This window comes from Tenrec ecaudatus, chromosome 5, assembly GCF_050624435.1.
Source record: "Tenrec ecaudatus isolate mTenEca1 chromosome 5, mTenEca1.hap1, whole genome shotgun sequence".
NCBI classification, from domain to species: domain Eukaryota; kingdom Metazoa; phylum Chordata; class Mammalia; order Afrosoricida; family Tenrecidae; genus Tenrec; species Tenrec ecaudatus.
The window spans coordinates 63,687,939-63,760,027 of NC_134534.1; the positions used below are offsets into that span (position 1 = coordinate 63,687,939).

At 39.4% G+C, this 72,089-nt stretch overlaps 1 protein-coding gene across 1 annotated transcript; it reads right to left on the bottom strand.

Moving 5' to 3' along the window:
- Positions 1-9,382: 9,382 nt before the first annotated feature.
- CRISPLD1 (cysteine rich secretory protein LCCL domain containing 1) lies at positions 9,383-54,127 on the bottom strand. The gene is made up of 15 exons (XM_075549553.1): positions 53,712-54,127; positions 52,456-52,775; positions 33,903-34,021; positions 33,441-33,573; positions 32,364-32,479; positions 31,422-31,522; positions 29,551-29,691; positions 28,521-28,581; positions 28,345-28,411; positions 27,906-28,036; positions 23,782-23,825; positions 23,614-23,686; positions 19,256-19,331; positions 13,669-13,799; positions 9,383-10,481 (listed from the first exon to the last, which is right to left on the bottom strand). The coding sequence occupies exons 2-15, from the start codon at positions 52,711-52,713 to the stop codon at positions 10,430-10,432; spliced, it is 1,503 nt and encodes a 500-aa protein (XP_075405668.1). The 5' UTR covers positions 52,714-52,775; positions 53,712-54,127; the 3' UTR covers positions 9,383-10,429.
- Positions 54,128-72,089: the final 17,962 nt, after the last annotated feature.

The window sequence follows — 72,089 nt, forward strand, 5'->3', positions numbered from 1 at the left end:
CACTCAGCCCCTGGCTAGTTGTAGACAAGCTTCCATCATGTCTTCTCACAGATGTATTCAACTTGATTTCTGTGTATTCCATCTGGGCAAGTCCATGTATGCAGTCCCATTTTTGTTGTTGAAAAAAGGTATTAATTTGCTATGAATAAGTAGTTGGTTGTACAAAAATTCTCTCATATGATCTTCAGCTTCATTTCTATCATGAAGACCATATTTTTCAACTACTGCTCCATCTTCTTTGTTTCCAACTTCTGCATTCAATTTGCTAATAATTATGACTGCATCCAGATTGCATGTTTGATCAATTTCTGACTAAAGGTGATGGTGGAATTCTTCAATTTCTTCGTCACTACCTATTGTGGTTGGTACATAAATTTGAACAACAGCTGTATTGATTGGGTTTCCTTAAGGTAGATCGATATGATGCTCTCGCAGACAGCACTGGACTTCATGATGGATTTTGTAATGTTCTTTTTGACAATGATTGCTACACCATTCCTTTTGATGATGTTATACCTGGCATAATAAATCATGTGTTTTTCCTGATTCAAGGTGGCCAATCCAGTCATTCCAGTTCACTAACACCTGGGATATTGATCTGTATGTGTTTCATTTCATTTTTGATGGCCTCCAGCTTTCCTAGATTCATACTTCACACCTTCCATGTGCTGATCATTAGCAGATTTTTACACCTATTTATCCTTTACCTTGAATTTCGTCCCATCAACAAAGGCAGATCCCAAAGGCTTCATTCTCACAGGCTTTACTAACCTCACATCAACATGATCGACTCCATTCTGAGAAATTAGCTCCTCCTAGGTCACAAATTCAAGTGGTGGGTTCTTTCCCAGGTCTTCTATGTATTGAAACAGAAATGCTATTATATGTTTTAATAAAATTTGAACATTCTTGACCTCGGTAAGTTCGTTCATCTTCCATACACCTTTCTATTTAGCCAGAAGCATAAGTTCCAAGCTGAATCCTGAGGGTCAAATTGGAGTTCACAAAGGGAAAAAGAAGAACATAGTATCAAGGGCAGAAGAAATATTACAAGTACACTATCTGGAAGGAAAAAAATGAACGTGTTGAGTGGGCATGAAGCTCTGAGAACAGAAGTAGCACAGAACTGATAAATGATGAGAGTGAGCAGATACATTTTTTAACTAAGTCACATATTTTGACATTTCACTCTTTTTTTGAAATGAGAAAACCACTCCTACACTTGAGTTTTTCCCAAAATACTGTCCCTGTAAGCTGTGTTCCATATCACAACAGTTTATGTGGCACTATCCCCCCAGCAGAAAACAAAATTTCACAGCTGCATGCTATTCTCTTAAATGGGCATCAAAAAAAACAAGGTTCAAGCAAAACTGCTTTTATGAAAAAATTTCTCTGTGACCAAAGAGAACCTTCTCAGGTGATGCCACTGGGTGTACTAACTCAGAGCTAGTTGCTGGATGCTCACCTGTGATAGTCTGGGAATTTTAGAGAAATAAATCCTCAGAAACTCATGTATAAGAGAGTTTTATATAACGGTTAAGCGCACATCAAGGAAACATGCCAACCCAGTGCTGCCCAAGTCCACAAATCCATCATTAACCCATATGTCTGACACCAATTCACAAAGTCTTCCTCCATCCCACAAAACGCACACTGTGGCGCTGACTGTAGGAGGAAAGCTGAATCAGTGAGCGTGTAAGCATCTCTGCGCTGGCAGGGGTCTCCACGGGGCTGCTTCAGCACTCAGGGCTGCACCAGGGTGGGTCCATGTGGCTTCGGCTCAGGGATGTCTTGCAGGAAGTGAGCCTTGCAAGCTAAAGCAGGGAGCTGGCTAAATCAGCTGCACCATGGCCCAACCATCACAAAGCAAGAGACTGGAGAACTAGAAAGGCGAGGCTCAAGGAGCCATTTATTGCCCCACCCTTCAATTAACCCCACATGTGTTTATTGGCCAGGTTGGGAAAATAAACTTTAACTATCTCATCACCTAAAGGGCGAAATGCATACTATGAAAACTCAGCCTCCTCGTGCGAGCTGTGCTGCCACGTGCATCGAGAATTGTGACTATTGGCAGCGGCATTACCATACTACAGATGACCCATCATTGCAGGAGAGGTTCCAGAACTCTGCTCTGATGCAGGGCTTTAAAGACATTCGGTATGCAAAATTTTCTATTTGTGTGGGAAGACATTCTTTGAAAATGAAGCTTTTCATGATAAGTCAAAATTCCATGGTTTATGGTTGTTTTCCTGCTCAAAGGAAAAACATTCCTGCTGGCATAAAAGACTCATTTGCAATATATTTTCAATATAGTATTGGACACTATATTAAATGTTTGCTTCTTCTAAAAATATTTGTAAGAAAACCCTAAACTAAACCAAAGAAATCTAAACTTGGGTAACTTTTTAAAATACAGCATATATTAAGGGGTCTCCAAAATTACTTGGAGAGGATATTAATATTATATTTGTAATATAAAAAACTCAAGAAAGTAAGTAAGGGACTAATAGCTTATTGAAGAATGTTTTAAAAAGAGAAAGAAGTGTACTACAGGAGCCAGAACAACTCCTAAATTCTTAAATTAGCATACATGTTAGCTTTTGTTTTGTTTTTCTGCAGTTTACACCTGCCACTTTTTCCATTTCAGAAATGTAATGTTTCTGAGCATTTGTCACTCTGAGTTTCTGTTTTCACCTTATTTCTAAACCTTTACTGGTTGTTTCAAGATAAATGATCATGCTGACCACACTTTCTGTGTTTCTCTAAGCTCACATACGCCTCTAGCCAGCATTCCTGGTTTTCTGATGAGCTACTTGGATCTCCTAAACTGATCATTTCTGTGAGAACCACCAATATTTGAATTAATTTAAACAACAAAAACATTTTCTTGCAAGTCATGCTACTTTAAAGATAAACTGACTACTGTCTTAAATCTTTTAAAAATTATTGTCGTGTAAACTAAGAGAATAATTCTTTCTAGTTTATCCTTTATATAACAATAATTGAAAATATTCATAGTCCTCGTAGGAATGTCCAGCAAAGAGGTCTAACAATGTCAGCATCGGTATTATATAGAGAGGAAAAGAAACTTAAAATTCCACTTCTAAAACTTAAGCTCTTAGGATATGTTACCTAATTTTTTAGAATCTATTTTCTAATCCATGACCGAGGAATTCATTTTAGTCTCATAAATCCATTGTGAGAATATTCATTTTCAAAACATTCTATTTCTACTTGAACCCTTATTATCAGCTCCTGTTTCCCTCCCTCCTGCCTCCCACTCTTGTGAACCCTTGATAAATTATAAATTATTATTATTTTTATATCTTACACTGACTGCTGTCTCTCTTCCATCACGGTTTCTGTTGTTTGTAAATATAGAGAGATTCTATCCAGCTTGCTCAGGTCTGCCACTTGCTTCTCTTGACATATAATGTAAGGCATCTTCATTCTTTGCCCTCAAAATACACAGGTCTTCAGCTTTCTAGAAAGTTCGGGCAATATGACATTGGGAGTTCTGTTCTTACTGCAAGAAATTCTTTCTACCCTTGCTTAATGTCTAAATTGTATTGCCACTTCCTCATGAAACCTACCTTTTCATGCCAGCTTTTGTGGTAGATAATTATATATTTGTGAGGTTATTGAATTAATCACTCCTTCACTCCATCAAACAAGAGCCCTGGAGCCATAGTGAGCTATGCACTGAGCTGCTGACACAGGTAATTGGTTCAAACCCACCAGCTACTTCAAAGGAGAACAACAAGGCTGCCTATTCCTGTAAAGGTTTAGTCTCCGATAGACAGGGGGCAGGTGTGCTCTGTCCTATAGGGTCGCTATGAGTTGGAATTTGTTCGATGGCAATGAGATTCACTCTGTCACTAGATTCTGTTACGGCCACCTTTCGGGTCGATCAAGTGAGACGTACAAAGATGGACAAAGGTCCAAAGTGGAAGAAGGTCGATTTGGTTAGTCAAGCAAAGGATCACATGGGGAGCTGGATTGCTAAAATGGTTGCCCACAACATAGGGCTTACGGGTTTACATGGATAAGGAAACGAGGAACGTTTCCAACCAGAAAAAGGATTCTGAAGCTGATTAAGATAAAACAGTTTTTTTTGTGTGTGTGTGGGCGGGGGAGGGGGTGCTCTTGGACTGTGCATGCTCTCAAATTATTTGTGGGCTTAATATAACTGCTGGGAGGACACATGGTGGAATTCCCCTCTCCTTTTAGTGATAATTCATCAGAGGTGGACCAGTTTGGGGCATGCACAAACTGATAGACATAGAACCAGTTTGCCACCCCTACCTCTTGTTTTAGTTTAACCTTCTGAAACCCTTAAAAGGAAAGTCGCACAAATAAGGTATTTAGCGTTGTTTCAAGCAAGAATGCCATTTAGAAGTGTTATGTAATTTTAAGCTGGGTTCTCAACTCTAACTTGTTAAGGATCACGCTGCACACATCAGCAGATCTGGCAGAAGAGCAGTCAGCACAAACTCTAGCTCTCGGCCCTCAGGTGAACGTCAATTCATAGCAACGCCACACAGCGTTTCCACGATGAAATCTTTTCAGGGGCAAACGGCCTCTTCTTTCTCCCATGGAGCTGCTGCTGGTTTAAAGGACCCATCTGTGGTTAGCAGCTCACAACACTGCCAGCAAAACAGATCAATCCCAAACGAAACTGTGTGAGTCATTTCTGACTCACAGAAACTCTATGTGGCAGAGTAGGAATACCCCATAAGGTTTCCTGTAGTTGTCTTGGCAACCACATCTTCTTCCTGCAAAGCTATTGGTAGGTTCAAACTGCCAACCTTTCCATTGGCTGCTGAGTGTTTAACCCTTGCAGTACTTAGACTTCTTTAGTAAAATGTAGCTACTCCATATTTCTGGAATGGATGAATGCAGAATGTGCCAGGCTGAATTTTCCTTTCTGTTTTCCTTTCACTGTTTCTAGCCAAGATCATCTCATATCGTTTTAAGAATATGTTTATGTGTGTCATCACAAGTCACGCAGTCAATCTTCCTGGATTTCAATACTTTTACATGAATTTGTACCCATTCAGATGTTGAATCTTGATTTCCACTTTATCTTCTACACATGTTGCTTTTAATCATCGACCTATAAGACGCAGTGTTATAGTTTCATTTCTTTATATTCCCATCAACAGTCTATAAAAATACCTCAGTTTTGTATGACTTTGAATAGAAAGAAACTACTTGTTAAACTCATTTAAAAATTATCATAATTTAGTGGTCTAGTCTGAGGATTCTATATAGCATTGTTCTTATACTCTGATTATTTTATAGAATATGACATGGAGGGGTGAGAAATAGTTAATTACTGAGAATAAAAGAATACTATAGTATTTACTTACATTTCAAAATCTCAAGTTGATCTAATTTAACCCATAATTCCAACAATTTAGTGAATGAGATCAGATTACTGGACTAGTTTTTCAGCTCTTGAATAGTATGATGACAGGATAGAATTATTGCTTCAAATAGTGTTTTAAATCAACCTGCACAATGAAGTTTTTCATGGAATAAATTAGCTTAAGCTCCATATCTGAAAGTTGGTCTATTGAAGAGAAAAAAACAAGATTGGCTGTTGGTCCTTTTCTTTCTTTGCTCACCAGACCCTTCAGAAGGATTGGCATTCCTTTTCTTGGACGATCATTTTAGAAATTCTAGAGAATAGTCAACATCTTTGAATACAATACTGAATGGAAAACAATACATTTTAATAGACAACTTATCTAACATTGCATGAGAAATATATTTTTTGCACTACTCTTATTTACTAGAAATATACACGTGCTTTTTATTAGAGGAAACATCAAGGTAATAGCTAGCAAGCAGTCTGGTAAACCTTTAGCTCTCCTGTATAGGAAAGAGAGGATTTATGAAGGCAGGGACTACAATCATAGTTACTTGAGGGCATGAAAGGTGAGGGTCGGTGAAATGGGCAGTTGACACCAATGGGTATGAGAAGAAAGTAAATGTTCCAAAATTGATAGTGTCAATGATAATACAATCCTTCTTAATATGATTGAGTTAATGGATTGTACATTCTTCAATTTATAGCATATCAAGATGCTAATTTTAACCTCCTCAAGGGACCTGAATCATGTTCTTTTCAAATGCTGAATTTCCAGAACAAAACATCTGAAGGGGAAAAATTAGGGCTGTAGGATTTTCTCAATGAAATTTTTATCAGATAGTTATTTCTACCCTTGAAGAATAAGCAAGTATTTTTTCTGATGGAATAATATTGTGATGGCTCAATATTCTTGGCCTCTTTTCACCGGTGCAGTTTTCAGTTTTCGTAAAAACTTCTTCATCATGCTTGCCCTTTGAATGTCAGGGCTGTATTCTTTCACCACACTTACACAGCCGTGTGAAGAAGAATGAGGCATTAGGCTTGGCGGAAGGCTTAGTAACAACCTGAGGTATGCAAATAAGACAGCCTCATTTGCTCAAAGTGAAGAGGACTTGAACCACTTCCTGATGAAAATCCGAGTGCAGCCTTCAGTATTAATTGAAAATCCCCAACACAAATCCTTACTGCTGACCAGTAGAGGACATCACGATAAATGAGGAAAACATTGAAGTAGTGAAGGATTTCATTATACTGAATTCACCATCAACACTCATGGAAGCAGCAGACAAGAAATTCAATGACATGTTGCACTGGGAAAATCTTCTCAGAAAGATTGACTTAAAGTGTTAAAGAACAAAGATATCACTTTGAGAACTAAGTGTTCCTGACCCAAGCTATGGGATTTTCAGTGGCCTCATATGCTCGTCAAAGTTGGATGATGAATAAAGAATACTGGAGTAGAATGGATGCATTTGAATTATGGTGCTCTGTTGGTCAACAAGACTGAAATTTCTGAGCCCAAAGAGTAAAAAGCTTAGAAAAGGTTCAGCCAGAGGGCTCCAAAGAAGCAAGGGTGGCCAGATTTTCTCACTTACTTTGGACACGTTATCAGGAGGGACCCTTGCCAGGGAAATGGCATCATTTCTGGTAAAGGGTCCGTGAAGAAGACATGAATTGACACCGTGGCTGCAACAATGGGCTCAAGCTTAACAATGGTGCAGATGGCGCAGGACCCAGGAGTTTCGTTCTGTGTTGCACAGAATGGACTCAGTGCCCCTTACAGCATCAATATTGAAAAACACAGACCATGTGCCCTTGCAAGAATGAGAATGTAACTAGACAACCATCTGCTAAAGAGATTAGAGTATGCGATCTTTGGATTCAATCAACCATCTCTTAAAAGAAAAGCAGCACGCTTGAACTGCAGGTCAGAAATGGGCAAAAATGAAGGATGGGCTTGTGGGATTTTATAGGTAGAAGGCTCACCAATAGAACCTGTCGGCTGCTAATAGGTGTAATCCTTCAAAAATAGAGAAGAATGGCTCTGAGGTTAAGGCTGATTCCCCACCCCCCACCCCCCCGGAGGTTCAAGCTACTACTTTAAGCCTAGAGGGCAAAGACATTTTTAGCCCATGGAGGCTCGGAGGTTAATGGCCTACATGATGAATCAAAACATAGATTATAATTCAGCCTGGAAATCGAATGGCATTTTGTCTGCTGGCATTTGGGCTTGTTTAGGACCTTTGACTTCTTTTTTCCCTCTCTGATGCTCTTTTTGGGCATGCTTGCAACACTGTATTTTGGGGAAAAAATAACTGTGTTTTATACTCACAGGTCTGTGGATGAACAAAACTTTTGCTTCAGGATAGACCACTCCCAGATTCTCATCCACACTTACGCTGAATGATTTAGAAGATGAAATTTGGTACTCTTTGTGCTGATTACATTTTTATGTGATTCAAGAATTATAGTTGATGTTGAATGGGGTTGAGATTTTTGGAGGTTCCTTTGAGGTGCAGTGGTTGAGCCTTGGACTGCAAATGACATGGTCAGTGGTGTGAACCCACAAGTCATTCTGAGGGAGAAACACAGGGCTTCCCACTCTCAAAAAGAGTTATGCTCTCAGAAGCTCACAGGGGCAGCTCTACTCTGTTCTATAGGGTTTCTATGAGTCAGGATCCACTCATTGTGTTTGTTTGTTTGGAGTAGGGGATGTATTTTGCGCATAAGAAAAACATGAAAGGGGGTGGTGGCCAAGGGGCAAACTAGTAAGACCTAGTGGTACAATGGTTGAGCACTCATCTACGATCCTAGAGTGACAATTTGAAGTCACTGGCAGCTTCTCTAGAGCTGAAGTAGCAGGCTGATGCCACAGGGATCACAGAGCCTTGCAAACCCTATGGAGCAGCCACACTCTGACCTAGAGAGTCACTATGATGCATGAGGAACTTGAGAACAGTAGGGTTTTCTTTTTGCTTTTCCGATGGGAGACTGTTGTGGATTCCATAGGGTCCCCCAAAGGTGTTTTAAGGCCAAGGCTTAAGGTCCCACACCTGCAAATGCAACCTTATTAGAAACTGATGTCTGTGTGGATGCAATTATTTAAGCTTTCATGAAATCAGACTAGCGCAGCATGAGCCCTGGTCTAACGTGACTGCTGTTACTTTACAAAGGGAATAGCCAGAGGGAATCTGACCACGCGAGGACAGAGCCAAAAACTGGACTTCTGCTGTCACAAACAAAGGACACTTGGGCTGCTAGAAGCTAGGAGTGATAAGAAAGGATTCTGATGACACTTCAGATTGACAGCTTCCAGTAATATGTTTTAACTAGTATTATGTTTTAACTATCCAATGTGCAGTTTAGGTAGTCACTGAATTATGATAAGGCTGTAGTCCAATGACCCTGTCATAAGTCTGTTGTAATATAATTAGAATATCTGTTTTTTCTTCTGGTTTTATTATTGTCACTGTCTTCTATATGGAAATGTTTGAAGAATTAATCGTAACATGAAACAAAGGCAAGAGAACATCTAAGAATAATAACCAGCAAATTACATGTTGCTACATTATATGTAGTACATATTACTAACAATAAAATATACACGTATTTGCTATTTGTTGTAACTTAAATCTGCCTTAAGTTAAGGGACACCTTATAGTTGGTTTTGGCAAACTTAGAAAATTAATACGCCAGGCTATTATTTACCTCCCTTTTCTCTTGTCTATTCATTCACAATCACTTTATATCTTTTATATTCATTCTTCTTGCCTTACGGATTCGTTTCTCATTTTATTCAAATTCCCCTATAGTACAATACTTCCCCCTTTTGCACACAAATACTTAAACAAGCAGATTGACTGTGAGATTTCTGCTATTAGCTATGCCATTCTATTAATGTGAAGATAGCAAAGTAGAAGACTCACAATAAATACTCCGGATCATTTATCATAAAATATTTTTTTCATTAAATTAAACTTACAAAAGGAAGTGAAACTAATACTCTGAAACATGATTAATTTTAATGTTTATAGGACTAGAAAAGAATAAAATCACCAGCACACACACACACAAATTACCAAAAGTAATGTTTTACAGATTTTAAGTCTCAAAGCACAATACATTTTTTCACAGAAATAAAATATCACCACTAAAGGTACCATAACATGGTAACATTAATACACAAGCCCATTTACCATTTTAAAAAATGAATGGCAATGGTGATGAAATACATTAATTCATTTTTGTCAACCTTACTGCCATTATACATCCTGGCCTGCAGGAGTATTTGCCAGGACACAAAAGAAAATGTGTGACTTTGATTTCCATACAGAGAAAGTTCTGGCTGCCAAGTTCTGCTCATCTTCATACTTCCTGTATACAGCAGGAATACTTTTAATGCCACTCTCCCAGTTCTTTCCAATTATTACTAATATGCAGTCTATTACCCAGAAACCAGGCATTGTAATAACTGCTCATCTGGAAGTACAAGATTACTTTTATACAAAGAGAAGTACAATAATTAGGACTGAATATTCTACAAGCCTAAACTTAACAAAAGAGAGGAACTGTACAAGAATTAACTTGAAAATAAAGGGAGACTACTTGGTTAACATATTGGGCTTGAAAAACTGTAATCATAATGTTTCTGTTTGGGGAGTTCATTATTTTTTAATGTACCAGATTATATTCTGAGGCCCATTCACATTCCATATTTAGATTCATTGTATTAGTGGCATATAAAAAGCACCATATAATATAACATAAAAAATGTAGAAAAACCATGATTATGTATTTAACTGTAGAAATAAGTGCTAAAAAAATATAGCAATCTTTAACACAGGATTTCTAAAACCATGACATATTCATTGCTTTTTCCGAACTGGATGTCCCATGTTTTATTTTATAGTCTGTCAAGATTTAAATGCGTTTGGTTGGTACTTTTTTTCTGAAATAGATGATACCTTCTGTACAGCGATGTTACAGTTTTATACAAACGTCGGCTATATGGCATTTGGAATAGTCTTTACTGCTCTCCTCCAGTGTTCTGCTTCACACAACAGCAAATATTCGGAATGCCTTTCCTCCTGGAGGGTTCTGTAAACTGCAAAAGGAGAAAAGAACAGCACATTGGTGTCATCTCCACATGCGAGGCTTCACATGAACCAGGTCTTCTTGCGAACATCGAAAGCAGCGTGTGACTCCAGATGGTGGCCTTTTGTGGAGTACTATAATTTACGTCATTGAGAAGCATGAGTGAGGATGCCCCACTCTTTTAAGTCTTGAGGGTATGTTATGCTGCATGTGGCTAGAAATGTGAAGACGCACACTAGTCAGGTGCGTACAACTTACAGGTCCCAGATCATGTTTTATGTATTGCCTCCTTTGCTTTTAATAAGGCAGAGTGAGGCAACTGTTATTCTACAGAGGGAAAAAGTGGGACTTACAAGTAATCCACCTGGTTCACTTTCTAACTGCAATTGAACACTGTGGCATGTCCTAAAGAAATACTCTAGAAGACTAGCCGATTATATCTCTCAAGTCTAACAAAATAAAACCACGCTGACATTCCTCATTAAAACTTGAACAATATGGCTTAAAAAGTGTTATCAAGAAAAATTAATGATCAAGTCTGAAAGATACTGAAAATTTCTTTGTTAAAATAGACACACTAACACACACAGACACACACACATGACTTACTCAAATTCTGGGGGCACTTGTTAAACAATATAAATGCTTTTAAATATTGATAGGTTATAAAATAAAACCATTTTGAAAGCAATACAGAATCAAAAATTTTACATTTTTATTATACAATTTATGTTTCATTAGGGGATACCACTCAAAATATTTTTAGTGTAAATTCATAAAAGTTAAAACAGATTGCTGATATTATTTATGACATATTTTAATCATAGATTCAAAAATATTTTGCATTTTTGTATAATGTTTTCAATTTTCTCAAGAATACAAAAGACTTTTAGAGCCGATTGGTGGGAAATTCAAATATAGATATACAGAGGGAAAGAAAATGTAACTCCTTTTTTATTATTTATGTTCAAGAAAAGCAGAGAGAATTTTAGCAAGAATAAAAAACAAGTTTATCAAAGTGAAAGAAGCACCCATGGTGCAATGATCAAGTGTTTGGCTGCTAACTGAAAACTCAGCGGTTCAAACACATTAGTGATCTAGGAGAGAAGACCTGGCCGTGTGCCATGGCCACGTGCAAAGACTAAAGCTTAAGAAGCCATCTGGGCCAGTTCTAATCTGTCTTACGGGTTGCTCTGAATTAGAATTGATTCAATGTCGCTAAAGACAACAAAATATCACGTGCACACACACCACACACACACACATACACACACACGCGCGTCTTACACCAGAACATGGCCAACCTGGTGTGTCCAAGAAAGAAATCTACTCAGTGCCCTAGCAAATGAATGTTTCTGGCGTGTCTGGTAGTTATATATATTTTTTGTCAACTTTAGACAAGAGTGAAGGGGTGGGATTTTGCCTGTCAATCAGGTTGATGACCTCATTTGGAGGCAGGAGGTCAGTTGGAGGCGGGACATGCTCACTCACTGTGAGCATGCTCACTCCCATCCCCATGGAAAAGACACATGGAGCTACGCTAGAGCCCTAGGATCTGGAGGAGCTATGTGGAAATCTCTGCCAGAACTGACATGCTTCCACCGCCACTGGATCCACAAGACTTTCCACCCCATGGCCTGTGATCTCCCTGCATTTGGCATTATTGCATGGCTGTGTGAGTCTAAAGAGATATTTATGGACTAGTGTTGGACATATGGGCTAATATTGGACTTAATGGACTCAATCTGAACTTGGCTGGGGTCTTTTCTTAATGTAAAATTACTCTTTGATATAAAACTCTCTCTTACACACATGAGTATCTCTAGATTTGTTTCTCTAGTCTACCCAAACAAACATAGTGCGTTTCTTTTTGTGTTCAGAATGATATACTAGAAAAATTCCCATCTCTGGGCCCACACTTATCATGCTGAGCCTGAGCTTAATTTTGCACCCATCATGTAGCTCTCATGAGACTCCATCGACACATCTGTACATTCAAGTTTGTATTATTGGCTTTATAGGGCTGTTGGTGGAGCTGAGTTCATATGTGTAAAGTGGCCAGCAACCTACATACGGTCCATTTATAGTCGATGGTCTAAATATAGCTCAAACTATGCTCAGTTTTTGTAGAACATAATACCTCTCACCTTAGGATTTTTGGTGAACATAGTACCAGAAGGTCATAGAGAGAAAGGACGCTGGGTAACTTTCGCAGCACAAGCTCCAGTGGCCTTAGAAAAACTACTACACATGTGAACCCTCTGTGGGCAATTCTGGAGCGCCAATGAATATCTAAATATCTATATAAAATACACAAGACATAAGTATCTATATAAAATACACAGTCCTCTGGTTGCACACTGGGTTAGTTACTCTTTAGGATGCTAACAAGGTCAGTGGTTCAAACCCACCAGCAACTCCACAGGAGGCAGATGAGGCTTTTCTCTTCCACAAGGATTTATAGCCTCAGAAACCCAGAATGGAAGTTCTATCCTGTCCTATAGTTCCTGTATGAGTCATGATTGACTCAAAGGCAGTGAGTGTGAGCTTTGAATTTATACAAATACACAGGTTTAACATGAACTCCACAAAACCCATGATTTAAATACACATACACACACACACACACACACACACACACGGAATACTTTTCTCCTGAGATGTATTAAATACATTACAAAGTGAATCACACAGATTCTCCTAATCAATATATTGCATTGATGTGTTAAATAATGCAAGACTTGAAAGAGTTTTCATTTATTTTAATGCCAGCTATCCACATTCCAATGAAAAACAGAGGTTATAAGGAGAATCAGATCAGTGTTCCAGTCAAATAATTTCTGGGTCGCTGGAGTATAGAGAAATCTTCTAGTGCCATGCTCAACTAGAAAGTTTACATAAACGAATCTGGAAAGGGAGTGAAAGAAATGTCTTTCTTCTAAGATCAAATCACAAAAGACTGGTTCTAACTTGTAATCCTATTTTCATGCTGACTTTTATAAGCTGCGGGAGACAGGCACCTCGGGTACCGCAGCTGCTCTCATGCCCAGAAAACCAACTGTTCCACAAGCACACAAAGGACTTGCGGGCTCAGCCACTGGACTGCCTGCTCCCGTTAAAGGGGGTCAGTCTTAAAAAATGAATAAAGGTACAAGAGATCTACGCAACTGTTTTACATATGCAATTATGAGTATTACCTTTCTGAGGAGACTCCATTCTGAAAAGATGCTATGTAAGTCCTCCTTTTGTCCACGGGCATAATGTCAACGTAACCACCGTGGTTTCGAACCACCCCAGCATGGACTGCTGCTCTGCAGATGCTGGACAGCTGAGGGAGAAGGAACACTTGCCATTATTCGGGAATTCCTGCTGACTGCATGCAACCCACTCTCCTACTGAATTAAAAACACGCAGCTGTCCATTTGGGGTAGCCAGTGAGCAGCTGCACAACATGTTGTCCCTAAGAGGGTGATGTTAAAGGTCACAACATCTGAACAAGTCAAAAGACAGGTCTTAAAGATGGCTGCCAGACCCTGCCACAATCTACTCAAGCAAATATTTATCCTGTTAAAAAACAACAGGCTTTTAAAGTTGTGGAAGCAAGAAACAAACAAATTGGCTCCTTTGATCTCTGCAAGGGTCCATTGAACCACCTTAAATTTCAGGCTTTATGTCCACTCCGGGGTGCCTCTAACCATCCGTCCATAAATTAGATCGTTTTACCTCATGGATGTCCAGTCTCAACTTGAGACCACTCAAGTGTACTTCTAGACTATAATTCTATAAACCCTTTCATCACACATAAGTATATATTACATGGGGAGTTTCTTCTTTTTTGTAAAATCATTTTATTAGGGGCTCGTACAATTCTTATCACAATCCATACAACATACATCCATTTTGTCAAGCATATTTGTATGTTTGTTGCCCTCATCATTCTCAAAGCATTTGCTTTCTACTTGAACCTTTAATTATCAGCTCCTCATTTTCCCCCTCCCTTCCCGCTCCCCCTCCCTCTTGAACCCTTGATCATTTATAAATTATCATTATTTTGTCATATCTTACACTGCCTGATGTCTCTCTTCACCCACCTTTCTGTTGTCCATCCCCCAGAGCGGAGATTATATGTAGATCCTTGTAAATGGTTCCCCCTTTCCAACCCACCCTCCCTCCACCCTCCAGGTATCGCCACGCTCACTGCTGGTCCTGAAGGAGTCATCTGTCCTGGATTCCCTGTTTCCAGTTCCTATCTCGACCAGTGTACATCCTCTGGTCTAGCCAGATTTGTAAGGTAGAATTGGGATTATGATAGTGGGGGGAGGAAGCATTTAAGAAGTAGAGGAAAGTTGTATGTTTCATCGTTGCTACTCTGCAACCTGACTAGCTCGTCTCCTCCCCACGACCCTTCAATAAGGGGGTGTCCAGTTGCCTACAGATAGGCTTTGGGTCTCCACTCTGCACTCCCCTGAGATTTTTTTTTTCTTAAAAGAGTAACTTCAAGTTAAAAAAATTAAAAGAAAAGAAAACATAACTTCAACCTAATTTCCCAATGTCTGTTAGTTTGAATGAACTGGCATGGAGAGCTAAAAAAGTTCTATGATTATATTGTCCTAGTACAACAGGGTGAATTATTTAATATGATCCTTCCAATCACTGCCTTTTTAACTCCCACCAAATGAGTTGGGGGGCCATGCAAATAAGCAGATGGAACCTTAAGGAGGTTATTGGTCAGTTTTCTCCTCCCTCTAGGTTTAAAATGAGTCATCCAAGAGCCTGAAAGGGGACTCTCAAAACAACCAAGAAAAAGAAGCCAGCAGTGGAATGTGTATTTAGACCCAGGATTCCTGCACAGAGAATTTCCTCAAGTTGGGAGACAGAAAGAGGTTTAATTTGCTATGATGGTGGGTGATGGGGAGAGATGGTCTGAGCAGCTAAAGAGAAACTGGCTTAGAATCAGTAGGAGATAAGCAAGATACTGACAGGTGAGGTGGAGAGGACTTCTGAGGCCACAAAGCTGAGAACGACTGGGCACAAGGCTTGCAGTTGAAGTAAAGGGGTCTCCAGACAGTTAGTGGAGCTGAGATTGCTTTCTGATGGGGCTAGTGTTGAGTGCCTTCAGGGCAAGGCTTAGTCGTTTCTGGCCAATTCTCATCAAAGCTAAAAGAGCTATAGAATACTTGCCCAAGCAGGAAGGAGGCAGAGGTGGAGAGGACGAGGTCCATAAAGAGGTAAGCCTGCGGCTCTTCTGAGAAGGGGCAGTCCAGTTATTTTATTTTTTGCCATATCTTACACCATCCAGTGTATCTGTTCACCTACAATTCTGTTATCTGGTCCCCTAGAGTGGGGTTACACAGTCATCATTGCTATCAGTCCACCCTCTCCATACCCCTCTTCCCATACCCTCAGGGAATCATTACTCCCATTACTGTTTCTGAAGGGTTATTAATCTTAGCTTTCATGCATCAAACTAGCTTTATTATACAAATGAATATACAGAGGTCAACAATATTAATGGGGTAAAACAATGACCAAAACAATAAGGGGAGGAAATATTAATGAATTAGAGGATAGTTATGTGTTTCATCAGTGCTATACTGCACTCTGGATATATCATCCCTTCCATGTGGCCCTTCTGTGAGGGACTATCCAATTATCTTACAGGTGGGTGTCGGGGCTCTACTTTGTCCACGTTCCTTCACATCAATTCGATTGCTTGTTTTAGAACCTCTGATACGTGTCCCTGTCATTACCACATGGTCACACAGGCAGATGTGCTTCTTCCATAAACTTTTTAAAGCCCCCTTATATATCTGGGTTGGAACTTAAAATTTTCAGCCCTGTTTCACCTGGAATGAACTGGCTTGAAGCCTTGTTTAATTTATTTAATACTATAGCTATATCACAAAATATCATATGCCCAAAACCTTGCATCTTTACTCTAAGAGGCATTTTATTAAGCATTTAAAATCCTTCATCTAATTAATATTTATATCCAGTAGGGTTTATAGTAGATTGATTAAACATCATTCTGCAGACATTTCAGAATATATCTGTTTTTAAAAGGGTGTATCTACATTGTATCAAGGCAAGAGCATGAATAGATATATTCAGTGTTTCTCGGGTTCCCTAATTTTATGCATTAAATGTGCTTTGAAATGATTATTTTGCATGTAACTATGCAGTCAACAGACATTCCATTTTAGTCCAAAGGTTGGGAGAAAATTAATTTTCTTATATTCATTTTATTAGCAGTAATATGTCATAAAAAATAGAAGGGATTTCTGTAAATGTTGAGACATATTTAATAGTGCAGAAATTAATCTCATCTGTAAAAAATTGAAATAGAAGTTCAACATGTTTTAAAAGTAATAGACTGTACAAGTTGTAACCCCATAAATTTTAAGGAAGAAACAAACTAGATGAAGGAACATTATAATGGACAAAATCACAAATTAATCCTGAAAGGAACTACAATAATGTTACATATTCCTTTCTCCTATTACCAATGGAGAAGCAAAATGATCTCAGGATAACAAAACCCTTATCGAGGAGAGAAATCATCAAAGGTATATACAGAAGTCTAAGATATTTTGGAATATTTCTACTAGATGTGACTAAGATGAAATTTTCTGGTGCTTAAAGGGGACAATCTGGGGGAAAATATTTCTCTGGAAATCTTGGATGGTACCACATATGCTCATTCATACCCATTGTCAATTTGATTTTTTTCTCCAAATATCAATGTGTAAAGTACTGATGTCACTGAGTGCTCGGAGCTCTGTTTGAAAGAAGGAAGCAAGCTTGCCTTGTTCACAGTTTGACGCACAGGCCACTGCAGATGAAAGAAAGATCCATCGTGACCCAACTATTCCCTTAGGAACGCAAAACTAGAAAAGAAGTAATAAAGCAATCTCTATTACCCAAAAGAATCTGCTGAATGCCTAAAGGAAGAAAGGTATATGGCTTCATAGGAGGGTGCCCTCTTGGAGATTTGGAAATATGTCTTACAAAGAAAATGGTAGCCCCCTCAGGACCAAGGGTGAGAGGGGCAATACTGAGCGGGAAGGGGGGTAGAAAGGGGGAACCAATCGCGGGGATCTACATATAACCTACTCTCTGGGAGATGGGCAACAGGAAAGTGGGTGAAGGGAGATGCCGGGCAGTATAAGATAAGATAAAATAATAATTTATAAATTATTAAGGGTTCATGAGGGAGGGGGAGCAAGGAGGGAGGGGAGGGAAAAAAGGAAAATGAACTGATTCCAGGAACCAAGCGGAAGGCGAATTTTGAGAATGATGAGGGCAACGAATATATTAAGTGTGCTTTACTCAATTGATGTATTTATGGATTGTGATAAGAGTTGTATGAGCCCCAATAAAATGATTTTTTTAAAAGAAAGAAAGTGGTAGTCATGTAGGATGGAAAGAATGACAATGAAAAAAAAGAATGACAATGATTTTTGACAGATAAAATTAGAGGAACACTTGGATGCCCTTTAAGCAGAGACAAGAGCGTAAGCACCAATGTGAGGGCTGACCATTGAAGTCACTAGCAGAACTCTACAGCTGTGGATAAGAACAATGCAAAGCTTGGGAGTGACAAGTTTGTAGGACAATTTCAAAGTTAAAGATTAACAGGAAAAAAAACTAGACCTAAATTAACGAACTAAGCAAAATAGTCATAAATAGTCGAGGTCTTCACATTCAATCAGTTTCCATAGTGTTGTGTTGAATATGTGCAGCAAAAAGAGATCTCCTGGGTTGGTTTTTGTAATACCACTGCATAGAAATCTAAATCCGCAATACTTCTAAATGCTGCTCCATGAAATCTTAATTTATCCCCACGCATTTTCAAACTAGCTATCCTATGTTTTGCTGTTGCTATGTACTGCTTACATGAGTCTCATAAATAAAGAACTCACCTGGCAGAGGAGAAGTACCCCAGAGTTTTTGTGGGTGTTATATTTATAGAGCAAATCACTAAGTTTTCTCTCACCATGAGGTTGAGTGGGCTTGAACTGCCAACATTCTGGTTAGCAGCCAAGTGCCTAGCCAATGCGCCATGCACACCAAGACTCGTTTGTATTTACAGAGAGCTAAGTCCCTGCATCTCTTGGACTAAATGACTTATATCCACTTCTTATTGTCTCAGAAACAAGAAAGTCCACGTGCTATTATGCACCTGCTTACTCTTGCACTTCCTCATACGTGCCATTCATCCAACTGAGTGCATTCCATAATATTCTTGATCGAACCAGCCTTCAAGGCTGCCTCAAAATGAACTACTGTCCCTGCAGCCCTCACAGTGGCCATGCCTTGCCGCAGTGCAGTCGTTGCATTCATGGTAGCGTCCTCTCCCTTGGCTTTCTTTTGCATATGTTTCAATGTATTATCTGTTTGTTTTCCAGAATTTTTAAAATACTTCTTGAGCAAGGAAGATCTTGTTCACGTGTTTGATAAATTATTATTTGTTCACTTTATGTTTCAAGTACTAAAATCCTGAAACAAAAGTTAAAAAAGCATCTCTCCTCCCGAGATGACTCCAGAACATTTCACAGAAATAGATAGGATATAAAGAGGAAAAGAAGCAAAAATAAATTATTATATAATTATATTTATATATGGACAACAGGTTATTTTTTCTGGTATTAATCACTGAGACTGCATGTGTCAACAAAGAATCTAGTTCTTTACTCTGCATATAAATGTACACACATTATATATACATTTGAATGTTCATGTACATATACATGAATGTTGAGTTGTATAAATTAGTATACTTACATCAGAATAAACACGTGTTCCAATTACACGAGCATAATGTGGATTTGCTTGCATGCAGTTACGAGGACAATAAACTCTGGGAGAAAAAAAAATGTCTGTATAAATTGGTTATATTATCCCTTATTAGCAAATACAAAAGTAAAGTTAGCATTCCAAACCCTTCTCTCTCTCTCTCTCTCTCTCTCTCTCTTCCTACACTGAAATAAGTAACTAGTATAAATCAGTCAATAGGCATAATTGCTTCTGTTTATTTTACCTACTTCCAGATTTGGACACAAATGTTACTTTGATTTATTTACTTTCATTTACTCAGGAAAGTTTTAAATTTGGAGAATAAAAAGAAACAAACACAAGGCAGTAACTACATATTTACAGGATTTCATAAACAGACAACTTGGAAAATCTGAATCCTCGTTTCACACATCCCCTACTTGCTCTTTTCTTACATGCTTTGTCACCCTATCCAACCTCATGGCTTTACTCACCATCCACAGAATTTGGGTTCCCAAATTTACACCTCTAGTTGAGATTTCCTCGATTATTTCTAAACTTGTCTCTCATTGCTTATTTGCCTTTTCCACTTAAATCTAATGAAAATCTCAACTCCGAATCTACTTCCATAATGCCTCAATCTGCTCTTTGTTCCCACTTCAATAAAGGCAAAAAAAGTTGCCATATCTTTGATAGCTCTGTATTTCACACCTTACCATCAACCCAACAGCAATTCTCATGACCTCTAGTAAGTTTCCTGGAGGTTCAAGAAGTCTGTGATTAGTGGCTGTCTAATCCCAGGGGCATGATTCAAACCGACCTGAAGGCAAATATCCTCCATACAGACGGTTGTTATTAGGATGCTTGTCCTCATGTGGATTCCACTCATCCCGAACTATTAGTACTTGCAGAGCAGAACTGTTCTCTGGTTATTTCCACCCCACTCCCAACAGGTTTATCAGGCTATAATTCAGGTATCACACAATTCACTAGTTCAATCACATCAAGAAGAGCTGGACAATCATCACCACACTGTTTTGGAACTTTTTCTTTATTCTTGTACTCATGGGTATTAGCTCCTCATGTCCCCCCAATCTCCTGCCATATTCCCAAGGAACCATTAATCCAGTTATTATTTCTATATATTTACCTATCTTGGATTTCATATACAGAAAACCACAAATACATAACTAACAAGAATAATAAAGTGAAACAGATGCAGGTAGGTTGAAATATAGCACCCTATTATTTGATCTCCCTTATGATCCATTTAAATGTGTTCTAGTTTTTAATATGTTCTACTCTCTTTTCAATTGAGGCTTTGTCTATTTTACTCAGGTTTTTCTTGTGTTTGTTTGTTTTTAAATGTTTTCGCTATATGATATCCACAGGGTTCTTAAGGCTTTTAGCAGCAGATGGCCACGTCTTGTTTCTGAAGTCCTTTGGGATCTTTGACAAAGAGTCCAGCCCTTATTCCTGGATGGCAGAGATTCCAGCCAAGAACACTCTTGGGAACAGCACTGCTCGGTAGCACATGTGGTCATCCTGAGTCAGATTGACTCAATGGCAATAGGGTTTTCTTTATATTAAGATGTATCCAAAAGCAGACCACTTCTAAGGGCAGAAATGATATGGAAATTATAGATTCATCTTCTGCTGTGTGGTTTACTGCAGTTTCTACCACCAATGTAGTTTACTGACACATCTAAAGCCAGTTATGTCATTACTCTGGTCCAAATACTCAAGTAACTTTTCATCTCATTCTTAAATATTGGCGAAGTCCTTATACTGGCCAAGAAGCCTTACATACATTTGTCTGCACATTCCCTCTGACTACATATCCCATGTTCTCTCACTTCACAGCCTTCGCCAGGAACATGAGCCTAAGGGCGACTCAGAAAACATACCAAGAAGGTTCCTGCTTCAGGATTTGCCCTGATCTTCCTCCCTACATGGAAGAATCATCCTCCAGATATCTTATTAGTTCAAAGATATCAGATTGGCTTAGCTCATTTAAAAGGAGTTTTCAAAGACATTCATTTCAAACCAAGACTCCCTGCTTTCAAGTCAATGCCAACTCCTAACTACCCTGGAGGTCTCCTTTGGGTTTCCGAGACCTTGCATCATTACAGGAGTGGACAGTCTCCTCTTTCTGGGGGAGCCACACTACTGATCTTCTTTGACGATCGTCTACTACACTGCCAGGGGTTCCTTTTATTTAAACCAAACTGCACTGCCCCGGAGTCAATGCTGACTCATAGCAGTCCCCTGTGGCTCTCTGAGACTCCCGGTTTAGGAGAGTAGAAAGCCAGTATTTCTCCCTCAGAGTTTCTGTTGGTGTCGAACTGTTGACCATGCAGATCACAGCTCAACTGGGATCCACTAAACCGCCAGGGCCCCACTTTATTAATGATAGAATCAAATGATCAATATCAGTCAAAACAAAACAAATTCACTGACACTGAATCAATTCTGACTTAGAAAATTGCATGTTCTTTAAAGAAAATCCATTTCCAGAAATTCAAGAAACTATTAAATGACATTTTTAAAAATAAAGTATTGACTCCTGTGAATTCACACACACACATACACACACACACACACACACACACACACATTAAACCCAAACTGGCGGGAAAAAAATAAGGCATTTGACTTAGAATTTCAAAATTGCAACATAATATCTACATGAAAACCATAATTTAATGAAAACATCAATAAATTTCCTAAAACCATTTAAAAATATTTGAGTTGAAGCTTCCTTTGCCAGTTGAAATGAATCCTCCTTAGTTGTAAAGAAATGGCCACATTGTTATAGGCCAAATTCATTTATTTGTAATTTTTAACACTATAAAATCTAAATATGACAATATATACAATATCTAAATCAGAAATATTGAAATAAAAGTGAAAACACAATCAGAGTTTCGGTAACTTTAAATTAAAGGGTTTATTTCCATAGAAGATGTTGTCCAGGGATCTGTGAGAAGAATGGCATTTCCCACTGACTGTTAAGTGAGACTGTGTGGTCAGCGAGTCCCTGCTCACTCAAATCACCTGCTCTACACTTCAATTCCGGCTTTGGCAACTCTACTTCACCTATTAATTTAGCACTTGGTTTGCTGAAGACGAAAGTACTCAGTAGTCCCAAGCTGAGTGTACCTTAGATAAGATCAGATGAAAGAAAGACCATGGGAAAGGTTTGCTTATTTGCTTTATAATTACTGTTACTGCGCATTTAGGTCTTGATGCATAAGACACTAATATAGCAAACATTTCATTATTTATAATTTCTTAAAATTTTGGACAAAATTGATGATACATTTTTATCAACTCCTTTTGCATCTTGAATATACAATCTACCTTAAATATATTGATTTTAGAATGATGTAAAAAGGCATAAAGTTTTCAAACACACATACAGTAACCATACATATACACACATAATTTTTACAAAATCATAATACTAACTAGTAGTTAAAGATAATTTATATGGGGTTCTTGCACAGATATGGAACATTGCAAGGAGATAAATAGGTGGGTTAATTTAAATAGTCAAAGATAATTTTATGATCAAATTTAAAATTACAAAAAAATTGTTGGAACATTTCAGAAATAATAAATTTTTAAAATTTTCTATTGTTTTAAAGTTCTCACTTTTTAAAAATTCACTTATTTAAAAAAATTTTTACTATTAGATTAAATTTCTCTTTAACTAAAGCCAATAGAAAGAAGGGGAGGGAACTCATAGATGTTTTAAAAATATCCAACACCAATCCCACAGGAAACTTTAGGCTTGGTTGGACATATCTCAAAACTCTCTCATTCAGAATATTTGAAACAATACAATATAAAAATATGTTTTAATGAAACAGTGGTTCAGAGATGAACATAATTATAACTTGGAAAGAATTTCAAGACACTTTTCAATTGATATTTTGTACCCTCCATAGGGAGGGGTTCAACCCATACAAAGGAAGAAAAAGGAAACAGAGAGAGAAAGAGAAAAGGGAGAGACTGAGAGATGGGTTTTTTGACTTATCAATTGCACTTAGATTGAACTAACTTTGAAGGTAGATAAAAATATTTTTAAAAATACAAGTTATGCCACTTTTGCTTCTGTCATAAGATCTCCCTGTGATGAATGGGACACAGAGCTTCTATCAAAGCTGTATGCAGAAAGTGCCGTTCCATCTGGGGGAAGCACACTCAAGTGTGCATGTAATTTCTGATACCACATTGCTCTCTCCTGTTAAGCAGTTTAAGATCATCATAAACCACTTAAATCTAACCAAGGCTATCACAGAAGCAAAGTGCCATAATTTTCCCCGATTGAAAATAAAAAGATAAGATTTCTACAAGGTTACCTTGGGCAATGCGAAGCAGGCTTCTGAAATGGGCACAGCTGTTCCACCGTTGTTTCACAAGTGATTGCCTGAACTGCAAGAATTGAGACACAAAACAATAAGCAATTCCATTGGAAGCAACATTCAACATAAAAGCAAGAAAAGCAATAAAAAAGATAAAGCACTAACCTGTTACTTTAGAGACTGTGAAAGAATTAGCAGAGTGGTATTTGCTGAAGATAAAAAGATAGAAATTAATAATTTATATGCATCATTATAATTCCTGGTGGTTTGCAGGAAACGATGTCTTTCAATGTTCAGAATGATATTAATGTGGGTCATGCTTTGAAAGACATCGTTTCATATTAGTTACAAATAATATCAAAAAATGCCAAATCCACTGTCACCAAGTTGATTCTGACTCAGCGCACCCCAGTGCAGGTTATGGGAGTAAAATGTCACATCTTTCTCCTATGGAGGGGCTGGTGGATTTGACCTTGTGATTAGCAGTCCCAATGCTCACCCAACATCACTATCAAGGAAACAACTATCACTATCAAGGAAACAACAAACAAAAGCAAATACCACATAATTATATCTAAATGTTTTCCTTTTAAAATTAATACTCTCAGAATAATACTTCACTATGGCTATAAAATCAAACTAATCTTTCACAATAATAAATGCAAGATAAAATATTACTAGCTAATAAGTATACCTTAAAGAAGCAAGCTGCATTCATTTGAGTCTGTTATCAAAATCTAGTTAGCTCTACAGTGAATAAATTAATTTCCCCATCAGTACATGCATTATTAAAAACCAAGAATAGAGGTTCGGTACACTATTACATATCAAAATGTCAATTGCTTGGGGCTTTAGAAAGAGTTCCATTACAGAAGGTAAGGTTTATTTAGAATGCTAGATTTTCACACAGCACACCCTTTGCGTACATTGGCTCAAAATTGGAAGTATTGGAAATTTTTAATGAGTCTTTATTTCTGTCACTTGAAATTCAATTTTAATTGTCATCATCTATAAACAATGTACACAAAAGAAGAAATAATCTTTGAAGCACAAAACAAGCAAACTATTTCAATATAATCTTCATGTTTTTAGAGAGTGTTTATAATAGATATAATAAAAATATGTTTAAAAGAATAAGAATGAACAATGGGATAAATATTCCTTAATAAAATGTTGAGTGAATGCTTAGATTACTGAAAGCAATAACTAATATTTATTATCAATTAAAATCAATGGCTAGATAATTTCCTGCATAAATATATTAATCAATAAATTAATGATTATATATAGGCCATTCTACAATGTGCATGAGTTTCAAACAATCTTTTGATTGTTTTTATCACTATATATTCCAACATTACTCTAGTGTAGAGCTTCATGTGATCAAAGAGTTAAAAAGAAAATTTCTTGTGTGAAGATCAATGTGTTGTTTTTCCAGAGAAAAGGACAAAATATTATTTGATTTTTAGAATAAGATTTTTGGTATCCTCAATAAGAGAAATATTTTTTTAAAAAGCAATGCATACTAAATGAAGACAAACTGAGACCTTTCCCCCGTTGAAATTGGAAACATGTCCAATTTTCATCATGTCCACTGAATAGTGTGGTAAAAGTGATAAACAAATAAGGAAGAGAAAGGAAAGGCACCTAGATTAGAAACCAAAACCAAATACCAGACCTACAGCCATGTAGTTGATTCTGCCTCCCAGAAACACAGAGGAAAGAGGATAGCTCTTGGTAGGGTTTCTGAGACTGTAGATCTTTATGGGAGCAGATAGCTCCCTGTTTCTCCCACAGAACAATTTAGGAGTTGGGATTGTTAATCTTCAGATTAATAGCCCAGTGCTTACCCAAGGTGTCACCAGGGCTTATTTCTTATTGGAAAAAGAAATAAAATTGTCTCTATTCAGGGATAACATGATCCTACAAAAAGAAAATTAAAAATGTGTCCACAAGGAAATATCTAGAGCTAGGAGAGGAATTTAGCAAAGTTGCTAGGCACAAGATCAAAAAAACAAAAATCTGTTTGGTTTCTAAATGCCAGCAATGAGAAATCTGCCAAAGAAACAACTCCATTTATAGTAGCATCTAAAAGAATAACATATCTAGGAATAAACCTAACCAGGATTTAGAACACGTAGGCACTGAAAACCCAAAACTTGGCTGAAAGAAATGTTAAAAATACTTAACCAAGTGAAAAGACATTATACATTCATGGACTGGAAGACAATATCATGAATGTGTCAATACTTCCCAGAGTGATCTATAGATTCAGCATAATCTCAGTCAAAATTGCAATAGCCTTCTTTTCAAAATACCAAACAAACACATTAGTCTTTAATTTTACTTGGAATTATGAAACACCCTGAATAGCTAAGACAATGTTGAAAGCGAAGAACAAAATATGAGGACTTATATTTGCTGATTTAAAACATTTTACCAAGCTACAATAATCAATGTAGCCTAATGTTGATATAGCAAGTGTGGTAGTTACATAATTTCCTGTCAACTTGAAAGGTTATTAAAGAGTGGTATTCAATCTATGAATCAGCTCACAAGCCAATAGTGCCTCCTTGTGGGTGTGGCCATCTCATCGGGAGGCCTCTGGGCACCTCCCCCTTTCTCCCTGCCTTCACCTTCCTGCAGGTGACCTTGATTGCTGCGGAGCCACAATCTTTGGATCCACAAGACTTTGCACCATGGCCTGAGATCTTTCTGTATCATTGCATGTGGCTGCATGAGTCTGATGAGGGACTTACGGATTAGTATCAAACTTAAGGACTTGAGTTGGACTGGGGTGAGATATTTCTTGATATATAAATACTTCTTTATATAAAGTTCTTTGTTACACATATATGAATGTCACTGGACTTGGTTTGCACATCAACCCAAGCTAACACAGCAAGATGCACAGACCATGGATGAGATGTGGGAGTCCGGTTTTAAATCCATACATCTCTGGTCAACTGATTTTTGACAAGGGTGTAAGTCAATTTGACATGAAAAGATAAGTCTCTTCAGTAACTAGTGCTGAGAAAACTGGATTTCCACATGCGCAAAAATGAAATAGGATCCATGATTCACAGCACACGTAAAAACAAATTCAAAATGGATAAAGTGTTTCAATGTGCACACCAAAAATATAGATATAGTTTCCTTAGAAGAAAATATAGGTATTTTATTTTCAGTGCTATCTTTTAATAATAGATGATCTAATACAATAACAAAGCACAAATAAAAATATCAAAATAAATAAATGAGATATCATAAAACCTAAATACTAAAAAATACATATTTTAAACCCTGAATACTTTTTTCATCAAAAGATTTCACCAAAAAAGGTAGAATGTAAATTACTGATTGGGAGATTATCTTCAAAAACCTATTTTATAAGAATCTAATAATATATATATATACATCAATTGAACAACAAAGGCAAATAACTCATTCATAGAATGGCAAAGGTTTTGAATGACATTTCACCAAAGAAGACATTCAAATGGACCCCAAACAGATCAGAAGATGGTCAACATCATTAGCTATTAGAAAGACACAAATCAAAATCATAATGAGGTATCATTGCACATTCAATGGAATGGCTGCAATTGAAAGAAAGAAAGAGAGAGAGAGAGAGAGAGAGAGAGAGAGAGAGAGAGAGAGAGAGAGAGAGAGGAAGGAAGGAAGGAAGGAAGGAAGGAAGGAAGGAACTAATAAATGTAGGACAGGATCTGGAAATTTGGAATCCTTACTCGTTGTTTTGGTTGGAATAGAACCCTTGTGGAACACAATGGAGAGATTCATAAAAGCGACTAAAATTAGAGCTACTTTGCCAGAGCAGAGACTCCAGACTCGAGACTTAACACCACTGTTCACTGCAGCACTATTCACAGTAGCCAACAGGCGGACCCAAAGCTAATGGCCTTCAGCAGATGAATGGATAAACAAAACGTGGTACATAAATCCAACAGAATACTACTCCATACATAGAAGAAACAAGGTGTTAATACATGCTTCAAAATTGAAGACATTATGCTGAGTGAAGTACATTAATGACAAAATGACAAATATTTTATGACCTTATATAAAAATACAAGAAATGGCAAATATAGAGACCAAGTTTATTTGTGGTTACGAGGGGCAGGGGGGAAAAAACCAACAACATATCCACACACAAAAGATTAGCAAATTTTCTATTTACAAACTAAATGTATCTGATAACTTATTAAAATGCATTAACTTGTTATTTTAATTTAAAATAAAATGATCCAAAAGATCATTTAGATACTCACCCAATAGACTGAATACCATTTCTACTGGATTTGATGAAATAATGTTTCCTTCCTTGTCTAGTGACATCTACCCACCCGCCATCATCGTCGATTATCCCATAATGGATCGCAGCTCGACAGATGCTCGATTGCTTGGGGAAAAGGACAGAAGGACAGGATGTTGAAATATTAGAATTTTGCCAAAATACCAAGAACTGCATTTCTAAAGGAGTTATACTTTATATAACGAAACCAAAAATCATTGCCATCTGGTTGACTCTAGCTCACAGCAACCTTATACAGGAATTCTGAGATGATAAATTCTACAGGAGAAAACAACCTTATTATTCTCCCATGGAATGGCTAGAGACCTTTCTACACTTTTTTCACATTAAAAAGTCAAGAATCTTATGGAAGGAACAGGTAGGTAGCCCCGGGTGATAATACTCAACATGCTCACCATTTCATAGTGCACACTGCCTATAACTTTAGCTTTACTGTCCAAACAGCCGGCTGGACACTCATATCTAAATCAGAGAAAAAGGAAGAAAAATCTTAGTTGCTCCAAATTACAGTAGAAAATAGTGATCATGCTCATATGCTGTCAGTTAATTTTTAGAATAGTAAAATTATTACCTATTACAGGTTGTTCCTTTGCACTGGTCTCTTAATCTTACTTCACAAGAAACTATTTGGGCTAATGAGGACAGAACAAAGCACAATAACTTAGACAACATGAAAGAGCTTAATGCTGAATAAATTTATCACAGACCTGTCTGAAAAAGAATATCCCTGAGCGATTGTTTAATCACAAGATTGAAAAGACCTTGGTGCAGTGAACCCTGTGTCAAACATAGAATCCGAAAAACTCCTTTACTCTCCAATGTTGCCCTTGATTTAGTTTGGGTTTCTGCCCTGCCATTTACTGATCATGTCGTCATGAGAACATATTCAAATGGTCTGAAACAGAAATGCTCCATCTATCAAGGGTAAAGCAAAACTGTGCACCCTACAGAAGGTTTTGTGACAGCAGAATCACTTTCAGGAATATAGCAGGAAACTACGCAATATCATTTTTGCAAATCCCTCACTAAATTAAGAACAGGACCAGATAACCATTCATTAATGCAGGAAAAAGAGAATTAGAGATTTTTGTAAGGCAAGTATGATTACATTTAATTACTACAGTTGTTAAATGTGTTCACTAATGTACTAATTGTTATTATTAAAGATCATTGAAAGAAGAATGTTATTTAAGAAAATACTTAAAGATCATTTGAACTTTGATGTGATTCTTCCACCCCAAAATAAGATTTAATGGTTTTGCATTTAAACTGTCATATGTACCCTGCAGATAAATAGTAAAACTCTCAGCTATCAGAAAGTCTCTTGAAGTTTGACATTTCCGACAGTGAAATACATCAATAAAGAACTCTCTATAAATAGTTTGATCCACATGCATATTGCAGATCCTGCAAAGCCCACAACAAGAACGGTTGAATGTTTGGAGAGAAATCTGTTATGCTTTCATTGTTTTCAGTCTACGGGTAAATTTTTTTTCCATTCTAAAAATGGTCAAGGAGATTTGAAAATACCACTGGAAGTGCTATCTACGCTTCAAGCACTTTTGTAACGGAATCGCGTCAATGAACGGCGAGGGCCTTACACATTTGCTGCGTGCTTCTGACTTCGTTTCTGTTACTATCATCCGCCCGGGCCCGAACATGGGTGTCACGGATTTGTGACTGCTGCCGTTCTATTTCATTCGTTTCTTCTTCTCGAAGAGGGGAATATCTGTCTGATCCTTCTGTTACAGAGAGCAGATTGAAGAGGCGTGAATCTTACGTATCACATCTATGCAAATTCCCATAACAACGATACAAATGTCGCATTGTGGCTGAAAATGGTCACCTCATGTCCTGTGCTAGTGTCGATGAAAGACACATAAATACTCCGGGGTCTCTGATTCATCCGTGCTGGCGTTTGCCTAACACTCACTGGAGTCATTTCCAAAGTTTTTTGGTTTTTTTTAATATTGGACTGTTATCAGTATTTGGTTTTCATATTGATACCATGAGAGCTGGTGGTCAAATGAAACCAAGGTTTCAGCAGTTTGTTTTGTTCTGTTTCCAAATTAAATTATACTCTAAATATGTTGAGGCTCACATTTAGAGTTCTTCACACACACACACACACACAGGTCTGAGTGAGATGCTGTCGTTATTTTTCTACAATATCCGTTTACATGTAATTTTTTTTCCTTTTAGAGGGAATCTGATGCATAGAAACTTAATACAGAGAATAAACAACATGAATTTTTCCCCAAGCTGATCTAAATGATGGGCCTGGCAATGGCACTTATTTTTGAGGTGTACATCGTCTTCCATCCTTTACATTTGTGTCTAAAACTAAGAACTTTGAAGGTGGAACTAGAAAGGGAAAGGAAGGCAATCTTGAGGGAAAACATCCCCACCAACCCCAATGCCACGAAGTCAGTTCTGACCCATCGTGCCCTGCCACAGGGCTTCCAAGACTGTCCAGCTTTAAGGGGGCAGACAGGCTCATCTTTCACGGAGCAGTTGGTGGGTCTGAACTGCTGCCTTAGTGGTTAGCCTAATAGCAGACCTCCAGTACTATGCGGTTCCTAGGGAAAAGGTAATGTTTTGTTGTTATCCGTAAGGCTTTCAGTGGGCTCAAAATAGTAATCATCGTGGAAAGGGTTCCAGACCAGGCGACATTTAGTTCTGTTATACATCAGGTCAGGCTGAGTCAGCAACTAACAACAACTTGTAAAGGGGAAAATAGGTTGAAATTTGGGGATTGAGAGGACGAAAAACAGACGGACACTCACTCAATAAAAAATATGTCAAATGCTCCTAAGAATTTAAAAAATGGTTAATAGACCAGAGAGAAATACATTATTATATATAATAAGCATGCGGCCATTAAGTAAAAAATCATTTCTTTATGTGCACTGAAAAAGGTGGCATTTACTGAAATATCTTCTGCTATATTCGATCTGCATTAATCTTCAGTTAACCATAATTAAAAGTTAAGTAAAAATGAATAGAAATATTCACTTGGATGCCAAATAAGAGTATAACTTTTTACAAAGCTTTATCGCCTACATTGTTATTTCAATGGGAAAGATTGTTTACTTTGTCCTGAGAAGTATAAAATCAGTGTAGTTCATTGAGCATCATTAAATACAATTCACAGACAGGTATTTTGCTAAATCCTTAAACAATAATGACAGCTATGAAAATAACCCTTGTCAACAATACATGAAGATAGCCTTTAAAAATATACATACACTAATCAGTCTGTGGTAAATCAGGGAAAGACTTAGAAGTAATAATCTAGGATTAGCATGAACAGTTATTGAGAAGCTGATCGATATCATAGATTCTTAAATGGTTTCTTTAAAAATCTAGAGCGCTGAAATTTTTTCATGTACAAGTTAAATAGTTGTCTGATTTTTAAACACTGGTAAATGCACAAGCTGGAATAAAATAAAAGTCGAACAATACCACATACCTTTGTAGCACAGATTTTCTCTACAACCCCCTCCAAAACTGGGTGGGCAAGCAGAACAGGGTCGTCCATGTTTGTAAGGGGCATGGCCCCACCAGTTTCCCCTTAAAGAGACAATCCCCTCTATTAATAGGTTGTCTACTAGCATAATTTATAGGCTGCTCTAACATATCACTATATGAGAATCTTCCAAATAATGATTTGGGTTTTCAGTATGAGACCTTTTGTTTACTTTGTTTTAATATAGATTACTGACTCAGTCTTTTGAGAATGTATAGTTCAGGATGAAAACTCATTGCCATTGAGTGGACAGTGACAGAGTATAACAGTCCGGTTTGTTTCTGCAACTAACTCAGTAGAGAGACTTATCTATGCCCCGCGGAGCAGCCTGTTGTTTTCAACTGCTGACCTTGAGGCTTGAGCCCAACTCAAAACTGTAACTAGGGCTCTTATAAATCAGTATGCACATAGTTAAAAATTACAAAACTGATTTTTATAAAAACAAGCTATTCATAGAGCATTTGTTTGTATATTCAGCTACAAGATATGTTAGATTTACATTTGACCCGAAGTTTAACCATACAATATTTTCAATGACATCTTTCAAATAGTCCATACATAGGTAAAATATATATTTCTTAATTAATCTCAAATTGATAAACTGCAATAAATCAAAATTACTAAATATTATAGGATACACTAGCACAATAAATAAAACCAAAGGTTTATTAAATCTATGATTTTTGTCTTTGCAGAGATCATATTTTTAAAATTTTTCATATTAGGTATTGATTTTATTCATTAGGCAAGTGAGAACTGTTTCCCTGTTAAGTAGACAATGTATATGGTATATTTTGCTCAATGACACATGCTAAAAAATGAGAATTTAGAATTCGAATGATTTTCATGTTGATAATAACTGAGAATAGCATTAAGCCTACTCACTTTGGGGAATAATTGCACACGAGGTAGACAGCCTTGGGCCAGACCTGCCCCCAGATGTTCATGTTGTGGCACAGATTAATGGCGCACCCGATTCTGCTGCTTGTTGCCCACACCACCTGCATTGAAGAGGAGACAGGCCCAGAAAGCCCGGGGTCAGACAAGCAGACAGCACTAAGCTGAGAGAAAACGCACAAAGCTGAACTTGAGAAACGAACAGTTGTCCTTCAGAATACATGATGTAATAATATAAAGGATATCTTTTTCCGGACCCTCGGGGGAATCCTTAATTCCATTTTTAAAAGATTTGCTGGTCAAATAACTCTACTGGCCATAAAAACAACACTATTCAAAATAAAAATTCACCAAGTAAATGCAAAACTACATTTTCACAAACCAACATGCAATAATCACATTTCTATGCAGAAAATTGCTAAACTAAGAAAAAGCATTGTGCAGCCCGAACAGTACCATTCGAGCAAAAATTTAGGTGTTCAAATTTCCTATGCACAATAATCTTTTCACTGTGCATTGGCTAGGGGTCTTGTCACTTTCAAAGACTTACAGAAGAATCTATCTGCTGCATAGTCCCAGAAGTTACAGGAACTCAAAACACAGAAGAGCTTTAACTTATTAAATCTGCCTTCAACTATTTGGCTTAGGGGTTTAGTATATATCCAATAGTACTGTGAACATTGATATTAAAAACAGAAAAGATAAATGCCATCATGTATAAATACTGTCACTGGCTAAATAAGACTGTAAAATATAATTACAAAATAATAAACACTGCTAACTTTGAAAGTAGCACTTTTCTCTGCATATACAATTATTGGGGCCATATAAAAATGTTTCCTGTATAATATCATGTAAGAGCGTCTTTGTAATTAGATATTTGACATTATTTTTCTTTTCTTCACTCTTATTGTTTATAGATATATGTATAAACCTGGTCTATATAAATCAAGAACTTCATATAATTTGTATATTTTTAATAACCATACCAAATGACCTGAGAAAGACACATCTTCATAATGACATTCACTCAACCAAGAGGAACACAGTCGCCACAAAACACACCTGTGTATAATGAGTACAGACAGGACCGGAACATCTGAATGGGCAATATGGATTACATTCATGCTCATAGGGATAGCTGAAGTCTCTCACTTCATCATACCATGCTTGCACATGAAATGTTGGAGGTCTGTACCTATTTTACAGCAGATCAGCATAAAAAGCAAGCAAAGTTAGACAAAAATGCTAAAACCAAATCTAGCAAATTACATCGATAAAGTTTAATACAGAGATATTTTGTGTAGACAGTTCATTTTAAATACTTATTTATGGTGAATTATTTTATTAGTACTAGATCAACTACTTAAAGCAAAAGTCTAAAAACCTACTTAATTATCTTCCTGGCGTAATATTTTTTGTGTTAGGATTCCTTACTTTCCTTTTAGGCAGCAAGTCTCTGACAATTTTCAAAGATCAATGAGTATGAACACCTTTGCAGAAACCTAAAGTTACACATGAACTTACCTTCCCCAGTGCGCTCCCAGATTCTGTCCAATGGATGGGAGGAGACTTGTGGGTCCATGTTCCCATAAACAAGTTTCAGCCCAAGATTCTGCAGATCTTTCCAACTCTACATCCCATGTCTGCAGCGTAAAAGAAAACACAGAGACAAACATAAGATGTCCATATGTAGGGATTGGATGACTATTCAGAATAGGCTGGCTCAGTTTGGGGTCTCCTGTCATACTTCTTTGCCAAGTCCGAGTCTTAGTCCGGATTCTCATGATCTTTCCCTTTCAACTAGTAACTTGTCTCCTGATTAATTCCCTCGGCAGCATCTCTTGCTCTCCCGTCTACTCCACAAGGGCTCAGAGGAACCACAAATGGGCTTCAGTGATTCCTCTCCCTACTATGTCCAATGATCTCTCATGTACCCTAGTAAAGTACACACTTCGCAACCTTCTCACGCCCTGTTTTATGTGGGGATTTTTTCCTTCTGAAAACCTGTGTCTCCCACTTATCTGCCAGTAAGACTCTGCTCTGTCACCATTCAGAATCATAGGAAGCTTTCTGCATGATGTGTTTTCAGAACGCGTTGCTGTTGACAGTAAGCTATCCCATTCTTCACACTCTTCGAGCTTTCTCATACTTCTTTATCCAGATTGCACCTTTGGAGCAAGCTATCATAAAGATTTAGTCTGCGATCATAAAGATTTAGTCTCTGAAAGCCTATATAGAGTCAATATTAGTCAGAAATGATTAAATCCGCCCCCCCCCATGTGTAACCTGTTAAACTGCATTTTTGTTTGTTTATTGACCGTTTGATTGTAGTATGGATGAAAGTTTATGGGGGGGGAGGTTCCATTCAATATTATAAATGTATTTGTTTTGAGACATTAGTTGCAATCCCTTCAAAGCGCCAGCACTCTTCCTACCTCCTGTCTGGCCCCTTCCAGTCACCCTTCTTTGGCGCATACGTCCACCTCTTCCAACAGACGGTGTCTTGGAGGCAGTTACTGAACTTATGCTGGTATCTTTGGCTGAATTCTCTGTTCCTGGCATTATGGACAATGGGATTTAAAAGGTTTCTCGAATATACCCCGTGCCAATGATTTAATTCCGATTCATGTGATTTCCACAGCACAGAGCAGAACTGCCCCATAGGATTTGCAAGGCTGTAATCTTTATGGGTGCAGACGGTCACATCCTTCTCCCATGGCTTCCAATCCCAGACCTTTAGTTAACAGAGGAGCACTTAAACACTGCTCCACCAGGGGAGTATATGAATCTGATTCCTTCCATAAGGAATATTATATATATATATATACTGATATTGATATATGACTATATTCTGAGAGTTGAGAATGGTTAGTTCACACTTTTAAAAAGTTGTTTTTAGCTATTTTGTAAATTGTTAAATTATAAAATGATCATTTTGTCATTCTTCACAAATATTATTTTTCAAAATAATTTTGATACTATTTCCATGTCTTGAGTTTAATATGCAACTTGTCGCTGATACAAAATAGGTAGAGTAGTAATATGGTGGTAAAAGCGGAGTCCGGGAGAACTGGGTTTAAATTCTGTCACCATCAGTTACCAAGACTCTGGGCAAGTTGAGGAGATAGACAAACAGTCCTGGGAACAGAAGACAAGGTGAGAGTGAGAAGAGTGGACAAACCAAAGTTAGGTTTGGGAGTTTAAATCGGTAGATGTTGGTGGATGATTGGGTTTAGGTGTTGAGGGAAAAGCAAAGGCGGAGTCTGATAAGGTGACCATCTCTGAGAAAGGAAACACGGGGAAAGGGAAAGAGGTGGCTGTCATGGGAAAGACGCAGGGCTCAGCGGGGGGCAGCTGTGCCAAGGACAGAGCAGACACAGATTCCTAGGATTCTGCATAGAAGAAAAGGTCGTCAGAAGATAGGCATTTTGAAGTAGCTCACGTAGAGTGAATGCATTCAGGAAGGCAACAGAAATGAGAGGAAGGGAACATTCTGTGGTCAGAAAAATGTAATGGGAGAAAAGCTGAGAGGGTAAAAGAAATCAAGGCAAAATAAATATCAGAAAGGTTAAAACAACAGTACACAAGGACTGATTACACAAGTCGTGGAACAAGAGATTTCAAGAGTAGAGTGCACAAAAGGGTCACGTGCTATGGAGCCGTGGAGAGTGATGAGGTTTGCTGCACGTGTCTAAGTGGCAGAGAAAGCAGAACACAGAGGGTTAACAAGTGCACGCCAAGGGAACACACAGGGAGCCACGTGTGGGCGAGGTTACTTTGATGATGCCTTAACAAGGGAGAGATGGGACAGAGGCTAAAGATAGGCTGTCAGAGTCCAGGGAAAATTTATTTGATTTTTTTAAATATGAGAGAAATCTAATTATGTGTAGAAGTTGAAAGGAAAAGACACTGGAAAGGAAGAGATAAAATAAAAATTTTTAAAGAAGGGGGAAGGGGTGTGAGGTGGAGTATCTTTATTCATTCACGGTATTTCAGAAAAACGAGAATTCCTCCTCATTACATTTGAAATATATAAAACATGTCTTTAAAGCTAAAAAGCAAAATGTGTACAAAATAGAATAAGTTGAAGAGTGTATCATTATCTAACCAAAGCATAAACATATAGTATATTAACAGGTAACTTCCAAAACAACAACAACAACAACAAAATCGGGCACTTAGTAGATTTTCACAAAAGGTTTAACTTTACTTTAAATTAATGTTGTATGTTCAAGATGACTAGTTTTATTATACAAAACAAACAAACAAAACCAACACACACATACTTGTTGCCATTGAATATACTTCAAATACCAGAGAGCTTTCTTTCAGGACAGTTACAGCCCAAACCAATCTCCATGCCGTGGAATGGCTTCTAACTCACAGTACCGCGATTGGGCAGAGTGGGCCTCGTGTCTGGCTTTCGAAGAAGCCGTCCAGGAGGGAGCAGCAGCCTGTCATTTGTGTGCACGCAGCTTTCTTCCTGAAAGTGGCTGGTGAGTTCAATGGATTAGAAGCAAGTGCTTAATCACCATGCCAGACCAGAGCTCATCACACACCGCACATACATGTGTGCACGTGTGTTGCAAAATAAAAATAAGTCTTATGTAAAAAGTATGTTTGCTGAAAATGGACACACACTTGGTATCTGAGAGCGACTAGTTTTCTAGGGCTCCTGAATCAAAATCTGCAGATATTCAGGGTTCAGATTCCTTATATAAAAGAGCCTAATATTTGCATATAAGTTGCAATATAATTTTAAACCATCTCTAGATTACTTTTAATACCTAACACTATATATATATATATATATATATATATATATATATATATATATATATATATATATATATAGCATTCTAACAAATTCCTTTTAGCTTTAAAGGACTGCCCACTTACTTGCTCCCCAACCATACCACAAATGTTTTCACTCTGAGGTTGGTTGAATCCACATATCAGGATGAAATACTGCATGGTTTAAAATAAAAAAATATGTGCTGCAGGGTTGTATTCTCTCATCATACTTAGTCAATCTGCATGCTGAGCAAATACTCAGAAAGGCTAGATGATATGAAGAAAAATGTGACAACAGGATTGGAGGGAGGCTTATTAACAAGCGGTGATATGCAGCTGACACAACCTCGCTTGCTGAAAGTGAAGAGGATTTAAGGCACTTGCTGATGAAGATCAATAACTTCAGCCTTTATTATGGATTACAACTCAATGTAAAGAAAACGAAAATCGTCACAACTGGATCAATAGAGAAACATCATAATAAACAGAGAAAAGATTGAAGTTGTCGAAAGATTTTGTTTAGCTTGGCTCTGTAATCAATGCCCATGGAAGCAGCAATCAAGATATCAAAGGACACATTGCATTGAGTAAGTCTTCTGCACAAGACTCCTCTAAAGTACTGAAAAGCAAGGATGCTACTTTGAGAACTAAGTCACACCTGACCCAAGCCATCGTATTTTCAATTGCCTCCTATGCATGTGAAAGTTGGACATTGAATCAGGAAGACTGAAGAAGAACCAATGTATTTGAATTATGGTGCTGGCAACGAATACTGCAAGTATTATGGACTGCCAAACAACAAACAGATGTGTTTAGGAAGAAGTAGAGCCAGAATGCTCCTTGAAGGCAAGAATGCCGAGCCTTGTTCACATGTACTTTAGACATGCCTTTGAGATACCAGTCCCTGGAGAAGGCTGTCATGATTGGTAAAGTAGGCGGGCCATTGGGAAGAGGATGGCCCTCAACAAAATGGATTGAGGCAGTGGCTGCAACAATGGGTTCTAAAATAAGAACAATTGTGAGGACGATGGAAGACTGGGCAGTGTTTGGTTCTGTGGCCCACAGGGTGCCCGTGGGTCAGAACCAACTGGGCAGCACTTCACAGCAACAACTTGCTAAACTTCATTAGCCTAGTGGGACCTAACCTATCATCCTGTAGTTTTATTATAGTTGACAGTCCACACATAAGTGAAACTACTGTCATATCATTTGCCTAAACACATCAGGTGTGGAACAAGGAGTTTGGTTGATGTCTCAGAATATGGGCAAGAAACTGATTTTGTTTTGTAGTGAAAAGGTTGGAGAGACGGTAGTCCTCTCTCAAAACTAAGCAGGTTTTCAGATAGAATACCCTGGAAAGTAGGTTGCTTTTAAAAAAATTTGTTTTAAGTCTGTCTTTAATCCTGGGAGCCAAGTCCTTGCACAATGCCTTAATCATATGCACAGAAAATTCCACTTATCCAGAGATTTCTAATCATAACAACCTTCTTTTTAAGAGCAGCTAAGAATCAGAAGGAAGAAAAGCATAAACAATTAGCAGAGAGCTAAAACGAAACAAAATCAACCTTGAAAACTACTGCAATGATTTTAAAATATCCTTCTTACAAAAGTATTAAGGTGGAGGTGTCCAGGCTGCTAAACCCAAGGCCTGCACTTCCAAACCACCCCTCCCTCGTTCTGAACCCTTCCCCCCAACCCCCGCCATGTCTCTGTGGGAGAAAGAGGAGGCGTTTGGCTCCCATGTTGCATAGGAAACCCTACAAAGGGTCACATGAATCAGAGTCAACTCAGTGGCCGTGGGTGAGTTTTTCTATAAAAGAGACAGTCAAACCCATTGCCTTTCAGTTGACTGAAATGCCTTCTGACCATATAAAGATTTCTAAGACTCCACATCTTAATGGGAGCAGATCACGTTTCCTTCCTCCTGTAGAGAGGCTGATGAGTTCGAACTGCTGACCTTGCAGTGAGCAGCCCAGTGCTTACAGATAGTGCTAAAAAGATGGAATCAAAACCCCCTCCTGTCCCTTTTAGTGTGAGGTAGGTTACTGATTCTGAAGACTAGTTTAAGAAAGGCAAAGTGGCTTCTCCCTGGGTTTCTCCTTAAAGAGACACATTTTGCTAGCCATGCCAATGAGGGAGTACCTGGCTGGAATGGCTGCCCTCAAAATGGAGAGATGACCACAGAGCCGAAAGAGAAGCTAAATATTTCAGCTGTGAGTCTTCCCAGTGCAGGCAAGAGGTAAGAGACTTTTTCATGGAAAAGCACTCAACTGAGCCCAAAGAAAACAACAGTCCAACCAGTTCCGGTTCATATGGACCCCACGTGTAGAATTGTGCTCCACAGAATGAGATTGTTGGCTGCGGATTCACACCACCAGGCTTTCTCTTAGTACCCTAACCTCTAACCATTTTCACCAATATTCTCCTCCTTGTTATTAGTTTTTCCAATGAACCTTTTCAGGGAGGACATAAATCTAAACTCATAAATCGGCTATATTTGAAAAGTTGGTTTATATAGCTGTATAGAACTAGGAAACCAAATCCACAGCAAATCATTCTAAGGCTTTCAACCCTTTTCTTTTTCATATGGTGTCAGTTGAAAGAAGTGATTCCTCCCACCATTAAAATTCAATTATTGAGCATAAAATTCAATTATGGAGACACAGTATTTAAGGCAAGTTAAAGGGTTTTCCTTTTAATTTTTTTGTTTTGAATTAAGTAGAAATAAAAGCAAAACAAATAAAGTATAACTATGTGTGTACATAGAAAAACCACTCAACCTCCCTGACATCAAACTGGTTCTGATTCAGAGTGACCCTACAGGAAAGAGTAGACCTCCTTCCCCTGTGAGTTCCCAAAAGATGAGGAGCAGAATGCCTCCTCTTTGCAGCCATTGACCTTATGTTTAGCAGCTCAATGAGTTACAATGAGTAGCCCACTAGGCCACCAGAGCTCCCAGAGACACTGTAATATTACTCAACTGCAGATACACATTATTTTAATATAAGAAAGATGCTGAAGAATAAGCAACTAAGATTTAGGTCTTTAATAATATTAAATAATGACCATTTTAAGGTATCTAATGAATATAATGAAGTATAGGTCTTGAGATATATTTCAAAAATAAAAATTCTTTATAAGAATTTCACTGAACATATTAACTGTACTGGAAAAATGTTATCAGACTATAGTAACAGCATGGTATGTACATTTTTATGCTGCAACATAGAATTTGGGGTTTTAAAACAGATGATCATTCATACCCATCCCATTTAAATACAGGTTAGTTCCTACACATTTTTATTTAAATTCAAGCTTGTAAATTAAGTCAAGATGTCCTAAGGGGCTTCCTTTCCACCCCTTCTCTGAACTATTCACCCATGGCCCATTTAAAACCTAACCACACTTAAAATTACTGTTTCTTTAGAAAATGCATACTTACAGTGTACGAAAAAGGAAAGCACCCTCTATATTTTCCAGCTACATCTGTATGTTTTCCTTCTTACAGCACAATCACATGGTCCATAAGGGTTAATAACTAAACAAAACATTTAGAACACTATGGACATTCCGTGATACCCATAACATGTTTAAGCTAGTTAGCCATGGAGACATTAGCAATCCTTATGTGTATAGCTGCATGGTGGCACAGTGGTTATATCTTGGGCTGTTAACAGCAAGGTCAGCAGTTCAAACCCCCAGCTGCTCCACCGGAGTAAGAGGCGGCTTTCTACTTCCATAAAGAGTTACAATCTCGGGAACGCACAGGGGCGGATCTAGTCTGTGTAATAGGATCCCAGAATTGAGCTGATGCCCGTGAGAGGTTTTGATAGCTGTATGTGTACAAGAAATTTTAAATCTGGACAAAGGATTTTCAAAAGTATATCCAAAAATACATAGTGATTTAATACCAAAGTATTCAGCTCTGATATCAATTTTAAAAATAAAACTCAAATGGACATATTCCCAAGTCAATGAAATTTTACATCAAGTTGACAAGAATGCAGTCCCATCAAAAACAACAGTTATTAGATGGATCAAGTGTTATAAGGAAGCACTGGAAGTCCTCAAAGATGTGCCAGGAGAGGGAAGATATCAACCTTAATAAAAGAATAAACTGTGGGTTGAGTCCAGAAGCTGGTTGAAGAATACCATAGAATTATTCTTCAGGTGATACCTACTCTAATTAAAAATACTAAAGTATCTCACCTGGCTAAGCAAAGTGATGGGAAACAATCAGCTAGCTCAAAGAAATAATATTTCCAGGAGTCTTTTCACCTAATTAAGAGGATTCAATGGAACAAATCATAGCCACGGTCAAGTCTTGGATTTACCAATAGTATTCAAAAAGCACGATCCAATCAAAAGAATGACTTCTGAAGAGGCTTACAGGACCAGTTCAATTCAAAGCAAAGAGGTCTGCTCAGAAGGTTATGCAGTTCTAAAGGATAATACTGGTCGATTTTCTACAAGGACAATGGATAGAGACAAAGACAAGGACAAGGGCAAATATAAAGAACGGGGCTTACTAGTCAAAGACATTTTATGAAAACTGGAAATTGCATGTGAGAAAAAGGCCAGGTATTAGTTGCATAATGAGGAATGTTTGTGGTGCATCACAAAAACGCACCCACTCTTTATTAAAGGGTAGCAGGGGTTATTCTATGAACATTTCACTGGGAAACCTTACCCCACACAGCCTACAGCTGCAGTCTTAGCCCGTGGGTCTTTTTCCTCCCCAAACACAAGAAAGTTGTAAGAACCACTCTGTGAGTCCGTCAAGGGTGCCAGAACTGCCATGTTGCCTTGGTGTGAGCGGAAGAATGCAAATTCTTAGGGGAAAGAGTGGAGAGGGGAAAACACTGCCTTCCAAAGTACATAGAACTAGACGGAGGAGATGCTGAGGTTCAGATTTTGATACTTTTGTGTAATAAAGCTTTCTTTGACATTTGTCGGGGTAGTTTTTTCCATACCCTCCTAAGTTTGCCCTTCCGAATGGTGTCAGAGGTAATCAAAACACTTTCATTTTCATTTCATTTTAAAATGCCCTTCCTTACTGGTATGCCTTCTGCACATATGCAAGTGAAGTCTATGATCCAGTTTCCTATTGTCTTACGTAGACGGAGACAAAATTAACCCTGTACGTGTCCAAATTACTCAAACTCTATTGTTGTTAGGTGTGGTTAAGTTAGACCTCCCAGGAAGCAGTCCTATGTACAACAGAACAAGACATCATGTTGCTCAGCATTACCCTGCCAATCGCTGCCATGTGTGAGCACAGTGTTGCAGTCACCGGGCCGATCATATTGTCTTTTGGCACTGTCCCCCTACTTTACCAAGCATGATGTCTTTTCCCAGGGCTTGGTCTCTCTTTATAACATGTTCAAAGTACATGACAACGTCTCACCATCCTTGCTTCCTGGGAGCATTCTGGGTGTACATCGTCCAAGACTGATTTGGTTGCTCTTCTAGGAACCATGGGATCTTCCATATTCCTCACCAGCACCACCATCCAAATGCACCTATCCTTCATCGGTTTTGCTTGGTTACACTTCCACGTGTGTTTATGCGGGGATTGAAAATGTCATGGCTTGAGTCAGGCGCACTTCAGTACTCAAAGTAATATCCTTGTTTTCAACACTTTAAAGAGGTCTTGGGCAGCAGCTTTACCTAATGTAATGCGTCCTTTGATCTCTTGGCTGCTGCTTCCTGGAGCATTGATTATGGATCCAAGCAAGGCGGTTCTTGACAACTTCAATCTTTTCTTAGTTTGCTTGATGTTATTTATTGGTTCACTGGTGAGGATTTGGTATACTTAATATTATACTTAAACTCTAGGTAATAATAATATACTTATATGCTAGTAGAGTTTCTTTCCTATTTAAATTGTGTATTTCCACATTCTCTCTTTAATTATGTGAAGTCTGGGCCTGATTCTTTATATATTACATTAGGATCTGACAAGATTCTATAATTTTATATGTAGAGTATCTTAAAGAATGCCCTAACCTCACCCACACCTCTGCAAATGATATCATTATTCTTCCCTGGATTCTCATCCAGCAAAAATGAGAAGTATTCTCTCCTTCTCTGAGAAACAGTCTCCGTGTTATGGCGCATTATAATTGTGATGGAAACGAACAAGGATGCTCCCTATGTTCCTTCCAGATGCCGTGAGAGTGCCGGAAGTGGAAATGAGTGACTACTAATAGCACCCATTAAGAAGCAAACTCAGTTGTTTTGATTTTCAAGATGGCCAAGGAATTTCTAGATCTTCTAGTTAGCAGTCACGGTGGTTTCTGAGCCATCTCTAGGAATGGCTCTCCACGGAGAAAATTTCAATATTGTCAAAAACAAAGAAATTCAACCAAGAGCCTCAGTAGAAATTTCCCATGCGTTTAACAAGACAGTAAGGGATTGTCAGAGAACAGCTTCAAAAAAGGCCCTTCTTCGGTCCTGAAAATATGGAAAACTATTTGTCACAAGTCCTAGACTTCTGTATGTAGTTTTTCTGCACAGCTAAAGAAGGACAAAGGTTGTGCAGGCAGCTTCTGAAGGTAGAAGCAGTCAACCGAAAAATTTAAAAAACATAAACTGTACCTCGTTCTAAAGATCACCGTTAAACGTTCATTCTTGTTTTGCCCTCACTTCTGGAAAAACAGGTTTGTAAATTGTTCATCTTATTTCAAAAGAAAATCCCTCCCAAATCACAGTGGCTTTCCTTTTTAAATCGAAATGTGCGTTTCTAACATCGGATGGAATAAATCACTGTTGCAGTCTATGCTATAGCAACATGACTGTCAGGATAGAATCTGTTGTACATGGAAGGAGGCAGAATTCACAAGACCCCACAATCAAATTCCAAACATCATGCCTCATTAGCAAACCTTAACACCATCTGATGGGATCACTGTTGGCAGCATTTCCAGAGCCATGATAAACAGACATCAACAAAATAAATGAATAAATACATAGATCCATGCTGAAAGAACGTAGGGTGTTTTTGTTACTAAGCCATTTAAGTTTTAGATGCACTATGGAAAACCGCTGTGAGGCATCTATTAGGAAATGACCCTAGGTGGTTCAGGACAGAGTTTCATCTGTCTTTCTGAGACTTTGTAGTTATAGGGAAAATGAACAAGGCTCGGGTTTCAAAGGCTTAAACCGGGAGGAATTGCCAGGTAGAGAGACTGAAACCATACCTCAGGGCAAGGTGCATATCAGGGTCTCTGGGAAGTTACTGAGATGGAAACCCCTAAGCTGCAATTGATTTTCTGAAAACAAAGCAGACTTAATTACTTGAGTAGCAATTTAGTAATTTTGGAAACTTCTCTCATTTCATTAATGTTTAAATAATAACTTTTGAGATGAAGCTTTAATATGTACATAAACTAAGAAAATGACTTCAATCAAGCAGATTGTTTCATTATGGAAACAAAGAGACCGCATGCATGCTATCAGGACAATTGTCTTCATGGGCAGTGGAGCCAGGGATGGAACAAGGCTCACATTCTGGCAGGACTCCTGTTGAATCACATCATCACATCGCACTGCCAAAGACCTCTGACGTGTAGCTATGACTTATAATCTTCATGTATTTCCAGCCCACCTCCTCAGTGCTGCGAGCCCGGTGGGATGGCACGGTAGTGAAGTGCTCAGCCGCTGTGAGAAGGGTGGCATGGGGCCCTAGCTGCTCCCTGATTACACATGGAGAAAGAGAAGCCATCTCCCCACCAGCCCCAGGCCAATTGCCAGCGGGCAGAGATCCCACAGGCCGTGGCCTTCCTTTCTTTACATATTCTAACACAACCATTCCTCCACAGCAGTCCACATCTCTGCTCGCTTGCAATATTTGCAGCAACGGCCACACGCAACTCATAGACAGTACTCACAATTATGCGGGTTTATTTGGGAAGGTGGGGGAAAGGGCGAGCTACATACAGCCTCCTCCCTGGGGGATGGATAACAGAAAAGTGGGTGACGAGATGTCGGACAGTGTAAGATATGACAAAATAATACTAATTTATAGATTATCAAGGGTTCATGAGGGAGAGGGGTGTGGGGAGAGAGGGGAAAATGAGTTGCTGATACCAAGGGCTCAAGCAGAAAGCAAATGTTTTGAGAATGATGAGGACAACAAATGTACAAATGGGCTTCACATATAATGGATGTATGTATGGATTGTGATAAGAGTTGTACGAGCCCCCAATAAAATAATTTTATATATACATATATATATTTTTTAATAGTGGCCAGGAAGCATGCCCGCTCCTCTCTCTGCCCCTCCCTGGTTACATAAACATTATTCCTATTACAGCAGTCTCTCTCCAATTCTCACCCCTTGAATTCAGAATGTCTGTGGGGATGCAAAGATTAGGAAAGCAGGCCCCGCCTACCAAGGAATTTAAAGTGAAAGAGCCAAGGGAGTATGTAAATTATCAGAGGCAGTAGGGAGACCTGGGAAAGGGGGAGGGAGCGGGGTAAAAGCCTAACTCTGTACAAAAGATGGCAGGAGTGAGACCCCAAGTTCCCAAGAACATTTGGCCTACCATCCCCTTTTCAGACCATAAATTACTCAGCACCCCCTGACAATTACAAACTTTTGGACTAAAGCCCACCAGGCAGCTTTGGCAGCCCCACCCTGGATCATTCCAGCACCCACCCCAGGGTGGTAACCCCCACAAGTGGAAACTGTGGTTTAGAGAAAGGGAAGTTATTATTTAGTTGAGTTGTGAGGGATGAGGAGAAATTGATTAGGAGGAGAACAAGGAGGGCGTGGAAAATGCTCGCATAAGCAGAGGAGGACAGTACATTGGACAAGATCCATTTAGCGTCCCAAACTACAAGGCCTGTGGAATCGTTCCCCAGATGGACATAGGCAATAACGCTCCCTTTCAGCCTACACTTGTGCTATTCCTCCCTCCTCTTGATTGAACAGCCTCTCTCAGCCTTTACTTCTCAGGCAGGTATGCTGATATTCTTGAGCCATATATATCTGAGAGCGATCCCTCCCATTTTGGTTTTCTTTTACATTTTGTCTTTCCCTCTGTGGAGAGTTCTTTGAGTGTATCAGCCATCCATTCAGAGTTCAGATATGAATTTGCCTTTTCTCAGGCAGTATAGCTTTGTATTTTACTTCCTTCAGCTGTCTGAGGTTGTCCAGTATCCCGAGGATCATTTACACTTGTTGGAGTTGCAACAGCAGTACATAGAGACATCTATAAACACTCATTCCCATATTCATGTACAGGTCATATCTAATAGCTCATCATTCTGTTTTCTTGTTTCTCCCCTACCCAAGCTCACCTACTTAAAAGTACTTTTTCCTTCCTTTTCATAGCTCTCTCTTTTTTTAACTTTCTAAACATTTATTTCTATTTGAGCCCTTAGTATCAGCTTCTCTTTCTTCTTTCTTTTTTTTAAATAATTTTATAAGGGGCACATACAACTCTTCTCACATTCCATGCATACATCAATTGTCTAAAGCACATTTATACATTCATTGCCCTCATCATTCTGAACACATTTGCTCTCCACTTAAGCCCCTGGCATCAACTCCTCATTTTCCCCTCCTTCCCTGCTCCCCACTCCCTCATGAACCCTTGATAATTTATAGATTATTATTTTGTCATATCTTACACTGTCCAACGTCTCCCTTCACCCACTTTTCTGTTGTCCATCTCCCAGGGAGGAGGTTCTATGTAGATCCTTGTAATGTTCCCCCTATCCAACCCCCCCTCCCTCCACCCTTCCGGTACTGCCATTCTCACCACTGGTCCTGAAGGGATCATCCACCCTGGACCCCTGTGTCTCCAGTTCCTATCTGTACCAATGTATATCCTCTGGTCTAGATATATTTGTAAGGTAGAATTGAGATCATGATAGTTGGGGGGAAGGGAGCATTTAAGAACTAGAGGAAAGTTGTATGTTTCATTGTTGCTACACTGCACCCTGACTTGCTCATCTCCTCCCCTCAACCCTTCCATAAAGGGATGTCCAATTGCCTACAGATGGGCTTTGGGTCTCCACTCCATACTCCCCCTTATTCATAATGATATGATTTTTTGTTCTTTGATGCCTGATACCTTATCCCTTCGACAACTCGTGATCACACAGGCTGGTCTGCTTCTTCCATGTGGGCTTTGTTGCTTCTGAGCTAGATGGCCGCTTGTTTACCTTCAAGCCTTTAAGACTTCAGACGGCATATCTTTTGATAGCCGGGCACCATCAGCTTTCTTCACCACTTTTGCTTATGCACCCACTTTGTCTTCAGCCATTGTATTGGGAAGGTGAGCTTCTCTTTGTCATATATCTCTGAAGTCTCCTTATAGATCTTTAAAACATATACTGTCATTGGAATTCATTTCATGTTTTACAACCTGGCAGAGTTATCATCAGCCAACTTTCGAATTTCAATTTCCATTCCTCCTCCTCTTCTTCCTCCAGGTGAGGTGCCCTGATCCTGTGTTAGGCATTATGGGGTAGGTGTCCAGCTGCTATTAGCAAGAGTGGTGATTCAAACCCACGAGTTGTTCCACAGGAAATAGATAAGACAGTTTGCTCCCATAAAGATCTACAATCCTGGAAATGCTACCTTGCACCACTGTGAGTTGCAATTGACTCAACGGCAGTGAGTTTTTTGAATTCCTCCATGTTAAATGGATTAATTTCTATGTATTCTTATTATTCAGACTTCTATGAGGAGGCTTCAAAACTTTATGGAAAATGGATATAAAAGATAATGGCACTTTTAGGAACTCTTCTTTTTCTATAATTTATTATTAATTGAGTTAATACATATATCATATCATTCCATAGTTCAATCATGTCAAGCAGAATTGTACAATGTCTACCACAATTAGTTTCCAAAAATTATTTTTCTTCCTGAACTCCTTGACAATATCTCCCTGTTTAAACCTTGCCCGTCACTGTATGCCCCCACTCCCAAAACTTATTCCATGTGCTGTCCCTATAAATTCATCAATCCCGACTTCATATAACAAAAAACAGGAAAACATATAATACAACTTCAAGAGGGTGACCCCCCCCCAATTACACAGTACCTCTGAGATACACCCTAATAAGAATAAAAGAAAACGTCCAGCATGCATCAAGTGATGTTTTAATTCTTCAAGTCAGACTTATGCCTTTGATGTTCTATGCTCATCTCTCCAATGCACTCTCTTTAGTAACTGCTTTCCACCCACCCCTCAGTTGTGGATAGAGGGAGACCAGGGGACGCTTATTTCCTATGTAGTTCAAACAAATGTATATTGGGCTCCCACATTACCCATAGCCTTCTGCAGAACCATCCATTTAAGCTCTGATACTAGTCCCTCCTTTGATTTCAGATTATATGATCTGCAATCCTTCACTCACTGATGAAGGTGTGCTTCTTCCATGTGGACGTAGTTGACATCTCACTTAGATGGCTGCTTGTTTGGAGACAAGCCTTTAAGACCTCACACACCACCTTCTTATTTCTTTTGTGTACTTGGTTTGTTTCTAAGTCCTTCTTAAAAGCAAAAGAGAAAGCCCTGTTTCCCTACCTAAATGGCCAAAGTTGCTTCCTTTTGAGGTGAATGTGATAGTTGAGAAGGGATAAAAGAAAGAATACAAATATCGAGAGTTAATTTCTCTGTCTCAATGTAAGCCTCACTTCCTGTCTTCACAGGAAATCTACCAGCAATATCTGCCAGTAGCGTCATCAAACGCACTTCAAACTGCCTACTCTCCATTTTTACCATGGTCACTCTAGTTACTAGTGTCTAGTTCAGCTCACCACCATCTCTCACCAAGAATACAGCAATGAGCTCCTTGGGTTTCTCTGTCTTCAGCCTTAACCCTCCTCCTGGATATTTTCCAGAAAGCATTCAGGGTAAATTTATCAAACTGAAAATCAGATCATATCAATCTTTTGAGAAAATTTTTCCAATGGCTTTCCAACACACCCACAACAAAATGCAAATGTATCCTAAACTCTCTCATGCGTAACTAGCTTCTGCTGAGCGCTATGGCTCTATTAGCGTTTCCTCCTAATCCTGTCCTCTGCTTAAAGACCACAGTTGAAGACTTTGGTCAGGATTGCAGATACCACCTAGCAAACAATAAATCAGACAGGGCTGATGAATACGTGACTTTAAAAAAGAGTTCATTTCTTCCATCCCATTTCTTCTTAGGCTTCTTCCTTAGGTTTCACGACATTTACTCCACACAAACCATTGTATCACCTCACCAGTGACGTCCAGAAGGCTAAATCTAAAGGATTTTTCTAAGTCCTTGTTTTACAATGTTAGAAGCATTTTCTATCCCTTCTGCCTTGGAATTAAAAGCCTTTTAATTGGATTCAAAAATATCATGATCCCAGATTTTCTTTCTCATCTTCCTTCTGAAGCACTATAAAGTTCTTCAAAGGCTCACCATTTGAACATTATCTCTTCTCTACTCCTACTTCTTCCCGCAAAGATCTCACTTCTACTTGGAGGGACAAAGAACTCCAAGGTAGTGCAAAAAAGAAATAATAATGATAAAATAGTAAACATGGATCCCGGACACTTCTAAGGCAGAATTCGTAGAACTTGGGAAGTGTGTGTGTGTGTGTGTGTGTGTGTGTGTGTGTGTGAAAAATATTGGAGGGGGTAAGAGAAAGGGAGCCGTTAAAAACCAGTTGCCATATAGCTGACTCTGACTCATAAGCGATTACATGTATTTGAATACAAAGCTGCATACCTGAGGGTTTTCAAAGCTGGGACCTTTTGGAAGCAGATAGCCAGCCTTTTCTTCTAAAGTGCTTCTGGGTGGATTCACACCACCAACCTCAGTGAGTAGTTGAGTGTTTTTTGTTTTAAGCCACCTGTGATTCTTTCATGGAAGAAAGAAGGGCTTTCTACTCCTGTAAATAGTTACAATCTCAGAAGCTCATGGGGGCGGTTCTACCCTGTCCTATAGGGTCCCTGTGAGTTGACTTGAGGCCAGTGAGAGAGAGAAAGAGGGTCTTTTTGTATCATGTGAAAGTTGGACAGTGAATACGGCAGATCAAAGAAAAAGCAATGCATTTCAACTATGGTGTTGGTAAAGACTATTAAAAGTACCATAGACCCAAAAAGCAAACACATTTGTCTTGGAAGAAATACAGCCTTAGAAACAAGGATGGCAAGACTGTGTCTCACATACTTTGGACGTGTGGTCAGGAGAGACTTGATGGCACCTAACAATTAAAGGGCCTTTTCAAAAGGGCCCTGACGATGCTGTGGGTTGGTGATGGGCTGCTCAGTGCAGATCGGCAGATCAAACCCACCAGCTTCTCCTTAGGAGAAAGATGAGGCTCCAGTAAGGATTACAGTCTCAAAAACTCTATACAGGGTTCCTCTGAGTCAGAAGTTACTCCACGGTAATGGATTTGGCTTGGGTTTTTAGGACCCTTTCTAGAGAGTACTTAAAGAGCATCTATTATTTGTGAAGGTTTTTTTTTGTTGTTGTTGTTGTTTTGGTTTGTTTAGCTTTGACTAGACTGAAAAGAGAAGATCCGGAAAGGGAAATAGGATGGCAGGGAAAAGCAAAATCACTGTCATCAAGGCGATTCTGACTCATGGCAACCCTACAGGACAGGATAGAACTGCCCCTGTGAGATTCCAAGACTAACTCTTTACTGGCTTAAAAAGCTTCATCTTTCTTCTGAGAAGTGACTGCTAGTCTTACAATTAGCAGCCAAAGGAATAACCACTACCCCACAAAGGCTCCTTGGTTGACAGGGAAAGAGGTAGGAAATGGGGAAGACCATTTTCCTTTTAGACACAGTAAGCTTGAACTGATTTTGGAGTAATATTACACAGAGATGCCCAATGGGAAGCAGGAAATATGAAAACAAAGCTCCAGAGCAAGGGTTCTTAGAGATAGACAAAATACCAATATTATTTAAAGTCAATGGAGTACCTAAGCTCCTATAGAAAGGATGAATTCCAAAGTACAAACCCAGAGACCACACTTTTCAGAGATTATTATAAAACAACACAGCTTAATGGAACCGCTAGAAAAATAAAAGAACGGACCAAAAGAGATCGTGCTCAACAATATCAACTATCTTATCTCTTTAAAACTGGGTGGTTTAAATTTTTATACCTAATTTCACAAACGAGAAAACCAATGCCCAGAATGGTGAGTGCCGGAACCTACACACCAGGGAAGAAGTGTGAATCTTCCCTCTTGGGTCCACGGTCAGCTCAGCAACGGATACATTTGATGACCCCAAATCTTCGGTTTCTCAATTTACCTTATGTTAAAATTCAGAAAATCTCCCTCTGTAGAATGATTGGTTTCTTATAACCAATAACTCATGGCTCCCCTTCCTGATTCTGCCACATGTTGTGTGCTTTCATCAACTTCATTTGCTACTGGTTCCCAGCAAACATTGGCAATTTCTACCACCATGTATTTATCTATTCCACTCCCTTCTAATTACAACATGCCTCCCACTCTTCCCCAGAATTTTGGCCCCAGTGGTCTTCAGGGAGCAACTTATACCTGACCTTCCCCAAGAATGTGCATTGATAAACTCTCACAATTAGGAGTATTTCATCATTCTGTTATATATGAACTAGTTTTTCCTTATTTTAAATAAAAATGTTCTACATATTAAATGTAATAAGTGTTAAGTTAGGATATGATGCTTAATGAGCTTTAAAATGTAATTATTTCCATATTTGCTAATGTACTATAAAAGTGAAGATAAAGTTATTAAGAAATTACCTTTACTTATTTTCATATTTCCATGCTCACAAATAATAAATTCAGAAGGGGGAAACAGCTATCAACAAACATTCCTTAAAACAACTACAATTACCCCTGCAGTTTATCAGTCACATATTTTTAAAGCTCTCAAGGCCAATTAGAACCTATCAGAAAGTATCATTAAAGTCCCGCAGTTTTTCCCACCTGCCCTTCAGATGAACTTTCTAAATCACGTGACAGGAAATGCAGCGCATTTCAGCAGCGCAGCCTTCCAGAGAAGAGCAGAAGTTGGTGCACTTAATAGAACGCTGCACCTAAGCATAATGAATACGACTCAAAAATGCAAGGCGCTCTTAGACATGAGAGGCACATTAATGAAAGAATATGCAGATGACTCCTTTCTCCAAAGGGGAGAAAATATTCCCAAAGAACAAACAAGCAAAAACTATGTCCAGACAAGCAGTTCAAGATGGAGGGTAACATGAGAGTATCTCACTGTGGTGATCGGGAGCACCCCAACATTTCATTGTACAAACCACTGGAAAAATGTCCTTACCATGTATTCCATATTAGAAGCTGTTGGATACACCTGACTTCGTAATTTATTATGAAGGTCCAGGATGCTCTGCATGTCGTTGTCTGTGATGGCCCTTTTCCCTCTTTGCTTGGCAGTCCACCACTCTCCATCCTCGTCCAGGTATTTTCCCAGGAGCTTCTCCAGTGCCGTGGCGTTAGGGACCGCCAGAGCCGGAATTGCTCGAGCCACGAACAGCACTGCAGTTACTTTGAGCCACTCCTGGGTGGTGCACTTCATAATGAATGCCCTCAGGGTTTCCCCAGGATAATCGCCAAGAAACGCGCTTCCACTTCTTTGGGCTAAAACAACATGTAAGGTGATTAGGGTGAAAATAGCGGCGGAGATTCAATTTCTAGTAACGGAAGTAAAACAATAGTTAAAATAAGAGTGGATCAGATGGATTCATGCCAGAGAGTGCGCATCTACTTTTTAAAATGTACTTCCCTCCTACCCGATTGTTTCTTCCAGATTTCCTTTCACAAATTCATTGTTTCCACAAAACAAGTAATATTTTGCAAGATGCTACAGACAGGGCTGCACTGGCTATTATATACTTAAAATACATTTTGTCAATGGAGAGATCTTAGCCTCCTCCTTCTAAGGCATGATTTTATACCAGTGTTCCATCTATGGGAGGCAGGAAGGATAACATTCAGAAGTTGAGGGTGATCTTTTTTCCGATTTTGAGAATATGTAAAACTCAACATTCACCGTTTTCCAGGTCTGCCATTCAGTGATATAGATTCCATCGAGCGTGTTGCGCACTCACAAGGGTGAAACGCGTACAACTACAAGTGCCATTGACACGTGCACCCTGAGTCCATCTAGAGGGCCCAGTTAAGCAAGGGGACCCAATCGCTTTATCCCAAGGAAATCGCCGCCTGCTGGGGGCGCAGCTCAAGGACACACTCATTATTTCCTGGAAAGTGTGTGCCTAGATTGTGGTCCAGATCAGCGAGCGCCAGCCAGCCCTGGACCAACGCCGGAGTGCTCTGCCTCCCGCACCCCGCTGGGCACAGGGTTCCTTCCCGCAAAGGAAAAGAACGCCAAGGGAGGGAAAACAGTGAAAACTCCCAAAATCACTTACTGCAGGAGCCAGCTCCGGCAAGTCCCCATCGCCCCACACCCACTCTACTTCCCCAAGAGCCCGTCCAGAGCGTTTCTTTGGAAAGATGGCACTGTAAAGGGGAAAGCAGACCAGGGAAGCGGGGCGCGAGCATTGGGAGTGCCCTTACCTCCCCAGTGGGAAGCCCTCCAGGAGCGCTGGGCCGAACCGGACGCCGGCCTCCGGGCGCCGCTCCCCAGCAGCCGCGCACACCCGAAAACCGAGGCGCTGCGTCGGGAAAGGGCCCGAGCACCCACCGGGCGTCCCGGGGCGGGGAGGGCGCTACGTGCACGGAATCGCCAGCGCCTGGCTGCGATGCTCCCGGCGGACCTGGGCGAAGTGGCCGCCCAGGCTCTCCAAAGCGGAGCCTGAAGCGGGGGCAGAAGAGCTCGCCAGGGTGGGCGCCCTGGCGTCGCTGCGCAGTAGCTGCGGGACCAAAGGGGTGGAGAGGCCGGCGGGCACCGAGCGGGCACCGGCTGGGCCGCGGGCGTTCCTGCGAAGGAGGGCGGGCAGAAGGAACGTGTGAAGCAGGGAGCTGAGTGCTTCCAGGACGCCCCTGCGCCCTGGGTATTTATTGAGGGCTCTGCGCGCTCACGTGACGCGGGAGCCCCTCCTCGCCCACCCCGCCTCCGCTCGCCCTGGCTGGGTGCCCATGAGCTCGGAGGCGCGCGCTGGCCTGCTCCTCCTGGGCCCCGTTAGGCCGGGCCGCGGGGCCACGGGGGGAGGGGGGGAGGGGGCGCGTTGTAAGCGCCAGAGAGGGCTGTGGAAGGTCTGGATGCGCGGGGAGGATGGTGCCCGGGAGGGCCCCAAATGCGGCCACGTCCAACACCTACCAGACTTTCAAGAACCCTTTTTGGTGCGAAGCTAAATTGATTTGGGGCACCCTTTTCCAGAAGAGGCGCTTCCCCAGAGGTCATGGGGTGCCAGTGGGTTTGGAATTAAAGTCTTCCTTCCATCATGGGCATGCAGAAGGATGGGGCATGGAAGTGGACAAACTTCTTTTCTCCAGGCGGCCACTCTGCTTCGCTAACCTAATATCTAGAATTAAGACATTGTATGCTTGCTTGATGATGGCCACATCGGGACTGGGACATCAGAGAAAGACTGAGTCTGAGAAAACTTTCCTTTTTTATTCAGGATTGTCTAAAGATCAAGCCCCATAACCCCCATCAAATACTCAACATTCATTCCCCAGCCTCACACACTCTCTCTGAGAAGCCCTGGTGGTGTAGTGGTTACTGGTTGGGCTGTGATCCACATGGTGCACAGTTGGAAACCACCAGCAGCTCCCAGGGAGGAAGTCTGGGCTTTCTATTCCTGTAAATAGTTACCATCTGGGAACCCATCAGGGGGCCACTATGAGTCAGCATTGACCCAGTGGCAGTGAGTTTGTTTTTGTTGAATCTGAGGCTGTCTTGAAGGAACCCTGCCTGCATAGTGGTTGCCCTTGTCCTGTGATCTGCAAGGTCAGAAAAAAATGAGGCTTTCTACTCCTGGAGTTACAGTCTCAAAGAACCCACTGGGGAAGTTCTACCCCGCCCTACAGGGTCACCCTGAGTCAGAATCTACGCCATGGCAGGGAGCTGACCTGGATTCACAGCTGAGTCCCGGACTGGACAGTGGGATGTGTAAGGCACTTTACCAGCGGTTCACAGTGAACCCTGGAAAGGGAAAATTACATGTTTTACATTCACAACAATCCACCCTGCGATGTGAGTTCTCCTTCTACAGCTATGAACTTATCAAGACGCTTGTGTTTATTCATCTACCTTTGGTTCCCATCTGTGATAAACCATAAGCTCAATTTTATTTATTTGTAAATGCTACTCTATTTGATCAAATAAACAGTCACTTTCAAAGGTCGCCCATCAAGCTACTACACTTCTTCCACCGTCCAATCATGCTCTAGTTATCAAACCTAAAGGCTCACTCAGCTCTAAGCCTCAATTTAACGTGATAACTTGCTTCCTTTCACAGTGAAGAAGAAAGTATCCTCTATACAGTGGTTCTCAACCTTCCTTGTGCCGCGAACCTTTAATACAGTTCCTCATGTTGTGGTGAACCCCCCAACCATAAAATTTTTTATGTTTCTACTTCGTAACTATCATTTTGTTACTATTATGAATCAGGTGATCCCTGTGAAATGGTCGTTCGACCCCCAAAGGGGTCGCAACCCACAGGCTGAGAACCGCTGAACAAAAGGCTGAAGAATACAAAAGGGTTTCGTGCACAGCACATTGTCATAAATGGTACACTTTTGTAATTCTATAGCAGCTTTAACTAAAAAAACCTTAATATTTATATGTTCTCAATAATTATTCCTAATTCTCATGCAGAGTTCAGAATCCATCCCTCATGGAAATTGTTGGAAGACTCCAAAGCTCATATTTGGAATCGCCAGTGACCATATTTGTGCCCTGCAGTGTGTGGTATTGAAAATCATGTTGCGTATTGAATCTCTAAAAGAACGTTGAAAGTAATGTATTTTCTCAGGGGATTTGAATTTTGAAAATAATTAAGATAAGCAAATGAGATAATTCCTGAAGGTTTCAACTGTAGAAATTTCCACACAATATCAGAATCAGAGATGGAAAGGCTTACATTAAACGATATAAGACTTGGTTTTAAAGTTTTAATCCCAGGGCTTTTCCAGATAAGAATATAAGGGGTGGGGTGGGGGAGTAGTTTGATAACCTGTGAGAAGGTGGCCATCCCTAGTAAACTGGAGGCTACAGGCTTGGAGGAACAGTTTACAAGGACATGTGGGTTTGTACACACACGACACACACAGAGTATTCTGTTGGCTTACAATTTAGAGAAGACAGATTGTGTGTGTGTGTGTGTGTGTGTGTGCGTGCGCGTGTGTGTGTGAATGTGTAATATAGTCTGCAAGGTTGTAAATCTTTTCTTGTTTGAAATCATTTTATTGGGGGCTCATACAACTCTTATCACAATTCATACATCTATCCATTGTGTAAAGTACATTTGTACATTCATTGCCATAATAATTCTCAAAACATATGCTCGCCACTTAAGCCCTTGGCATCAGCTCCCCATTTTTCCCCTCCTTCCCTGCTCCCCCTTCCCTCATGAACCCTTGATAATTTATAAATTATTATTTTGTCAGATCTTACAAATCTTTTATGGGAGCAGATACCATTATCTTTCTTCATTGGGGCAACTCGAGGTTCAAACCACCAAGCTTGTAGATAACAGTCCAGCACCTGGACTATGACACCAGCACTCTCTCTCCCGCTCTCTGTTCCTCCCTTCCACTCTCACACATATGTAAAATGAGTTAAATATTGATCATGACAAATGTTAACATTTTAATAAACAGTCATGGGATACAGGACTCCATGTCTGTGCTAAAAAATGACATTCTGAACACCAAAACCAAACCAAACATCATAATCTTTGCTATCCAAAGTTAATAAAGTCCACATTTTATTTGTTGCTAAGCGATAAGTGTAGAGACAAGGAAAATGTCTTCTCTACAGAAAATTTCTGTGAAAAAGCTACTTTGGTTTGTGGCTAAGGCGGCAACTATACAATGGGGGTTCTTTTCAGCATTACGATTTCCTGGGGGCACACAGTGCTCACTGCTAACCGACACCCCTACTTCGAAGCCTTCATTCCCAGTCTTCAGCCCCCTATTCACGGGGGTGTCCACCTTCTCACAGACTGTCAAACTGTCTACACCCCATCCGTACAAAATGAATGATTAGGTAAAGCCAGTCTTCACCATTCTCTCCCACTACCACCGATTGCTATAGCACGTGTAGGTTATTCAGTGCTGGGACCGAAAGGAAAAATGAAGTCAGCTTAGAGGATAGGGTTGTGAGAGAGAATTGGAAGATATTTTCTTTTGTCATAAAAAGACAAGAAAGAAAAGAAAAAAGGCCTTCTAGGTACTTGCATGTCCATTTGTAAAGTGTAAACGGAATTAGGATTGTGATGAGAACAAAATGTGATGTTCCTTCCGACTGAGCAGACAGTCAGCACCTGAGTCATTGTGCCATTGACCGTTCTTGACTCCCATTTCTCTTGCTGTGAAAGAGAGCAATGATGGTACTGTTTGCACCTCAATGATTTAAGTATTCAATAATTGTAACTGAACGTATTCTAACCCAGACAATTCTAAAGAAATTAGTCCTCCCTCTTTGGTAATGTCATATTTCCTCCGTGGAGTCATTGCTGCTACTGGTGTGCATAGTTAGGAGGTATCTTTAAACACGTTCTTTGCAGTTTTCTGTCCATCATATCGTTACTCATTTCACACTACTAACTTACTCATTGACCTTGGATATTCCCTGCTCTGCTGAGTTTTATGTTCCCAAACCTGAATTACATGGGGGAGGCATTGGCTGTTCTATTTGCATATAAATGTAAGACCATCTACCGCTGTGGAAGTCGAGCAATAGAGCTTGTGCCACCGTTGGGGAGGCCGGATCAGTGCCGGGCAATGTTTTAAAGCATGGCATTTTAAGTTAAGCTGCCTGACCGAGGCGCATGCTTTGATATTTAGTAGTTAGCAAAGCTTCATTGTACTATTTTATCTGCGTGGTCCCTGCATGCTTCTTCTCTAAAGAAGGATGATCCAAGGTCAAGTCTGACTCCAAATAACCCTGAAGAACAGAGTTGAATGGCCCCATATCCTTTCCAAAGCTACAGTCTTTATCGAAGCAAACTGTCACATGTTTCTCCTGTGGAGTGGCTGGTGGGTTTGAATTGTCAATCTGTCATTTAGCAAGCAAGCATTCAACCCCTGCACCACCATAATCATCTCAGCTATCTCACTGTCATTTTGTGTTTCAGTCATTTTGGTATAAAGCCTAATGCCCTACTCTGGAGGAAATATAGTTGGAGATAGAGAAAGGATTGGGGTAGAAAGAATTGATAATGTGGGTAAGAAGTAAAGAGAAATGGAAATTTTAATTTTATTGTTTTATTATTAGTAGAGATGGATATAGTAAGGAAGGAGGCATAGTTTAGGTACAGATATAAGAATAGATTTATTGGCCTTAAACATGGCCACATGACACCAACAACACTCATGACCCACACAACACGTATCAGAAAAGCAACACACATGGCACACGCAACACACATGGCCCAAACACCTCATAGGACAGGGCAGGAACTGGCCTTTGTCAGTTTCCAAGACTGTAACTCTTTATGGGAGTATGATGCCTCATCTTTCTCCCAAAGAGTGACTGGTAGCTTTGAACTGCTGGCCTCGAGGTTAGCAGCCCACTGGGTAACCTGCTATGCTATGATTTTATAATGCTAACAATCCAATATTAATTTTGGAACTGAAATAGATGCTTCATATTTGACTTTTAATCAACTCAATGACTTTTAAATCAATATTGTGCAGTTTAAATGTTTAGCTTTTCAGTAGAAGTAACTGACTACACACATGATAAAAATAATCAATATTTTTAGTGATATGTAATGAATTTATTTTCAGAGCAGATATAGTATTCAACTCTTCTTTGCATAGTAGGGTCTACATGTGTGCACCCCCCTATGGTAGTCATATAATCATTGTTCAATTTGAGGATTTAGAGTGTAGGGGTGGAGTCTAGCTTGTCAATCATATCATAGCCAATAAGGCCTCGGTGTGGGCATGGCCTTCTCCTGAGAATTCTGGGAAATCCAGTGTTCCTCTTGGAGGTGAGAAGACACTGTCTCTCTCTGCTGATTCCCTTCAAGACATCACTGGGGAGAAGTCACATGGACCTACCCTGATGCTGCCCTGGAAGCTGAAAAAGCCATGTGAAGACCCCTGCCAGCTCTGAGATGCTTACAACGCTACTAGATCCAAAGAATTCTGCCCACTGGCCTGTGATCATCCTGAATTGAATGTGTTCTGTGAGTCTGAAGAAGACTTTATTGATTGGAATCAGACATATGGGCTAATATCAGACTTATGGGCTTGGACTGGACTGGGTTGGGATGCTTTCTTAATATACAATTATCTTTTATATAAAACTCTCTCTTATACACATGGGTTTCTATGAATTTGTTTCTCTAGTCTACCCAGACTAACACACACCCCTAAAATGGGTTTTTTTCAAAGTATGTATTTAAATTTCTTTACAAAACAACCTTATCACCTTCAACGTGCTCTCCATTATATTGATACATTTGTGAAATCTGCTATTCCATTCCTAGAAACACTTTTCAAACTTATCTGTTTGCATGTCTGACAGCACCTCCCTCATCTTTTTCTCACATGCGCATGTGCGTGTGTGTGTATGTGTGTGTGTGTCTGCCCTTGAGTCAATTCTACTCATATAGACTCTAAGTGTTTGGGAGGATATAAATCTTTAAGGGAATAGAAAGTCTCTCCTTTCACTCATGAATCAGCTGATGACAAGTTTGAACTACCATTTATTCAGTTAGCAGTCTCATACTTACCCAACACACACACACACACACACACACACACACAAGAAAAGGCTTCATAACATTTGTGGGGAAATACTAACTTTGAATCATATTTTTGAGAAGATTTTTTGAAGCCTCCTCATATATCTCTACACATTTTGAACATGTCATCAGAGAAGACCAGTTCTAGAACTCGGGAAGTAAAGAGTCAGTAAAAAAGTGGAAGACCTCAAAGAGATGGACTCAATGATGTCTTGGGCTGGGTGGTCAAGAAAAACAAGCCAGTGACATTCATCTATGCACATGAAAGAACGTTATATCAAGTAGCAACTTTACATTAAGAAGGCACCCTAACCCAGTCCAGCTGAGGTCCACGAGGCCACTGCTAGCCAGGCCCTCTTTAGACTCACAGAGCTGCAGACCAGTGACACAGAATGATGAAGTGGGACGCAGGGAGATCACAGGCCAATGAGTACAGAGTCACTGGACCCAAGGGCAGTGGAAGCATGGCAGGGCACCGCCAGCTCTCAGGGTCGAGCATCCCACACAGGGAAGCAGGCACAAAGTTACAATGAAGTTCCAGCAAGAAGGACGGTAGAGTGGCCAAGAGAGAGGCACTTCCCAGAGCCCCTCGGTCTCATACAAGAGGCCACAACCCCAAGGATGTGTCATCAAGCCACCTTTTGATTGATAGGTTTGACTCTACCTTTCACCAGGAGATTGTAATTGGCATAAAATCACCCAGGTCCCACAGATGGATCGACACAATGGCTGCGCCAATGTCTGCGGCATAACAGTTGTGAGGCTGGTGCAGAACTGGGCCGTGGTTCTGTTTTCTGGGTGGGAGGCACAAAGAGTTGCTATGAGTTGGAGCAACCTCAATGGTATGTAGCAACAGAAATATAGAAATATTATATAAGTGTATATTACATCTTATGAGGTCTTGGTGGTGTAATGGTTATGCATTGGGCTTATAACATCCGGGTCAGCTGTTTGAAACCAACAGCCTCCCTCTAAAAGTTTACAGTCTCAGAAATCCACAGGGCAGGTCTACCCTGCTTTGCAAAATCCTTATGAGTCAGAATCGACTCAATGGCAGTGGATTTAGGGTTTTGTTTTGTTTATGGATACAAAACACAGATTCCCAAAATATTACCATGAGGGTAAGTAAAACTTTTGGTACCAAATCACAGAAGCCTTTATTTAACAAAACCATATAAATGTAAAGCCATTGCATCTCCATATAGACTATGCACCACTGAAGGCAGTGTTTCTAGCTCTATGACACTTTCCCAGAGATGTCTGCACTCTGCAAATTACAACATGGCCCAGCAGTAGTTTCCAAATCTTTGTGGGTCCTTTAAATTACTTTTGTTTGTTTCTTTAGTTTTGAAAACACAAAGACCTCTGACGGGTAAGTTCAGGGCTGTGGACTGGGTGAGCCAAGGCCTCCCCAGACAATTCTCACAGGTCAGCTCCTGCTCCCCTTGAAGAAGGAGCCGGCTCCCTTCATGATGGGAAAATGTTCTCAGTGCACTGTGCTTGGTGTTTTCCTCACCACTGCAGCCTTCAGTCTTCTTACAACTTCCTTAGGCAAAGTCCTCTTTTCAGGCTATGTCCTGGGAGAAGGTCTATGAAGATTACCCATGTGGAATCACCAAAAGCAATCTTCATAACCTTCTGAGTTGACCTCTCTGCCTTAAATTTAACTGACCCAACAGATCCGCTGTTTGGCGAAAGGGTTACGTAAGCTGAAGCCACTGTTTGTTTGGTTTTTTTTAATCATTTTATTAGGGGCTCATACAACTCCTATCACAATCCATACATGCATCAATTGTGTAAGGCATATTTGTACATTTGCTGCCCTCATCATTCTCAAAATATTTGCTCTCCACCCAAGTCCCTGGCATCAGGTCCTCATTTTTCCCCTCCCTTCCCCCTCCCTCTCCCTCATGAGCCCTTGATAATTTATAAATTATTATTTTGGCATATCTTGATCTGTCCCACGTCTCCTTTCACCCACTTTTCTGTTGTCTGTCCCCCAGGGAGAAGGTTACATGTAGATCCTTGAAATTGGTTCCCCCTTTCCAACCCACCCTCCCTCTACACTCCCAGTATCACCACTCACACCACTGGTCCTGAAGGGATCATCTGCCCTGGATTCCCTGTGTTTCCAGTTCCCATCTGTACCAGTGTACATCCTCTGGTCTAGTCAGACTTCCAAGGTAGGATTTGGATCATGACAGTGGGGCTGGGGGGGGAGAAGGGGAGAGAGGAGGAAGCATTTAGGAACTAGAGGAAAGTTGTATTTTTCATCATTGCTACATCGCACCCTGACTGGCTCTTCTCCTCCCCGAGAACCTTCTGTATGGGGATGTCCAGTGGCCTACAAATGGGCTTTGGGTCTCCACTCGGCACTCCTCTGCTCATTCACTATGGTAAGATTTTTTGTTCTGATGATGCCTGATACCTGATCCCTTTGACACCTTGTTATCACACAGGCTGGTGTGCTTCTTCCATGTGGGCTTTATTGCTTCTGAGCTAGATGGCTGCTTGTTTACCTTCAAGCCTTTGAGACTCCAGACACTATATATTTGATAGCCGGGCATCATCAACTTTCTTCGTCACATTTGCTTATGCACCCATTTGTCTTCAGCAGTCATATCAGGGAGGAGAGCACACAATGATATGATTTTTTTGTTCTTTGATGCCTGATAACTGATCCCTTCAGCATCTCGTGGTCATACAGGCTGGTGTGCTTCTTCCATGTGGGCTTTATTGCTTCTGAGCCAGATGGCCGCTTGTTTACCTTCAAGCCTTTAAGATCCCAGATGCTATATCTTTTGATATCCGGGCACCATCAGCTTTCTTCACCACATTTGCTTATTAACCCACTTTGTCTTCAGTGGTTGTACCAGGAAGGTGAGCATCATAGAATGTCAATTTAATAGAAGAAAGTATTCTTGCATTGAGGGAGTGTAGGAAGCATCCGGCTGATCAAGGTGTTTACTAATGGGTGACTATTTAGTCCCCTGCACCTCTGTGTCTCTGCAGACAAGCTTTGCAAAATGACTGTTTGTGACTTTGCTGCTAAAAGCATTGAGGGATAACTCAGTTATTTATGATCTCTTTGCGGCTCTCTTGAATCCTGCATATCCCTGTGATTGTCTTTGAACCTAGTGCTTTTATTATTCTAAAGTTAAGAAACTGTGTCTAGTTAAGTAACATTTGCATAGATAAGAGTTTAGGAATGTTTAAGTTCTTTGATGTTTGTTTTTGTGACCAATTCCCTTGTGTAAGAAAAATATAAAATCCAAGCTTCAAATATACTAGGGACTCCAGTCCATCAGATTGGAATCCTCCCGATCCCATGCTTTGTACATAGCTCTTTCTTTTCCTTTCATCCACATGCCTCAGTTCGAACCCAGCTTGATGCGGGATAGCTGGTCTAATCCCCCACAAGGGAGTACTTGTGTGGAGGTCCAGTGTCCTTCTGCTACCTTAATACTAAACCTATAAATATATACACATAAATCTATTTCCCCATCCTCATGTATATATTTGCATATATACATGTCTTTATCTAGACTTCTTGAACCTTTTTTTAGAATGCATCTTAATGAGATTAAGGTGAGTATATTACTCAGAAAACTTGTCCTCGAGACATATCTAAGCACATTGTGTTTAGAATAAACCTATATGAAATGAAGCCCTAGTAGCAATATATGTTTACTTCCCTTTGTGTGCATGTGTGTGTAGATAGTAAAATAGAGTATGCAATCATAATTAGGACATACATATTACATTAAAGTTTAATGACTGCCATACATATGGTCTTTCTACTCCAGCTGAAGGTAAATAATTTATTATTAAAACTTTATTATATTGTAAAATATGAAGGGGCTTCAAATAAATTCATGGAAATATTACCCTATTTTGTATTCCATGTTTCCAAGAACTTTTTGAAGCTGCCTCTGAAAATGTACAATCTTAAATACACAGCTCAAATACATTTTACACCCAGGTAAAATGCCCAACTCCAGATGGGACACAATGATCCCTTTAGAAGCCGCCTTTGTACCGGCCATGATGGACTCTTTCCAGATGGAACTAATATTTTAACTTCTTATCACCACAGATTCAACTTGCCCCGTTATAATTTTTATATAAATAGAATAATATAGTAGATGATTGCATGATCTGATTTCTTTTGTAGTTCGTTGCTTTAATTCTTTATGTCTGTGAGTTTTATCCATGTGGCCCATGGCAGTTGTTTATTCTTTTTTAAAATGAATATATCCACATAGAAGTGATGTTTGTTTATTCATTATAATGTGATTACATATGTGGACAGTAATTATTGTCTGCATATTTCCAACTTAGAGTTATCAAAATCATGCTGTTAGGAACATTGTTATATACGTCTTGTGGCGCATGTATTTACACATTTTTGTTGACTATATAAGCAGAAGCATGTCTGCTGAGCCATACGATTTGCTAATGTCCTGTATTAGCTATGCATTGGGCTGCAATGTGCAAGGTCAGCAGTTCAAAACCACCAAGAGCCCCACAGGAAAAAGGCTCGGCTTTCTACTCCAGTAACCTCCAGGAGGTCACTCTGAGTCAGAATTGACTGGATGAGGTGAGAATCTCTGGAGTAGTTAAGTTCATCTTGATTTATAGGTATTTTTGTAACTAATGAGTACATGTTCTTTTTTACTTCCATTTACTCTCTTAACTATGTCTTTTGATGAAAAGAGGTTTTCCATTTTAATTAAGTCTATTTATCTATCATATTAATGGTTAGTGCTGTTTGTGCTTTGATGGAGATATTTTTGTTTAAAATTTTAAAGAAAATTCTTTGATGTCATCCCCTTAAAGTTTTGTTATTTTACATTTCACCATTAAAACTTTGACCCACTCAGAATTGATTTTTGTATTAGGATGACAGAAAGGTATAATTCAATTTTTAAAGAAAGGTTATACTGATTATGCAAGAAGACTACAGTTCTTTACTAAAATCACTATAAAGTCACTATAAAATTCTTCCTGCTTGTTTTGAAGAAAAATTAAGAAAAAATGCCTTCATTCTTTATAACTTGAGTTATTTGGATCTTTCAATCAGCCTATATAAATACATAAGTACAGAGAATTATATTAATGTTATTACCTGGAAATGACTCATCTTAGTTACCCAATGCTATTGGAACAAAATATGCCACTGAATCTTTAAAGAACAGGCATTAACCCAGTGTTCTCACAACTAAGGGGGCTAGAAGTCCAAATCCTATTCAGCAGTGCCTGGAACTTCTTAGCCTCTATATCGGCCCTGTGTCGATTGATTCTACTCCTTTGGTAACCTAGAAATGATTAACCATAGGGCTCAATCTACTCTGGTATCAGCACACTAACATAGCAAATGAAAATCTCTAGTCCCAAATGGGTTCACACCCACAAGGTACAAGGGTTAAGAATAATTTCATACATTTGGTGGAGGAAACAAATCAATCAATAATAGTTCTTAACATGTTTCTTTGGTTCTAAGAATGTAATTGTTTTTATATTTGCTGAAAACATTTTTTTAATCATCCATTGGAAGTTTGACTTATCTTCAGTTCCTCAATGCAATGATTGATTGTTAAGCTATCTTTCTCTATCACCTAGTAGGACTGTTGGGTTACACTGCTAACAGCAAGGTTGATGGTTCAAGCCTACCAGAGTAAAGCTGGCACTGTCCACTCCCATCATGATTTACCAAACTTCAGGAACCACAGTAACGTCTCAATGACTGGCAACTGACTCAATGGCACTGGTGCCTCTATGTGTTAGAAAACAAGCAAAATTCCAATACTGTCGACACGCATTCCTGTGTCTTCCCTTTCACAACTTGGCATTACTGCTCCTTAGTCTTCTAGGAAAATCCACACCCTACTGATCCTCCTCAACAGAAGTTCTCAAGGGTCCAGCCATTCATCTCTGTTATTTCCTCTAAAACTTTTCACTTTCTATTTTATAAATTATCTATATTAATGCACTTGCTTTTGTCTCCAGGAATGCTAAAACGCTCCTCAGAGAAGTGAGACCGTGTCTCTATGTGATTCTTGTACTACTTACAATGTATGTTAAGTGAACAGATGCATCCTGATTTTTGAAATAGTCTGTATTTCCCAGACGGTGGCACACATACATCTTCACATGCAAGCCTGTGTGCAAGAGAACTAGAAATATTTGATTTTATTCACACACACACACACAGAGCTGATCATCATCTCATGTTTTTGTTCATTTGTTGAAAGAAAACCTATTAAAGCAAACATGTAATATGGAAGTATATAAGCCAAAAATCAGTTTCTTCTTAAAGGCAACCCCTGACATGTCATCCTATCCATAATATCCCCAGGCCTACTACCACTTTAGTTACACAGTAAGTGTGATGAGCCTTGCCCGAAGCAGTTAAATAAAATGAATGTTTATGTATGCAATCTCACTTAAAAGAGGCGGCAATCCACTTCAAAACCATTCATTCTTTTTAAGATGTCATCCCTGCAGTTTTTTTCTAAAGTAGAATGAGAAATCAATGATATATTTGAAGATGTATGCTTCAAAATGATAGAATACTGCACTTAAGTTCTACTACTTTTTTTTGTCTATTGGTGGTATATATTCTCATAAGTCTTCTTCTAGTTTATGTGAAGATATGACATATGCAGTGGGTGATGTTGAGGCATTTTAATTTATGAAACTATGTCTGGAGTACACATGGGTGGCATGAGAACATCTAGGTGCAGCTTCAATTTTTGATGAATACTTTTCTTTCCAGGACTGCAGACATGCTACACAATGCACTCGGGTCAGAGGTTGCCTTTCAGGCTTGCCAGGACTGGCTCTTGAAAGGCGAGCATTGTTCCCAGGAGGACTCACGCTCTCATCCGGAGAGATTTTGTCAGAGATGGGCTTGTCATCCCAATAGGAGGAGGAAAGCTTTCTCACGTGTCATTAGCTAGCCCAAGATGAAGCAGCTGATGAAAACCAAACAGCCCCCTTGCAATAGTAATTAAAAATATATATATTTAGCATAAATGAACTAATTAAAATCCCTGCTATTCTCCTGCAACTTCTACAATGACATAAAAATGGGTATAAAGGGTACATATAAATATAATAAACATTTATACATGTGTACAAGTTGTATATGTAAATATACACTGCAGACTTGCATAGGTGCAGTATTTAAATTTCCATACATTATTATATGAGATAATGGTGTAGAAATGAAGACATTTCATTTTTAAAGTTATGAAAGAGAGAACAAAACCTTGGCAGTATGAAAGACACTGTGCGGTTTTTCATTTGCAGACTGCTACCTCTATTCTCCTGTTTGTTCATTCAAGAATGAATACAAATTTTAGAAATGCTTTCAGTTCAAAAATTACAGAACAGCACAGTAAAGCATTGGGTAAATAATCAGCATATGCACAATAAACAACGCACAGGGATCAATAGAAAACATGCTCAAAAACAGTTCTCACAAATAGATGTGACATGTTTGTATCCTCAACTAAATTGGCTCATGTGGCCATCCTCGCATCTCACTACTTCCTAAATATTTGTGCGTTTGATATAGGCTTCACAAAATATAAAAAGACACATCACAGGAGAAATTATCTCCATCTCAAGTTTTTTAAAATTAATTTGTTGTTGTTTTAGAGAAAACAACTTACATTAAATAACCAATAAATGCCCAAATATATTTTAAACAGATGGCAATTTAGATTATTCCATATATGCCTTTGCCCAAATTCTTCCCCAAATCACAGTATCTCTCTCTAGTATTGCACTTATCTCTCCTTTCAAGTATCTTACCCAATCCTAATTCTTTAAGAAATCATCCTAATTGTAGTTACAGTTATACTCTCTGTACCCTAAAATCTATCTATCTAGAATCTAGCTACCCAAATTTAAAATCTACCTGTGTTAGTCCGGGTACATTAGAGAAACAAATCCACAGAAACTCATGTATAAGAGAGAGTTTTATATAAAGGTTAAGTGCACATCACGAAAACATCCCAACCCAGTGATTTCCAAGCCCACAAGTCCAACATTAACCCATATGCCTGACACCAATCCACAAGTCCTCCTCCATCTCACAAAACACACACTATGACGCCGACTGCAGGAGGAAAATGGAATTAGTGAATGTGTAAGCATCTCAACGCTGGCAGGGGTTTCCACAGGTCAACTTCAGCACCCAGGGCTACATCGGGTTAGGTCCATGCAGCTTCTCCTCAGGGATGCCTTGCAGGAAATGAGCCTTGCCAGCTGAAGCAGGGAACTGGCTAAGGCAGCTGCACCCTGGTCCAACCATGACAATGCAAGAGACCCGAGAACTAAAAATGTGAGGCTCACTGAGCCATTTATCCCGCCACCCTTCAATAAACCCCGCATGTGTTTATCAGTCAGGTTGGTACAATAAACTAACTACCTCACTACCTAAGACTCAAGGAAAGTAAAAGTTAACAATAAGAAATCCCCAACCCCCCGATTTAGGTAGTCACTGTTCTTTAGGTAGAAGGGTTGTTTACACTGGTGATTGAGATAAAACATTCTTTAAAAAAGCACTGCTGTGTCCAAGGTATTTTACATCTAAATTCATAATAAGTAAAATTAAATTATGCATGTACTTGCTAAACTTTAGGTATAAAATGACATTTTTGAGGAAGCAGCTTTTCAAATTTTAAAGGCATTCATTGAGCACCAAATGTATTCCAGATGGTAGCAGATTGTATTATTTGAACACAATCCTTCTCTTGCCATTGACTGTGGGCTTGGCTATGTGATTTGTTTTAGTCAAGGGAGTGTGGGTGGACTTGAGTTCATGCCCATGTCAAGCTCAGGCCTCGGAGGTTTGGCAATATCTTTCTAGTCTCTGGGAGCTTCGGCGGTCAACCCAGGTAGTTCTCTTGCTTCTTTAGTTAGGAAAAGTTAGGACTTGTGCTAAACCCTATTGTCCAACCGAGTTCTGCCAAAATTATCAAAGGCCACAACTCATCTGCCAGGTTCATGAATGTGCAATAAATGTCCATCCAAGCACCTGGTATTTAAAGATTGCCTATGGCACCACATATCTCTGCAGAAAATGAGCTCTTAAAATACATATTCATAGTGTTTAGAAAGATGTAGTGTCCTGAACAGAACTTGATAATTTTTTGTCTCAAAGCTAATGTGCTTACCAGGATAGCTCCTGCTTACTAACCAGGCCACTGCTTCTTTCTTATTCAGGGACAAGTAAAGAATATTTTCAAAATGGAAAAGCAGCACTAGGTGTGACTAGAAAACCTTTTTGTCAAGCATTTGAGTTCCAATTTCCTAGTTTCTTCATTTTGTTGTTGTTGCCCTGGAGTCCCACGCCTGGTCACTGCACATGCGCACAGCGAGCCCACTCAACAAGGTGGCCAAGGCTGAGAGCATGTGGACACAGGTCACCAGCCCTGTCTTCCAAGGTACCTCTGGGTAGATTTGAACAGCTAACCTTCGTTCTGGTAGTGGGACCCAACTCATAACCATACAACTAAATAGTCTCCTTAGTGACAATATGTGAGAACTTTTTATTCATTTTGTCAGCCTTGGAAAAATGCTGATTTTGTATCTTTAAAAATAACACCTATCAAAAATGAAGGCTGTATGAAAATGAAGTACGAACACTTTCTTCCCTCAACAAAATTATGTAAAGGAAGTGAAGTTCCAAAAAAGCAAGGTCATGCTTCTGCCGGGAAGGAGTAGTAGGTGTGCGTGTTTTGAGATGTGAAGTGGGGCTATCTTCCAGATGGCCAGCAGAGTGACTGAGGGAATAAGCAGAAGAAGTCAAGATACCTTTCTGATTTTGCCAAAGCAGCAATCTGTCCAAGTTTACTCAAGAATTAATACTTTAAACTTGAAGTGAGACTCTAGCTTTCGTTTGGATTATTTGAAAATGAAGATTTGCTGTAGTTAGAAGAAGACTATCTGGAGGAAAAAGAAGGTAAAAACAACCATGACTTTGGTAAATTCCATACAAGGGATTCCATTTCTGTTTTAAATTAATAACTTATCTGCTTGTAGCAATTCAGTGTAACAAGCTGCAGCACTGCGCCCAGATGTTGAACAAATGGTCTTTCTTTTAGCAAATCAGGTTTCCTGTTCCACTTCTGGCTCTTTTCTGACCATTTGTTTAAAGTCTGCCAAGGGTCTCTTGGTGAAGCCGAGGGCGGGACTAGAACGAAAGGAAAGCGCACACCAAGAATGATATTGTAAGTTATACAATCTGTTCTTTCTTCTAGTGCTTCCCTGTGACACTTCTGCTCACTGTGCCACTTTAAATTTTTTAAGACAAATTAGTATTAGGAATGGTTTTGTGAAATTTTGTTAACTACTCAGCTAGATAATGTATACCGGGTCTGTCAGCTTGTGGCATCTTCCTGGCATCTCTCTACCAAGGGAGAACACCATAAGCTCAGACAGAAGGAGTTCTCTCTCGGCATTTTGTGAATAGTTGTATTTATGACCTACTGATCCATAAAGTAACTACCATGAAAATGACGACCGAGAGTTTCAACAAACCTCTGAAAATATATTTTACCCATTCTTTTTGTTTTCATTTACACATCTGTTTAATAGTAAGATGTAAAAGGCTCTCTGGGGATTATAAAAATGAGCAACTTCAATTTAGTATTGGACTCATGATAGATGAAAATTAATAGCAAAAGTAAATTCTTACTATTCCTATTTCTTTTAAAAGGTATCTCAAGTAAAAGAAATTACCATTTACTGTTTATGTTTATGGACATACTTTACTATCCATATTACAGGCAAAATATAGTCATTTTTAAAAAAAATTAACTTATTACTAAACAAGAGCTTCTAGCAAGAATATGTCTTGATTTGATTTGTTAGTCTATTCTACAATAAAAAACATGCCTATTATATTCCTACCTTTTTGCCAACTCAACTATTTATTTTTTTAGATTTTCAGTACAAATAAAGACTCTGGCTTCTGTACTCATATCTGATTGATTTACAGATAAGTTGAAATGACTTAATGATTAGTGAATCCTGGAAATGACTTAGTGAATTCAAAGAGTTCAAAAGAACAGAGGTTTCTGTTCACATGGTATTTCTGTCATGCAATTAACCATGCTCTTTGGTTCAGAAAATGACTCTTTTATCAATGAGTCATAACTCAAAAATACTTGGAGACTTGGAATATGACTTTTACAGGTGTATAATAGGTGTGACATTATACTCATATAGAAAGTAGTGAGACTGGATAATTCAATAAAGGGTACTATATGAAATTGCTATCACTGTGGAAAATAAAATTATATACTTATTTGACCCCCAAACAAAAACGACTTCAGCTCCCTAAGGACTTTATGGAAGATGGAGAGAACTTTTAATGCTCTTAGAAGAAATATAGGAGGCAAATCTTTTTGATATAAGAGCTGGAAAAGATTAACAAAATAAGGAAAATGCTATGCCCCCAAAGATAAGATGATACACTTAACAATTTTTAAACACTAGCTTTGTATGGTACATCATTAATAAAGATAAAAAGAAAATGATAAGTTATAGCTTACTATAACTGAGAACTGATTTGTATTCAAAATAAACAATCGCAAAATAATTACCATCTATACTCGTGTATAAGCCGAGATTTTCAGCACATTTTTTATGCTGAATAAGCACCCTCTCAGCGAGGGAGCGTCCCCACTTACCTGCTCTCCGGTGCAGTGCGGTGTTCTCTGGTCCCTCCTGCTCATCTGCAGGCCTGCAGCCTCTGTGAGTGGTCCGATGACTGCTGGTATCCCGCTCTTCTTTGCTCCTGCTCTCCGGCAGCCTCTGTGCTGCCCGTGCGTTACTGGGCTAGGACCTGCCCGCTCTGTGTGCTGGTTCCTGGCGCGCACCGCATCCTTGTCATGGTGAATGTCGAATGCTGGCAACTCTTCTCCCAAGCTTCTCCAAGGCTGTGACCAGTGACGTGGCCTTGACAGTCATATCCGTGCTTGCTGAATACAAATATCGGTAAATCTCTGCTCTTGGATATACATTACGTTTACTTACATTACTTAATCTGCCA

Bases quoted from the DNA above. Each gene is read 5' to 3' on its own strand.
- CRISPLD1 (XM_075549553.1), bottom strand. From the start codon at position 52,713: ATGAAGTGCACCACCCAGGAGTGGCTCAAAGTAACTGCAGTGCTGTTC. The intron at 29,692-31,421 runs GTATGTGGTATT...TCTCTGTAACAG, and splicing joins AGAAAATCTGTGCTACAAAG to AAGGATCAGACAGATATTCC. The intron at 28,037-28,344 runs GTGAGCATGTTG...CTTTTCCCCAAG, and splicing joins GCAGTGTGCACTATGAAATG to CAATCGAGCATCTGTCGAGC.